At 32.2% G+C, this 72,089-nt stretch overlaps 3 protein-coding genes and 3 pseudogenes across 3 annotated transcripts; 3 read left to right on the top strand and 3 right to left on the bottom strand.

The window, feature by feature from the left end:
• LOC114398528 overlaps positions 1–955 on the bottom strand; it is a 1,535-nt pseudogene extending 580 nt beyond the window's left edge.
• A 6,845-nt stretch (positions 956–7,800) lies between these two features.
• On the bottom strand, positions 7,801–11,539 carry LOC114400415 (proline dehydrogenase 2, mitochondrial-like). The gene is made up of 4 exons (XM_028362853.1): positions 10,717–11,539; positions 8,654–9,305; positions 8,159–8,399; positions 7,801–8,063 (listed from the first exon to the last, which is right to left on the bottom strand). The coding sequence occupies exons 1-4, from the start codon at positions 11,278–11,280 to the stop codon at positions 8,024–8,026; spliced, it is 1,497 nt and encodes a 498-aa protein (XP_028218654.1). The 5' UTR covers positions 11,281–11,539; the 3' UTR covers positions 7,801–8,023.
• Positions 11,540–28,338: 16,799 nt separating this feature from the next.
• LOC114399189 (proline dehydrogenase 2, mitochondrial-like) lies at positions 28,339–31,896 on the top strand. Its single transcript, XM_028361320.1, has 4 exons — positions 28,339–29,032; positions 30,497–31,142; positions 31,418–31,658; positions 31,754–31,896. The coding sequence occupies exons 1-4, from the start codon at positions 28,457–28,459 to the stop codon at positions 31,791–31,793; spliced, it is 1,503 nt and encodes a 500-aa protein (XP_028217121.1). The 5' UTR covers positions 28,339–28,456; the 3' UTR covers positions 31,794–31,896.
• An 886-nt stretch (positions 31,897–32,782) lies between these two features.
• Positions 32,783–35,834, top strand: LOC114398527 (annotated as a pseudogene).
• An 8,274-nt stretch (positions 35,835–44,108) lies between these two features.
• On the bottom strand, positions 44,109–47,370 carry LOC114400779 (protein YIF1B-A-like). Its single transcript, XM_028363413.1, has 5 exons — positions 47,218–47,370; positions 46,413–46,588; positions 45,766–45,864; positions 45,518–45,669; positions 44,109–44,797 (listed from the first exon to the last, which is right to left on the bottom strand). The coding sequence occupies exons 2-5, from the start codon at positions 46,581–46,583 to the stop codon at positions 44,410–44,412; spliced, it is 810 nt and encodes a 269-aa protein (XP_028219214.1). The 5' UTR covers positions 46,584–46,588; positions 47,218–47,370; the 3' UTR covers positions 44,109–44,409.
• Positions 47,371–69,442: 22,072 nt separating this feature from the next.
• The window catches only part of LOC114399746, a 3,606-nt pseudogene continuing 959 nt past the window's right edge, over positions 69,443–72,089 (top strand).

Genomic DNA, 72,089 nt, shown 5'->3' with positions numbered 1-72,089 from the left:
AAAGCTTTAATGCATGCTACATGTATATTAACATTGAAAAAAAGATGAGATGAGATGCATTTTTCAAGCAGGTCAAATGCATTATGATTGGTGAAATCCTCAAACTGAAAAGGAATAACAAAAATTAGGAAAACAATAATTTCAAGCAAACCAAAGCCACTGCAAGTGTTGAATCTGATATATTACCTGTATGAGAACTTTCTTCCCATATTTCTGCTTAATTGCGCGCATGAACTCCTTTAGAAGCTATGCATATTCCTGAACCACAACAAACAATTATCATGTTAACGGATTAGAAACATCACACTCAAATTATTTTTTTAAAAATGTGAATTAATTAGTATGTTTGTGAGGGCCAAGTATGATCAGACCTGGCCAGCTGCCCGCTTTTGTTAAAGCCCAATGTAAAACTCATCATTCAATAACTTTTCATTGTTTTTGTGAACATCAATGGTTATTAGCAAGCATTGAAATCAGAGAAGATCCAAATAGCAATTTATTATTTGATAAACTATGAGGGAGGGAAGGGAAAGGAAAAGGAATAGAGAAAACAACATTTAATAGTTCTAATAGATGAAGAGCGAACACCTCCTAAAGTTGTATAGAGAGAAAGTTTCCTGATAGGAATTCTTATTCCCTAACAAAATTTTAGAAAAAAATACATTATTATAATATTCTTTGTGTGTAGATTTAAGAGACTAACACTATATTTTACTACAATTATCTCATCTTGGTTCAACCCGATTTTTCCTTCTATCTCCTCCATATATGTAGTATTAGTTGTTGGATTTGGGAACATCCTATCTTTCTCTAGATCTACTTTTGGCTCAATGACAACATTTATACCATCCTAGTTGAACTTGGTTCTGACTTGTATGTCCTCCATGTCTTTAGTAACTGTTGGATTTAGGGACATCCATTCCATCTCTTGATCAACTTTTGGCTCAATGACCATCTTTGTAGCATTTATCTAATCTTGGTTGAACCTGGTTCTACCTTGCATGTCTTCCATGTTTGCAGTATTAGCTGTTGGATTTAATGACATCCTTTCCATCTCTTGATCAGCTTTTGGCTCAACGGCAACATTTATCCCATCTTGGTTAAACTCGGTTTTTCCATGTATGCCTTCTACATCTGCAGGCATTGATTCTTTGCAGATAGGATGCATATTGGAATGTAAAGAAAGAGGAGATATATGATCAGCTTTGCACTCCATACTTTCATAAAAAAGAAAAGATTGTGCTTGTTGCAACAATTCTGAAAAGGCTTCAGAAGAACGAGGGTGAACCATTTTCTGAGTCAGCCAATCCAAATTTGCATTATTAATTAAAGGGACACCAAAAGCAGGATCCATTTTTGTTCTTTTTGCAGGTGGTAGCACAACTTGAGTATTTCCAAAAAGATCGAGCACCATTTTTTCTTTCAACGGAAACCCATAATATCATGAAATTCCAAATAACCCCCAAGAATATAAGTGCCATGCCATTTCCAGGAGTAACATGTATGACAACCATCATCTTTATAGTCATCAAAATGCAATAACAGCTTGATATACCATCCACAATTACATGTCCCTTTAAGACAAACTGTTGAATGCAAATATTTCATAACATTACCCCGTGAAATATTGTTAAAATTCTTTAAATAAAGATATTCAAGCATGATCTTCTATTCAACTGAAACTTTGGAACTACTGCATGAATTCATATTATCAGATCCATCTAAACCAAAAATATATGCTGAGCTCCTTGAAGTGAATTGTTGATCCCTATTGAGAGTTCTTTTGAAAAGTTGTGGTTGTTTCAATGTTTTATGCCCCAACATTTGACCACAACGTTCACCTCGACTGGAGAATGCATTAAGTTGGGCCATATAAGTTTTACCAGGAAGCCCATATGGCAGCATAAAAGGTTTTAAATTCTACTAAAAATCTTGCTTCCGGGGTTGATGTTGCCTAATATCTCCAAGACTTCTCGGGATAGGAGGAAGATCAAAAACTTTTGAAAATTCCCTCAAGGAATCTTGAGGGTTCATCAAATTTGAAGATTTAGATTGGATGGATTTTCTCATTGTAGTCCTAGAACAATCTTCATACTTCACCATAAATGTCTTCCCTGCCAAAGCAGCCAAACAAATGGTAAGCAATACATTATATATAATAACAATAGTACTAGCAAAAGAAAAAAGGAAAAACAAAATAAAAACATGGTTGTATAAACAAAAATAATAAGTGCACATGTATGGATTGAAACTTAAGAAATCACATGACTCATAGAAACATACAATTGTTTGCCTGTCGCTGAGGTAAATAGGAACTAACTGACTTGGAGCTAGCTTTCGGATTGCTTCTCCCACTAGAAACAAGAGTTAGGAAGCACATCCAAATCAGTGCATGTAGCGATTGATGGATGGTTATCAGGTGGAAAAATTGACTGGGAACAACAGAAGAATAAGACAACCCTCCATTTGGGAAGCAATTTTTATTATCTACAGTCGTTGCACAATAATCAGTTGCATTGGTGATAGGACCAGCCACATTCTCAAAAGCAGGTTCTGGTACACTTTTGTTAGACCTAGCTTGCAATAACCAAAAAGATGGCACCATTTGGGATGTGCAAGCAATAGAGCTATTTACTTGGCTGAAATTTGGGGCATGCAACTTCTTGAGTTGTGTATCCATTTGCTGCATAATATTTCGGTAGTTGACATACTCCTCCCGCCAAATATGCAGAAATAAAAATTATCAATAAATACTAGGAGGCTTAATTAAGATTTGGGTACAATTTGCATTTGATCCTCTCATTATCTTGTTAACAAATGAAAATCTCACATGCTAAGACACAGTTCCAAAAACAAACCTTTGAAGCAGCCTCAACAAATAGCCGATTTTCCAGAAAGTTTGCTAAAATAGAGGCATGTCTTTGCTCATTAGGATGTTGGGAACACAAAATTGTAGAACTAAAGTAAAATTTAGTTAGTTTGAACTCAATGGCAATCCTAGGATGAAGCAAATGCCACCACTAATAATGTCAGCATCTTTGTATCATATAGGGATAAAAGTTATACAAGTTCAGGTTAATGTGAAAACTTAAATCACTTACATTTCAATTTTTATCAAGTTATAGTATCGGCTAATTCCAGGATCTTTTCGCCAATCAAAGAAGAACCTTGCTTGATTCCTTATATAATTTTTATGTCTTAAATCAAAATCTCTCTGTAGAGGATGGTTTAGGACAAATGATGAAGAACTTCCTATTGTTTGTTTGTAGCTATTCCTAAGATTAGAACCTTTGTGGCATGCATCTTGCTTAACCGAAACATTTTTCTTCAGGTATAAGCCACTAGAAATTATTAGTGACGGTTTAAAATGCAATCAATATTTTTTATATGATATCCTAACTTGGAAGACATAAAACATGATTATTAGATATTTAGCAAATTCATGATCAAGTTTATACACATACAAACACCAACGCGAATAACAATTAAAATAGTCTAAAAATCATAATTTAAAAAGAAGCTTGTTACTAAGATTCCAACAAGTAGATATGGAGGAAAAAAATACATTGATAGACATAATAGGTCAACAAAGAGTCATACAGTAGAATCTAAGGAGCATGGGTATAACGATTGGGTAACATCTATGATGAGGACATCATAGATACATATTGGACATGTATAGTGGGATTTAACAACAGAAATTTATATATATCCATGTTGGACAAAGTTCAAACATTTCTTTCAAGGCTATGAATACTTTTGTAAATCTTCAGAAGCAATATAGGACAAATGATATAATATATATTAATAGTACATCAGTAAACCATATAGATCAAATTTAATATATTACAAGCAACGTAAAACTGTCTGGTTGTCATTCCCTCTAATTAGAAAATTATCACCGTGTGACATTCTAAGATGGTTCCACATAAGTGGGTCATAAAAATAATTTTTTTAGTAGTGAATTGTTAAAGTAAAATTTGATAAGTTCACAACACACAAGTATAACATTGTGTTTGGATGAGAAATTTCAAATTTCCAAGAAATTTGAAATGCTAGAGATTTGAATTATAATTATTTAAACTTTATTCATTTATAAATGATTTGTTTGAATAAATCAATTCAATTTTTTGAAATTTAAATTCTTAGATTGGATGGGACAATTCAATTCCTCCATATGCAAAATTTTATTTTTAAGTCCACATTCAAAAAATGAAAGTTCAACATTAAAATTTACTAAAAATATTGGTTATTTTTTAAAATATTTAATAATTAAAAAATAATCTTAAATATTTAACCATTCAAAATAATTTAATGTTAGAGAATATTTAATAATAGCTTTAAATATTTAATAATTATAAATATTAATATTTTTATTAAAAATATAATATCATTTACTAATTATTCTATTCAACAACGAAAAAGTCACTCTAGTAATAAAAATTGAAATCAAGAGAAATAATTGATAACATGAAAACACAATATCATTATTGGGACATAACGCTATCCACAATCACAACATAAACAAAAAATCATTGTCAAGGTAAATATCATCCAATCATAATTCAAATTTTGCAAAAAGGACCCTTTTAGAAATGACATTTCAAACTGAGCGGGCTAAAGATCCCACACAAACATTTTGTAGAGGGTGATTGATTCAATACATATATCTCTGATTGAGGATGGACTAAATAGACACTAAAAGAGATTTGCTAATTAAGAGCACTTAACAACAAAATTAGCATAGAATGAACAACAACAAGTTCAGAAACTTTATAAAAGGGTTGATTTTTTTATAATTATTTAAAGGTTAAACTTTTAATAAATAATAAATTTTAAAAAATTTACTATTTTTACTCATAAAATTAAAATTAATTTTTGTATTAAATGATAATAACAACAAACACATAACTAATTATACACAATTTTAAATTAATTGATATATATATATACACACACCTGAGAATGTAGAGATAAGATTTGTCAGGAGATAACAAAAAAAATATTCTCATGCATAACGTATTCTTAGAAATTCATTTTGTATATGTTTTACAATCTTTTTATTCTCATATAAAGAAGAGAAAATATTTAATTCTCATGAGAATGTTTAAAATATCTTATACCAAACATCTTTTAATGAAAATAACATTTCCATAAATATTATTTCAGAAAATATAACAAATCCATGAAATAAAGACTCTCGATATAATATATATATAGGTATGATTTGTCTACAAATTCCTTCGGTTCTTTCAATGTTGGCTTCTTAAGAATTAATGATCTCCGTTGAAAATCTGTTTTAAATTTAAAAATATAAGTAATTTTGGTGAAAATTTCGTGAACTACCAAACTCCCAACCTAGGAAGGATAGAGACTCTCAAGCCATCGTTGAAATTGAAGTTGTAATCATTTTGATGCATGACATACGGGTTCTTTTTGTCTTCTATAAAGTTGCTTAAACGCTTTTCATTTTCATTATTTGAATACTTACATTTACAGGTAAGAAATTAAAGTTTATCTTTTTATTTATTTATTATTATTATATCTGATAAGGAGCTTTTCACTAACTTTTTGTAAATGATGGAATCGATTCCTTTTGATCTTATTACAAAAGAATTATGATTGTTTGGTACTCTTTGAGTATATACCCATGTGATGGAAGAGAGATAAATAAAAGAAAGAAAAAGAAGTTGCTAGATGTAGTAGTATATATATTATAATGAAAAAAGGAGTAAAATAAACATGCAAAATAAAGATGTGATGTTTTGCATAAATGTAGCCACTCACTAAGCACAACTAGACATATTGAATTTGGTGCGGCATGAGCAGCTCTTTTCTTATCATCAATATTAAATATTGGGGTATGGGTTGGGAAGAATAAAACATTTCTATATAATTCTTTCAAAATTTAGTTAGAATGTAATGTAATTTAATTAGCTAATTATAGATCATAATAATAAGATTAATAAATTTTATAATAATTTTAAAAAATTACATTTAAAATGATTTTATAGTAATTGATAATAAATTTTTATATTGATAATATATGAAAATTAAACTAATTTTTTATGTACGGTTCTTATACTTTGAGGGAGTAAATAGAGTAAGACAAGAAAATTATTTTAAAATTATATTACTTATATAATCATTTTTCATAATATTTTTTACAATATTGCATTTTATTACGTTAATTAATCCATTATATATAATTCTCTTCTCTTTTTATCTTCTTTATTGTAAAAATAAGTTTATATAAATGTAGTTTCTCTTTCTTATTAATAAAGTTCTCTTATTGGTCCATACCTATCAAGTGGAGCCGTGGAGGAACAATCATATATCCCTCATAAAGTTCACTTAAATTTCCTTTAATTTCCATTAACGCGATAGGATATGCTCCCCATCTATGTATCAACCAAACAAAGACCCAAGAAGACGTATTAAATAAAACTATAAAATGCAATTGATGAGACCGACGTGAAATTCTCCAATCATATCAAAGAAAGGAAAACAAATAATATAATAATATCGACCCACATAAGTCTTATGCCATATAATTATTATAAATAAAATAAAATGATTGTGAAATTTTTAAATAAAGTATAAGGTAAAGCTAGAAATTACTCAATTGCATATTATAAGTGCGTACGTACGTGATTGTGTATATAAATAATATAATTAGAGTAATCATGATACTGATTTGTTGGGAGGTTGCCATGTTGGACCTATCTTATCTTTTTTAGGGGGAAAAAAAGGTATTCAAAGTTCTTCCGCGATAAACTTGCATATATAATAATCGATTATTCAAGAAGTCATTATTTTCTAACCTGACCTTTCAATGGAATCTAGAAGCACTTAGATGGAGATTCGTTTTTCACACAGCCTGGTTAAAAATATGCATATTATTTAGTAAGAAAGAAAGCTCAGGATCATTAAAATTATGAAAATATATATGATACACATCAGAATAATTTCATAGAGAAATTGCAGACCGTGATTTAGAAATTAATATTAATGAATCCCTTTTCGATTTGAATGCAATTAAGGTTGTAATTGAGAGTGTGATCACACCCTGAACTTGTCAAAATTACCTTTAGGTTGAAATAAATTCATTGGAAACATTTGGTAAGTATGCTGCTCAAGGTAATTAACAGGTTGGACAGAATAACTAATCTTTCTGGTCAAACCCGAAAAATAGAAAAACTTTGTAAGAAAGTATTATCAATGCATCTCACTGTAATTTCTAATGCACCTTTATTGTATTTTTTAGTAAAAAAAACTTTTTATTTGGTAATTAGTAATGTGTGCTAGTACTTGTGTTAGTGAGAACTTTAATTTGATTGCTGAGTTAGTTAACTCACTTGCATCCATGTCACGTAACATATATTATTCCGCACCAATCAATTTCAAGTCTTTGAACAAGTGCCATTTATATAAAAAAAACAATTGAATGGAACCAACTTGATTTATAGCTAGGTAGAGAAACTTGGCAAATCCAATCCTTATAAATTACTATATATTTTTTTCTTGTTTTTCAAAGGTGACACTTGACCATTTTTTGCACTGTAATCTCTTATACTAATACACTCTTTTTTACTTAAAAGACTTTTCATTTAGTAATTGCTTTGTGTGCAACTTGTTAGTGAGAACTTTAATCTGATTGTTGTGTGTAAGTTAACCCACTTGCATCCACATGGCAATTTTTTTAAGTCTTTGAACGCGGAACGATTGTATAAAAATTAAATGAACGGAACTAATTAATTAACTTGACTTAAAGCTACATTGAGAAACTTGGACAACCCATGACTTAAAAACTATTCTTGTTTTTCTTACTCATTTTTCTAACCTGGTTTTACACTTTCCCAATTTAAGCATAAGTTTATTGCTCAACACAAAAGATCCGTTGCATTTCCAACAAAACCTACATAACAAAGCAGAATTTCATTTGATTGAATGCACAATTTCTTCACATTACAAAACTCTCTAATTTGTACAAAAAGTCAATGAATCCTGATTTCTGACAAATTTAGAACATTGCAGCTTTTAATCTTCTTCCCAACTCCTTTCTGTTCATAAAGAAACGACCATTGTTACCATAACATCAAATCCAATATTTTCTGTCACATGCTAAGAGATTAATGAAATAAAAATCTTAACTTACCTCATCAATTGCCTATCAAAACCTGATGCAGCCAAAAGCCCTCTATTTTCTTCAGCCCTTCTCAGAAGGTAAGGCATAACCATATCTACCGGCCCAAATGGCATATACTTGCTAACTTGAAACCCTGCATTGCTCAAACCAAAGGAAAGTGCCTCTGACATTCCATACAGTTGTGCAAATTCTAGCTTGTGGTTTACCTTTCCAACCCCCAATTCATATGCTTTTGCTGCAGCCAATTTCCCTATACCACATTGTCACATCATATCAGTCATTTGAAATTGAAATGCTAGCCAAGACATTTTCTTATTAGTAAAAGTAAATATTCAATGCACTAATTAATTATACTGTCATTCAATTACATTACATATAGATATGTATGGTAAGTTGTTGAAATTCGTATAATGATGGTTTTCGGTTAGTTGGGGATCTACATATAGAACTCTATTATGAATCATAAGAAATTGAAGAGCTTGAAAATTGTACATCTTTAAGTACCTGATTCAATATTGTGAGTTGCAAGAACAACTGAAATTGAACCGGGTCCATTAGCAATCTTCTCAAGAAGAAATGATGAGCAGCCATTGAAGCAATTGTGTGTTTCTTGAATGGTATTGTGAATTGGGGATGCATACCCAAATGACTCAGCCAATTTACTCTCTGTGGACATGTAGGCACCTCTAACCAATTTGAACCCCAATGGAACTCCCATTTTTTCTGCTGCCTTTGTTGTGAGCAACAACCTCTCCTTGGCATCTTTCAAATAAGTCTGAATGGTTCCAAACACAATGGGGTTGTCATCCTTATTGTGCCTTATGGAAGAAGAGTATGTGAAGTAATCGATAGCCGGTTGAACTGTGGTGTGTTCTGCATCAACCAACAAAGGCATATTGGCTTCCTCACATCTTTGGCAAAGTTCAAGGAGTCTCTGGTTGGCAAGTTGAAGATCACTCTCTTCTTCTGGGGTTAGAGGCTCTGGTCTTTTCTGCGTGTGATACAAAGGGCTAGATTCTGCAAAAATTGGAAGCGAATCTTGCTTCCATGGCAAAACAAATGAAGGATCTTTCTGTTGCCATCTTAGAAGATCACTCATTCTTTCAAGCAATGTCATGGGGCATATTGCAGTGATTTTCACAATGACAAAACTCACCTTCACATCAAAAATTAAAATTTTCCTCCATAAGTTCAACATTACAAAACAAAAATTAAGGAAAATAGATGACAAATACTGAAAAATACAAGCAAACACATGAACCTCATGGCCTACCAACACAATGCAAAAAAGAATTGACAATGAAACAACTAAAAACTTTTGTTAGAAAATGATAATGGAACACACTACTCAACGGTGCCCAATTTCAAGGACTGTGACATGACATGCATGTGGCATCAACTTTTTCTACCAATTCAAACACTAGTTTCCAATTTCCATGGCATGAGAGTGGATCACAGTTCATGTGCATAAACAACGATCCCAAATTGCCAACCCCATTGTCCCACTTGTGAGTGGGACCAACATAACACATTACTCATCCTTGCAAAACAAAAAAATAAGGCAAGCATGACCTTAACTGGCATCTCAAGTTGTTGCACTATAATGCTGATGTGCTGACACTTATTTATGCATGGTGTCCACTTGTATATTTAAGCACAGAAAACAACAACACCAGCCGCACCGTACGTGTTACATTGGAAGGACCACACGCACAACCATATTTACTCTATCAGATCTTATATACTTAATTTAACATAAAAAGAGTATTATTTTTATGCATTGTGAATAAGAAATTAATTAAAGTGTTAGTCGATCTATTTTCTCCTGCTTTCCCACAATCATGCTTTTAAGTTGCAAAATCATGTGCTAATAAAAAAAATACAGAAAATAATTCAACCAATGGAAAAGTAGGGAGAAAATAAATGACTCTCACACACTCATTTTTTTCCCGTTACGTTTTATTTTATAATAAATAATAGTAAATGACATGCATTTCAAAACTATGATCTGAAATGTCATTAAAAGAAAGTAAAGATATAAAAATAAATGTAAAATAAATACAAAATAAAGAGTTTCAGAAGTCAAAACATGGTAATTTGTTAAAAAGATTAACGCCTGATAACCATAATTTTTTTAAACAAAAAGTTTGCTACACAACACTTTTTTCATCCTTAGTAAAAAAAACAAGAAAAAAAAACACTTTTTTCATCCTTTTTATATTTCCCGAAAAAATGTAAAATTCTTACAACATTTTTACCGTGAATAAAATGAAAGAGTGATGCAGAGTTGTTGTATGATTAGAGACCATAAAGTAAAGAATATTCACCAAACAAAAAAGTTTACGGGGAAAATTTATAAAACCCAACTGTTTGTGAAATGAAGATCGATCAAAATTATAAATAAACATGCAATTAAAAAAATATAATTAAGATTAGGCTCATCTATGGGTCCCACCTGAATAATGTGGTTTTCTCACACGTAAATATGAGGGACCAGAATTTTTTTTTTCTTGAAGCTGTTTGGATTTCAATTAACGTTGAAGTTACAGAGGAGAAGAAGCACTTACAGAGGATGGTGGAAGCGATTTGCTAACATCCACAGTGTGAAGGAACCCTTTGAGGTTTCTATCACACCCATCGTTTTCATGCGCGTCTTCCACACCGTACACCAGCATGCCACGTAAGCCGGCCTCCTTGAGCGCGCTGATGCTCCGTCCGGCGGCGGCGGCGTCCTCGCCGGCGCAGAAGTGCGAGAAGAACGTCTCCTTCGTGGCGGCCATGATGAGATCCTTCGGCAGCCCGGTCTGGAACACCGGAGACTTCATCAACCACATTCCCAGGTCTACCATGGGCCCCACCGCCGTCGCATGCAAAACCGCGGACGACCGGAGCAGCTTTTCCGTCGATACTGACGCGAAAAGCCGCTCCGCGTCGTCGAGGTTGAGATTCGCCGTCTCCATAGTCGTGGATGTTGTTGAAACAGCATCCGCGACAGGGGACGGCGACCTCTCGAAGAGTGACGGTGGGGCGATGACTGGAGAGATTGAGGGGTGGGCAGCGTTGAGTGGCTTGGTTGTTGTGTTGTAACGGAGCTTCTTGAGGATTCTTGGAGGGATCACGCGTGTTGCCATTAAACTCTCGGAAGTTTTTTTGATGATGATGTTTTTTTTTGTTGTTGTTGTTGTTTTTTCTGAAGAGGTTAATGAACTCAAAGGGTGTTTGTGTGTGTGTTTTTCTTATGTTATGTTGTTCTAAATGGTGGAAGATGTGATATGATTTATAGCGCGAAGGTGAGGAAATGGGTCGGGTTAAGTAAGGAAAGTACAACACTAGAACGTTTAAGTTGGGTAAGTTGCATCGTGTAAGGGTGTGCGTGATAAGATTAGAGTGGTCAACTTGGGTTATCCTTTTTTATTTTTAGTAAACAATAATCATTTTCTTACTTTTCCTTGAATAGTAGTATCAACGGGATTCGATGTAATCTATGTAAAAAAAAAAGTATTCGATGTAATCTCTTTATTTAGTGGAAAATGATTTTTTGGACGTTTCTAAAATAAATTCATATAATATAATGCAGTAAAAATAATAATTACGAATATAACTGGTGATATTATATAATACAACGAGAGAATTAAGGTAAAATAATAGATGTTAATGAAGAGTTTTGAGTGTCTAAATATCAACAATTTTTTTATATATACAGGACATTTTTTAGAATGGATGCATTCTAAGTCAATTATTATTTATGAAGTGTCTTAGAATAATTGTATGATTCTTAATTAAGAATTATCTTAAAAGAGTGTTTTTCTAAGACGATTCGTCGAAATTGAAGATTTTTTACTACGTTATCTTGGAAGACCATTTTGAACTCTGTCTTTATATGTCACTAAGAATCATCTTGGATTGGTCTTTCTTCCCGTGGTGCTAGTAATGCACTTATTAATATATTTTTTAATTTACACATATTTTATTATTAGTTATTTTTTAGGAAATTAGTTAAATTTTATTGCGAATTATAAAAAGATAAAATACTCATTAAATAAGAAATAAAACCCACTATACTTACGTTTTAACCAATAATATAAAATGTATTTAAAAATATGTAAAAAAAATATGTTGATAAGATTTCTCTTATGTTTTATCATTACATGAAGTTTGATTTACGGGAATAAAATATGTGCCATATTAACTTCATCCTAAAAAATGGAATTATTGATTGTGTAATGCATATAAAAATAATTGCACTAATTATATATATATATATATATATATATATATATATATATATGATTTTTTTAATTATTATGTAATTAATTATATTAATGTATATGGAAAATTTATTGATTTCAACATAGTTACCGTAAAAAATCATCCTTAATATCATTTTGATCAATATAGAGCATAAAATCTTGTGCATAGACAATGTGTAAGAACTAAATTTTAGTTATACTTTTATTTACATTTTATGATATCTTTCCAAATTGGCAAGGATAGAAAATATTAGTGTGCAATTTTATTAATTCTAATTAAAGATGTGTGAAATTAACCACGTTTTTTTAATAAGTTACTACCTAAAAATGACTTAATACGCGTTTTATTTTTTGTATGTGTGTGTTTTGAATTGGAAGTTGTAACTGGCAGTTAATTAGATGCAAGAGTTGAGGCTAAAGAATGATGAGTGTGGGAGAGAAAGAGTAACTACTGGGTAGTTGGGAGTAGGTGCTATATTCACGCCCAAAGAGAAGAGAAGAGAAGAGATAGCGTTTGTTGGTAATAATAACATTTGATGTTGGTATAAATTGATTGAAAACGTGTAGTGTTTCTAGTGTTTCAATTCCACGCAGATATGAGTTGGCTACATAGGTCGGTGGAATGGGCTTGCGTGGATCCACCGTATCATGCTCTTAATTTGTGATCATCTTCTTGTGAGCTGTGTCCAACATCATTGGATATGTGTGTCAAATTATGCCAAATTCAAACACCCAAAGAAAGAGAAAAATAATATAAATATTAAATTAAATTAAATGTTTTTGTTTTGACTTTCGTTATCATCGTGCCATACTTGGCATGGGAAGATTCTCAATGAGTCTATTCAAGACTTCAATGAGTTCCTACTTCCACTGCTGCTTTGTGCCGAAACTTCTCATTCAAATAGAATCTGATCGAGATTCTGCACTTTTTTTTATCAATAAAAATCGAAAACGATATTAAGAATTTATAATACTCAATTATTTTGTTTCATCGACTGACTTGGATCTTTGTAGATTCTGTACTTTGAAATATGAATGGTATGGATATTTTTTCAGATAAAAAAATAAATGGGATTGTTAATTGTTCTTAATAGGAATTGATTATTTGCAAAATATCTATACCAGTGGTACTACAAGCAGCAAGAAAAGACACTGGAAAACAGAACTTGCATTGATTAAAATTCCCTTTCAGCAGTACAATTACAAAAATTTTAGAAAGGAAGAACAGAGAGAAAGATAATTGACAAGGAAGGAGGAAATGATATCACTTCATAACTGCCCACTCTCTCTCACGTTTTATTTTTAAACTACTTTTGGGACCACACAAAATCAGTCAGCCCAGAGTTAGTTATTCTGGCCCTCATGCTTCGTCTCTCTCCTTCCTCATTTGCCATGTGTCTTCTTGCTTTGGTCCCACCTTGTCCTTCTTCATTTTCCACTAGTGCTGCACTTGTTACATTACCTTCCCCTTTAAAAGAAACCTTGTCCTCAAGGTTGAAGTTAGGAAAAACAAGTTTAATTGCTGAAGTATCTTCCCATGTAGCTTCATCATCTTCCAAACCTTCCCACTTAATTAGTTGTTGTTGCACTTATTGGTGGTTCCTAAGAATAACCCTTGATTGTAAGACCATCTCTGGTTGCAAAACAGGTTGCATTTCAGAGTTTGTGATAGGTAATGGCACATAAGGTTGAGCATGATCTCCTTTACATGATTTCAACTGAGAGCAATGAAAAACTGGATGGATTCTAACAGATGGAGGTAAGAGAAGTTTGTAGGCTACTCTACCAATTTTCTCAATCACAGGAAATGGTCCAAAGTATCTCAGTGTGAGTTTCTGATTTTTTTCTCAAGGACACTGAATGTTGCCTATAGGGTTGAAGTTTCACCAATACCATGTCACCAATTGCCAACTGAAAGGGCTTTCTTCTTGCATCAGCATAATTCTTCATGTGTTGCTGTGCTTTTTGTAAATTCACCTTTAATCTACTGATTACAACATCTCTTTGCATCAGCTGTTCTTGAACACTATGAGGGTCTTGAATGTTGAATGTGTACTTGATTAAAAGAGATGGCTCGCGACCATAAACTGCTTTGAAAGGAGTTATGCCAGTGTTGTGATGAAAGGAAGAATTGTACCAAAATTCTGCCCACGACAACAATTTATACCACTCCTTAGGATTCTCAAAGGTAAAGCACCTTAAATACATCTCAATGCATTTGTTCAAAGCCTCGGACTGTCCATCTGTTTGCAGATGGTATGCAATGCTTAATTTCAAAGTAGTTCCACTCAACTTAAACAAGTGTTGCCAAAAATGACTAGTAAACACTTTATCTCGATCGGAGACAATTGTCCTTGGAAATCCATGAAGTTTTACTATAGTTTTCATGAACAACTCAACAACTTGTTTGCTATTAAAGTCAGACTTCAAACTAGCCAAATGAGCATACTTGGAAAGCCTATCAATGACTACCATAATGACCGTATGTCCATTGGAAGAAGGAAGGCCAGTGATGAAATCCATAGCTACATCTTCCCAAATTTGCTCTGGAATTGGTAGTGGTTCAAGCAAGCCTGATGGTAATGCTGTATCATGTTTAGCCTATTGACAAATGAGACAACTCTGAACAAACTCCTTGATGTCTTGCTGCATACCATGCCAATAAAATTGAGAAGCAATTCTCTGTAATGTTCTGGTAAATCCAGAATGTCCTCCCAACAATGTACTGTGAAACTCGTACAAAATTTTCTTTACCACTTCATGGCCTCGTGGTAACACTAGACGACCTTTCCAATACAGCAACTTATCAGAAATTGAATAACTTGGATTTGGAGGCTTGTTCTGTAAACAAAGCTGCATAATTAGACTCAATTGTTTGTCCTGTGCAAGGGCTTCCCTCAATTCTGGAATCAGCTGTAACTTAGGTTGAGATATAGCCATCATAAAAGATCTAGAAAGAGAATCAGCAGCTACATTCTCTTTTCTTGACTTATACTCAATGGTGAAATCATAACCAATCAACTTATGCAACCAGTTTTGCTGCTCTAGTGTGTGAACAACTTGATCAGTGAGTGACTTAAGGCTCTTCTGATCCGTCTTGATGACAAATTTGTGACCTAAAAGATAATGCCTGAATTTTGCTATTGCTTCAGTAATAGCAAAGAACTCCCTTGCATAAGCTGATTGTTTTTGCATTCTAACATTCAACTTTTTTGAAAAGTAAGCAATGGGGTGCTGCATTTGACTCCGTACAGCACCTACACCTATTCCCGATGCATATGTTTCCAAGGTAAAAGGCTTCGAAAAGTCTGGTAAGGCTAAAACTGGAGCTTGTGTGATAACATTTTTGAGCTTGTTGAAAGCTTCATCTGCATCTACTCCCCACATGAATTTATCTTTCTTAAGCAAATCAGTCAAAGGTGCTGAAATTACTGCATAAGATTTGATAAATTTTCTGTAATATCCAGTGAGCCCGAGAAAGCCTCTCAATTGTTTAATGTTAACAGGTGATGGCCAATCCAAAACTGCCTGTACTTTGTCTTTATCCATTGACACACCTTGGCCTGAAACAGTATGTCCAAGGTAATCCACTTTTGGCAACCCAAATGAACATTTGGATAGTTTGGCATATAACTGGTGCTTTTGCAGCAATTGAAGGACCAGTTCCAAATGTAAAAGATGCTCTTTCCAAGTAGAATTGTATACTAATATATCATCAAAGAAAACCAGGACAAATTTTCTAAGGAAGTCTTTGAAAACATCATTCATGAGGCTTTGGAAGGTAGCAGGGGCGTTGGTAAGCCCAAATGGCATGACTAACCATTCATAGTGTCTTTGATGAGTTCTAAAAGCAGTTTTGTGTCTATCTTCAGCAGCCACAAGAATTTGGTGATAACCTGATCTCAGGTCAAGCTTGGAAAAATAATTAGAGCCATATAACTCATCAATGAGTTCATCAACAGTTGGGATTGGGAAGTTGTCCTTAATTGTTATTGCATTCAACGCTCTATAATCGGTACAAAACCGCCACGTTCCATCCTTTTTCTTTACCAAAATGATGGGTGAAGAAAATGGACTAGTGTTGGGTGTGATGATGCCTACAGCAAGCATTTCTTATACCATAGTTTCAATCTGTTGTTTCTGACTATGGGGATATCTATAAGGTCTCACCTTCACTGGTTTGGCATCCTTTACCAATGGAATGGTATGGTTCTGAGTTCTTGAAGGAGGTAGTTCATTAGGCACAACAAAGATACTTCTATAATTATGCAACAACATCACCAAATCTGGTTCCATATCTTTAGGTAATTCAAGCCATTTATCCTCAGGCACATCCTGGTGCTTATACTGCAAGGTAAAAACTTCAGCTATAGCATGTGTATGATTCATTCTCCTCAGTTGGTTAAATTCAGCAGGGCCCGGTAATTTAGGTTGGTCACCACGCAATGTGACAAACTGATTGTCCTTGTAGAACTTCAAGGTAAGCTGGCTATAATCAGAAACATGAGGACCCAATGTAGCAAGCCAAGTGGCTCCAAGTACCAAATCAGCACCAGCAATTGGTAGGAGGTACACAGGTAATTTGAGAGAATGACCTTGAACCATGACTTCTAGTTGCTTCACCAAACCTTCAGCAACTAATGAGTTTCCATTTCCTACAAGGACTTGGAAATTGGAAGCAGGTTCAATTGGAAGCTTCAGACAATTAGCAATCCTTGGTTGCAAAAAATTATCTGAACTACCACTATCAAGTAATATTTGAACCACCATGTCATTAATTGTACCACTAAACTTCATAGTTCCTAGGCCAGAGGAACCTTTAAGGGCATTATAAGATAGATGATGGTCTAAATTCAAATTTACCATGGCTTCCTCAATTCTAGGAGGTGGTTCTGGTTGCACTTCAGTATTTTCATCCTCATCCATTTGCAATAGTAGGTATTGCCGATTAGGACACCTATAAGAAGAAGTGAACTTCTCATCACATGTATAACATAGCCCTTTCTCCCTTCAAATCTGCATTTCCGCTGGTGACATTCTTCTAACATTTCCTGGTTTTGGAAAATTGGAGTTGTAATTCATTTTAGGGCTTGGAAGTAAGGGTGGTAGGCTTGTGGATTTGATTGATTGAGAAGAAGGTAGGCTTGTATTTATGTTTGTGTTTTGGTTACGATTTTGGTAAGGACTTTGAAATGGCTTGTGCTTGGGTAAGTATTTCTCCTCAAATAGCTTGGCCAAAGATACACAACGTAGTAGTGTAGTTGGTGATTGGGCTATTACATCACGTTGAATATCAGGTTTAAGTCCTCCCACAAAGCAATCAATCAAAGCTTCACTAGTAACACCTTGTACGCGGTTTGCAAGAACAGTGAACTGAGTGTAATAATCATGAACAGATCCTATTTGTGACAATTTGAATAACAGAGATCTAGTACATTCATATGGAGATGGACCAAATTCCAGTTCTAAAGCACGAGTAAAATCAATCCATGACTGAAATGGAGTAGATTGATTAGTCATTTGAAACCAGGGAACTACCTCTTTTTCCATGTGAATTGCAGCAATGGCAAGACGTTGAGTATCCGGAGTGTTGTAGTAGTCAAAAAATTGCTCAGCCTTGAAAATCCACTGAAGAACTTCAGATCCGTCGAAACGAGGGAAGTCAAGTTTCACATTGCGTACCTGAAACGGTGGAGGAGACGACAAACCTCCAATGGAGTTGTTTCCCGCTACGTTCATGTGCAGATTCGCACCAGCATTGTTCGATTTCAGCAATGTGTCCATCAGAGCCTCTAGAGTTTCGAATTGTGCTTTGTTCTCTTGCCTATCGGCTTCTAACATCTCAAGCATCTTGGACATGTTCACAGAAAGCTCCTTAAGACATGTATTATCTGCCATGTTCGAAGAATGAAAGCACCAAATGTAACAGTGGTACTAGAAGCAGCAAGAAAAGGTAATGGAAAACAGAACTTGCATTGATTAAAATTCCCTTTCAGCAGTACAATTACAAAAATTTTAAAAAGGAAGAACAGAGAGAAAGATAACTGACAAGAAAGGAGGAAATGATATTTAAACTACTGTTGGGACCACACAAAATCAGTCAGAGTTAGTTATTGGTCCTCATGCTTTGTCTCTCTCCTTCCTCATTTGTTATGTGCCTTCTTGCTTTGGTCCCACCTTGTCCTTCTTCATTTTTCACTACTGCTGCACTTGTTACAACATCATTAATCATTAACCATTAATTTGATAGACTAGTTACTGGTGTTCCACGCCTTTTTTTTATCCTATGCGTTATTTTTTTTTTTTAATGAATCCCATGCGTTATGTAAACTGTAAAGTACCTCAAATTTGAGTAATGATATATTCATATACCAGGAAAATAGACACCGGCGTTCATCCTGCATATGTGATTAATCGCGTATATAAAATGTGATTTAATTTTATTTTGCAAATAAATAATTCCTATTAGACATTTTAGTAACCTCTTAAAATGATTAACCACTAGTAAAATAAAATTATGACTAATGACTATATATTCAAGACTTCTGCATGTTTATGTTTTTGTTGAGTAGAATAGAATGAAAAAAAAATATTTAAACTATTTTTCTATCCCCTGTAACATTGCACATGTTAAGTATTATCATTTATTATCTACTTATAACCAATTTTTAATTTTTTACTAGTAAATTAATTATGTTTTCTTAAAAAAATTAATTCTTTCTCTCCTTTTTCTTTTATAGACTCACCTCTTTATAATTCCTCTTTCCACTAAAAAAATTATAATAATAATTTTTTATTTTATTATTTTTTTAAAAACAATATATTTTCACATTTAAAAGTCATAAGATTAATTCTCAAAGCGTAAAAATCACTAAAATGAATTTTATCTCACACAACAAATTTTTTTTCATACATGAGAATTAAATCTCCGTCAACATGCTTAAAGAATCTAATATATCAATTATGATGGATGTTGTTGGTGTCTTTCTTTACTATGGCAGGAGATAAAAATATAACTCATAAATTTTTAATTCAGACTCGCATTAAGTGAAAAGGCAATTCTGCCATAAGACCCATTCTACATTTAAAAACTCAACGTCGACATTGTATCAAATACTGCAAGAAGAAATAAAAAGCAATATATGATTGAAGCCAATCCACTGAATTAAGTTTCAAATTTGGTGCCTATAAATCCAAATATGCATATATGATATAAATAAAAAAGGCAGTATATTGAAAGAAAGAAAAAAGCCAATAATAGTTTAAACCTGTCTTGAGAAGTAACGCAATTGCTTTTTATATTGAAAGGAAAAAAAGCCAAGAAAATCTCTGTCTTTAATTATTGTTACGCTAGTACAAGCAACACCGTATGAATTAAAAAAATTCTTAACTTTTCTTTTACAGAGCTTGGTTACGTTTTTGTATAGCAAAGAGGGGAGCTATGTTCATAGATATGAATTACCAGTGAATTTAAATTGATTAAAACTCATTCGAACAGTTCAGATTAAATCATTTATATATTTGGGTTAAAACTAAATTGAATCGATCAAAACGGTTCATGTACGGATTGAGTCATGGGTTTAGATTTATAGATCCGATGAAAATCAAACCTAATCAATCAAGACTGATCAAATTTTTTAGAGTTGTTTGGTTTAACTATAAACACTACTAATATTGGAACTTTACATCTTGAAACTAAGTGTTGGAACTTCCTAAGGTATTATTTTCATATACATTGTTATTTATTTCACTTTTTTTCATATTTATTTTTTCTGTCATATTTATAATATTAATAGATCATATTTTATTCATTTATTTCAGCAAATTTAGTCGCAACAAATCTAGTTGTAACAAATCTTGTTACAATAATTATTGCAAGAAATTAGTTTATAGGAAATAGTTGTGATTTAGACTATTATAATAAATCTCATTAAAAAATATTTTGTTTTAATTTATATTAGTCTATTTTAGAATATTGTGTTGATGACATTAAATGAATTAATTTTATTACTTTCAGGCATTTTATAATATTAGGTTAATGGTATATATTAGATGTTTGGATGAATCATGATATAAAATAGTAATTTTAAGATAAAAAAGACAAATTTAAATGAATAATCTGTCAATTCGAACCGAACCAAATCGTTCCTGAATAAGATAGGTTGGTTAGGTTGGATTTAAAAAAAATAAAAATTAAAACAAACTAAAATAATCAAATTTGATTGGATTAAATCTTAAATTTAATTAAAATGGATCCAAACCAACATACCAAAGATTGTGTATTTAGAAATGGATTTAGGAAATTGTGATTTTGTTGATTCTAAAAGGTGGATAGTCCTGTCCTCTTAGTTGAAGGATTTTTTACCTATAAATTTATACAATGTAGCTTCTAAGGTTATTATTAAGAGTGTTGTGATTCAACCTGGACGAATCGTGAGGGACAAGTAAGGATCTTGATACTCCTCTTTTAGGATATATATATATATATATATATATATATATATATATATATATATATATATCAATTAAAATTAACAAAATATCAAAAAGAAAAATATGTTTTTGAATTAATATTTTCTTTTCTAACAATGAATCATATCTTTGATTTTACACATAAAATTATCATTTAAATATGATTATTTCTATTATTTTATATTTTTTAACTACTTCAATAAAAAAGATTATTAACATTTATAATTTATTAAATTAATTTAGTAATTTTCAATTATCAATTAAGTTTTTCCTTTGTTTTGCCGTGGGAGTCGTCATCTTGAATATAACCTTCTCCAAATGCAATTAATGTACAGGCTCATCTGTGACAGGCGCGACTCCCCATTATATTGCTTGTGGTTTTTGTTGCAAAGATGATTTCAAACGAGCAAAGTGAGTGGCTTTGGTATCAACAAACCCAGTGGGAAATATAATTTTAATTACTGCATGTTATACTTGAAAATTGATTAATGATATAGTTCAGCTTATTTTTTAATTATTGTTGTAGTCGAAATTTACTAATAATATTGTTAGTTTTTTTAATAATTTTCTACTTTAAAATTTATTATTAATAAAATTAATTTGTAATATTTGTTTAGGTAATTTTAATTGTCACTTTATTACCTTATAATGGTCACGTTTTAAACTATTTTTATTTTAAAATCTCTAATATTTTTTTAGGAAATTTTAATTTTGAACTTATGTTAATTATTTTTGTTTAAATGAGATGATGTGATGGGCTAAAATTAACAATTAGAACTTACAAGAATAAATTGTCACTTTTGTTCAAATGACATAGTTATCATTTCTCTTTTTTTTTATATTATTTACCATCAATTAAAAAATTTATGAAGAAAATTTTGATATTTTTTATTTAAAGTAGTTAATTATTCTAAAATGAATATACTTGTAAATGCATTTTTGTTTAAATGACTTTAGATTTACTTGCATCCCTCAATATGTAGAGTGATAACAAATTTATTCTTAAAAGATAAAAATTTAAATTTTAGTCATCAAAAGTGAAAAAAAGTGTGACAAATTAATTCATCCGTTGACTTCCGTCCACCGTTAATGAAAGAACATATGACATTGTGTTAGGAAGATGATGCAGCAGGAAGACATCTCTCACGTAAAGTTGCATGCATGGTCATTAGTTAGTTAGCAAGGTTGTTAGTTAGTTACAAACTGTTAGTTAGTTAGGCTTTACAACTGTTAGAGAGTTAGGATATGTAGCAACGTAAACTCAATTGTTAAAAGGATACTGTATGCATGAATAAGAGAGTAGAGAAAAGCCATTTTCAAAGTAAAAGCTTAGTGTAGTTAGGAGGTAGCCTTCCCTCGAAGTAAGGCCAGTTATCTCCTTCCTCTCCCTCGTGACCTCTGCTCATAACAATTGGTTCGACCTGCCGCCGCTGCAGCCACTACCTTCGCTGTCGCCGCTGCAGCCACTGCCTCTGCTGACGCCGCTGCATTTGCATCCATCGTCAACATGGCTGACCATACAACAAGAAAGACCACATTCGATAGACTTGAAGACACCATCACTCGCCTATCCAATAGTCAAGCTTCCCTCAATGATAAATATGCAGAACTTTCCGGCAAGGTGGACTCGATTCTCGATCACCTCCACCTGCGGTCACCCAACCATAATCATCTCAATTCCAACACCCAGCTCCATCAACGTAATGTAGCCAAATTAGATATCCCGCAATTCTCGATCACCCACTTGCCGCCCATGGCTGCCACTCGCCAAACGAAGCTTCCATGGCTGTCGACGACCGCCTTGAGGCCGCCTTGGCCAACCTTGCTGTCGCTCAACACCGCCTCGAATCCTCAATGGATGCCCTTCTCCTAAGACTGCCGTGGCGACCCAGTCACCTCTACCCTTCTTCCTCCCTGCAATCACCACCGTCGCTGCTCTCACGGCTCACGACAGCTTCGTCCTCCTCTGCACAACCACCACCCACGTCAGTCGCACCCATGGCTCCGCTGCCACTTCCCCGCTTTCATACGACCAACCGCCACTTCCCGCTCAATCGTTACCGCCACGACCATTGCTGCAAAATCCCTTACGGCAATGACACCGTCTTGCTCCGCAACGATGCCGTCAAGCATCAGATTCCTCCACGCTTGGTTTGGATTCTTTTCGCTGTCAAGACTTGGCCTTGCTCCGTCTGTCATCGGCGACGACACTCGCCGCCACACCCGCCACCACATCCACCACCACCACCACCGAAGCCACCGCCTCAACCACAACCATGGCTGGCACAGGCTGAGCTTCTATTTTACTCATGTTCTGTTTTTCTGCACCCAACAACTTGAGGACAAGGTGTTTTTGATGGGGTAGGGAATGTTAGGAAGAAGATGCAGCAGGAAGACATCTCTCACATAAAGCTGCATGCATGGCCATTAGTTAGTTAGCAAGGTTGTTAGTTAGTTACAAGCTATTAGTTAGTTAGGCTTTACAACTGTTAGAGAGTTAGTTGCAGGATATGTAGCAACGTAAACTCTATTGTATAAAAGGATACAACATGCATGAATAAGAGAGTAGAGAAAAGCCATTTTCAAAGTAAAAGCTTAGTGTAGTTAGGAGGTAGCCTTCCCTCGAAGTAAGGCTAGTTATCTCCTTCCTCTCCCTCGTGACCTCTGCTCATAACACACTGAGGGATCAAAATGTCACAAAAATGATTATCAACATGACTATTAAACAGATGAGACCAAAATGTCAGAAAGTTTTCATTGGACTAATATCCCAAATTTTGTTTCATTTAAGGGTAAAATATAATTTAATTTTCATCTTTTCCCTTTTTTTATGGTTTCACTTATTAACTATAAAGACTAAAAGGGATAAGTTTGGAAACTATAGAGACTAAATGAGTAATTAAACCTTTTTTATTGTTACAAGCATAACATTACAATTAATAAACATTTTAAAAAATAGGAAAGCAAGCTTAAGTTAGAACAAACATAATAATAAGCATAATATTGATTAAAAAACATAATTTATTTGTTGCTCCAGAATTTCTAATGTGACAATATTTCCAAAATATGATATTCAAACAAAAATGCAAAGTTATTAAGTTAATCCCTTAAAAAAATGCAGAGTTATTAAGTTTATCACTACTTAATTTTGTCACAAAATAAATTTTCAAAAAATAAACATTCCACTAGTGTACCAAAATAAATATTGTAGCATTGTATCAATCATTATAAATTTTCCAATCACAGGAGGAGAAGATGAAGATTAAATTATATTTTACCCTTAAATAAAACGAAATTTGTGATCTGACAAATTAGTTTAGTTCAATGGAAACTTACTAACATATTGATCCAATGAAAACTTACTCACATTTTGGTATGATGGAAGCTTATTGACATTTTGGTCTAATCTATTCAGTAGTCATGTTGACTATGATTTTCGTTCCTATGTGTCACATAAATTTTTTTATTAACACTAACAGACAAAAGTTAACAGATAGATGAATTTGTCGTATATTTTTATTTTCGGAAATTAAAATTAAAATTTTGATCTTTCAAAGATAAATTTATCAATGCTCTATGTATTTAGAAACAAAAATAATTATTTGACAAATGGAGAGCAAAAGTCTACACTAGGATGATCACTCCCACCACTATAGGCAGAGGCCAATAGACATATATAATTGTGACTGTAATTGTCCCACAAGATTTTTTTTTTTAACTGTATACGTGTAATAAAAAATTACTTCCATAAAAAATAGGTATTATCTTTCATAATTTTTTTTAATAAATGAATGTAAAAAATAAGAAAAAAGAATAAATTAATACTAAATATACTACTTTATCCTTTTTATTTTTTTATAATATTGACAATGTAAAAATTATACAATATTTTTAAAATATGAAAATAAATAGAAGATAATTATATTTTGTAAAAACTTAAATATTTTTTTATTTTTTTTGTCATGACATAATGTATTTTGTAAAAAAAAATTGATATTTAATTTTCTTTTGCAAAAATATTACACTATTAGGTTAATTATATTTTTGGTTCCTAAACTTTTTGTAAATTTTATATGTATTTTTTTTTTTTTTGTAAATTTTACCTGGTGTCCCTAAACAATTGTTTGAAGTATTTGGTTCCTATCATTTACTTCCGTTAATGGTTATAGTTCATATTGTAATTGATGACATAATTAATCGCATTAATAGTTTAGTACCTTGTGACGTCATTAAGTATAAGTAGTTATGTGTAATTTTTTTTAATAAACTGTGTCTTTAATATCTTATCTATTTAAATCAGTTGATGATGCTATACAAGTTTATGATGGATTAACAATATAATTTACTAAAAAAAATTTGTAAGCGATAGTTCCATCAAATACTTTGTTAACGTAATAAGTTACCAAAATACTGCATATTACATCATCAAATAATATTACTTGATAACAATAACTAATTAAAACCGTTAGTAAAAATATGAGGACCAAAAATACTAAAAAAAGAATATTTAGGAACTAAAATTAAAATTTATAAAAAGTTTAGGACTAAAATCATAATTTCTAGATCCACGTAAACGAAAAATAAAAGTCTACTCTAAGGATGAGCCTCCTGATCTTACACGGTAAAAACAACTTTTGTCGTGTAAATATTTTTTTTTCTACTTTTATATAATTTTTGAAAACTCATTTTTGTCAAAAATCTGAAAGAGTGTAGCAGTAGTTTTGTGAAATTAATCTTGTGTGTAATCTTCTTTGGTGAAAACAATGTAGCACAACGTAATATTTAAAAGCATATTATTAGGTGTATGAATAGAAAAAAATAAATATTATATTAAAAAACTAAAATAACATTTACTTTGAGACTTGTTTTTTTTTCACATAATACTTATTATGGGATGGAAGGAATATATTTAATAGTATTATTAAAATTAATTTTATTTTTTATATTTTGTAAGTACAACAAATAATATTATTGTTTAACGTTTATATAACTAATAATTGATACATCAATAGATTAAGTACATGTATTATTATACATGTTAATGTTTTATTTTTTGGACAACATGATATTGATCGGTGCATATATATAATATGTATTAACATTTGTTAATGATTAATTTCTATAAATAAATTTGACTGATAATTTTTAATGAAATATTTTTTAATCATTTTTTTTCTTTTACAAACTTCAACTTAAGATTTTATTAAAAGAATTTGAGCTTAATTTCACACAGACCAACAATATTATTTGCACAGTGCCTTCCAAAAAAAAAATAGTTGCCTAACTAAATGATCATTTTAGTCATTTATCTTTTTTTTTTATTTAGTTTGATCCTTTATTTTTTAAAATTTTTATTTTGATCCTTTATTTTAAAATAATTGAATATATTTAAATAATTAAAGGAACATTTTAACAAGATAAAAGATCAAATTTATTTGTTTTTTTAAAAGATAAAGGACCATTTTGAGCAAAATAAATAAGATAAAAGACTAAAATGGTCATTTAGCCTAGTTGCTTATAATTAGGATTTTATTTACATTTAATTATGAGTGTACAAGAGATATAAATTATATTCGGTAAAACATTTCAGTTAATTTTTAATTTTTTTACTAGCTGAAAAGTTTATTTGTTTGTTCTATAAATAAATTATTTTTAATAGCTTTTGAAGTAGCATTTTTTGATGTAGTGACGGTTTCTAGTTTTATATATTTTCTCCTTTTCTATCCTTACTATATTTATCAATTTTTCTACTTACCTTTTTAAAATAAATTATAATTTTATTGTTTTCAATCATTTTATATTTTTTAATTATTTTAACAACTAATTTTACCTAACGCACTTATAATTTAATAGACGAGTTTTTCACTTTCAACTACCATTACCAAGCTAACTTTTTAGTTAATTTTGCTCAATATAACCATATATAGATTATGAATGAATTTATATTTAAGTATAACTTAAATTTAAATTGTAACAACTTACCATTAGTTCTTTTATCATATTAATTTTTTAACACACTCCCAGAAAATGATGGTCGCGAAGACAATGCCAATTTTATTCATCTAAAATTTGTGTCCTGAAAATTACAAATATGAGTAACATCCAGTTAAAAAATATTATTAACATTATTTAGATAATTAAGACCATTAATATATCTCAAAATTAAAGTTTAATTTAGTATGATGATATATGCTAAAATTATGGGTAATTTTATTAATGTCGTTATTCTCACATTATTAAAATTATAATCATTATTAAAAAAATTTAACTCCAGTGATTTGACAAGATATGTTTTGATAATAATTATGTGTTATAGACATAAAGTTAATATATATTTATGCATTTATATATTAAAATTTATAATTATAATGTTATTTATCATGGGAATATAATTTATATTTAGTACGTATAATTTGTGTAGCATGTGTAATAAAATAAGATAAATAAAATACATCTACAACTAATAAATTAATTGTTTTTAAATTTGGTCATCTATTTAAATAGTAGATGAATATCATCCACCCATCTAAGGTGCCCATTCGAATACCAGGACCTAGAAAAAAAAGAATACAAAGATTGATTGCTTTTCAATTCACACGTTTCCTATTGAGTAAAAAATTAATTACACATAAATTGAGCATCTTATTTGACATGTTTTTTAAACGGAAAAATTAATCAAAATTTAACAATTAAATTAAATGTAGATTGAATGACTAATAATTACATGTTTTTAGGAAAAAAAAATAAAACGACAAAAATATCTCATACATTCTTACTTATATATATATATATATATATATATATATATATATATATATATATATATATATATATATATATATATGTTTTGTAAACTAATTCTTTTAAACAATAATAACATAATAATTTTTAATGTATATTTTATTGTATATTTATATTCAGGTATTAAATTTTCTAATGAATTTTTATTATATAGAAATTTATTAAAAAAAACCATACATTTAATGAATATGTGACTTTTGAGAAATATATTATCTTATAAAATGTAATATTTAAAAATATTATTAAAGTTATAATAGAAACCATATAATAATAACTAATATTAGAAAAGAAAAGTTTTATACAACTATTCGTGTAAACTTTATTTTTTTTAATTTGGTCAGCCAAAAATATATTTTATGAACAATAATAATTCTAAAAAAATGTCTTAACCAGAATAAAAAAAAAAAGCTGTGTACAAATGTATTAAAAAATTATCAGTAGTCCATATGCGCAATAGGCGATTACATCGAATCCTGTTGATACTACTATTTAAGGAAAAGTAAGAAAATGATTATTGTTTACTAAAATTAAAAAGGATAACCCAAGTTGACCACTCTAATCTTATCACACACACGCTTACACCATGCAACTTACCTAACTTAAACGTTGTAGTGTTGTATTTTCCTTTCTTAACCCGACCCATTTTTTGTCATGTCGGTGCCTATAATAATACATGACATGTTGCATCATTTTCACAACACAACAAAGAAAGAAACAAAGAAACACACACACCCATTAAGTTTATTAACAACAACATCATCAAAAACTCGTGAGATTAATTTTAATGGCAACCCGGGTGATCCCTCCGAGAATGATCCTCAAGAACATCCGTTACAACACCGCAACAAAGCCACTCAAAACCACTCACCCATCCCTCTCTCCTGTCACCGCTACCGCATCACTCGTCAAGAAGCCGTCGTCTCCTGCTACGGATGCTTGGGCATCATTTGCCCAAGCATCCGTAACAACGGAGACGGCGGCCCTGAATTTGGAGGACGCGGAGCAGCTGTTCGCGTCGGTGTCGACGCGAAAATTGCTCCAGTCCTCTGCAGTTATGCATGCGACAGCTGTGGGGCCCGTGGTGGACCTGGGAATGAGGGTGATGAAGTCTCGGGTGTTCCAGAGCGGGGTGCTGAGGAATCTCCTCATGGCTGCCACGAAAGAGACGTTCTACGCGCAATTCTGCGCCGGCGAGGACGCCGCCACCGCCGGACGGAGCATCAGCGCGCTCAACGAGGTCGGCTTACGTGGCATGCTGGTGTACGGTGTGGAAGACGCACATGAAAACGATGGGTGTGACAGAAACCTCAAAGGGTTCCTTCACACTGTGGATGTTAGCAAATCGCTTCCACCATCCTCTGTAAGTGCTTCTTAACGTTAATTAATTGGCCAGGTTCCAAACAGCTTCGAGTCATTTTTCTTTTTCTTTGAATCATGCGTCTTTCTTTGAAACTCACCTGGTAGATGGGTTATATATATATGAAATTGTTTTTTTTTTTATTTTTATTTTTATATATTTATGGAAAAATATAGTTCGAAACTACCAAGAGGGCTAGCGGTTGAACAGGATGCGTTGTAAACTCAAATTTTACGGATAAAAAAAATATTATTACATGCATGTTTACTGTTAGGATTAATATTCAAATGACATGTAAATTGAACTTTGTAATATTTTTTGTAAATTAAAAAATAATTACAAATTATGTGAAGATTGATCACTTCATGATCCTAAGCCATATCAATAATTTCTCGTCATCCTTTTCTTTTTTTATATGCTTAATTTTACATTCACGGTAAAAAATTTGCAAGAATTTGACAGTTTTTTGGGAAATATAAAGAGGATAAAAATAGGAAAAATATTTAATGAAGACCCACTATTAACACTTAGGTGATAGGAAGAGAGATATAAAAAAACAAAAAAATATTGTTAGAATGTTTAAAATGAGAGAATATCCATATATCACTCTACTTTAAAAATAATGTCGTGAAACAGAATCTCTTTATTTAATTGTATAATTATCAAACGATAGTCTTTTTGACTTTTGATACTCTTTATTTTGTAGTATTTGTTTTGATTTTTTATATATATCTTTACTTTCTTTTAATGCCATTTATAAAATGAAATGTAACGGGGGAAAAGTGTGTGTGACACTCATTTTTCTTTTCTCCCCACTTTTCCATTTGTTGAAAAGAGTTGCTTTACACTAATGCATCAATAAATTCGCATTATTAATGTTATATAAGAAGAGGCAGAGTAAACATGGTTTGTGTGTGTGGTCCTCTTGCAATCGAATACGTACGGTGCGGCGTGTGTTATTGTTTTCTGTGATTGAATGTACAAGTGGCTATCATGCATAAATAAGTGTCAGCATATCAGCATTATAGTATAACAACCTGAGATGCCAGTTATTAGTTAAGGTCATGCTTGACTTTTTTTTTTTTTTAAAGATGATTGATTTGGTATGTGGGTCCCACTCACAAAAAGGACAATGGGATTGGCGATTTGGGATCGTTGTTTCTGCACATGAACGGTGATCCACTCTCTTGCCATGAAAATTGAAAACAAGTGTTTAGATTGGGAGAAAAAGATCGATGATGCCATATATATGTCATGCCACAGTGCTAGAAAATGATAATGAACTAGTGTTTATTATCATTTTCTACTCTAATCACTAATGTTTGTAGTTGTTTTATTGTCAATTTTCTCTAGCATTGTGTTAGTAGGCCATGTGGTTCAAGTGTTTATTAGTATTTTTCTTCTGCTTTTCTTTGTGACTTGTATTGTTGAAGTTATGGAGGAATGATTTAATTTTTTATGTGATAGGTGAGCTTTGTCATTGTGAAAATCACTGCAATATGTCCCATGGCATTGCTAGAGAGAATGAGTGACCTTCTAAGATGGCAACAAAGAGACCCTTCATTCGTTTTGCCATGGAAGCAAGATTCCCTCCCAATTTTTGCGGAATCTAGCCCTTTGTACCACACACAGAAGAGACCAGAGCCTCTAACCCCAGAAGAAGAGAGTGATCTTCAACTTGCCAACCAAAGACTCCTTGAACTTTGCCAAAGATGTGAGGAAGCCAACATGCCTTTGTTGGTTGATGCAGAACACACCACGGTTCAACCGGCTATCGATTACTTCACATACTCTTCTGCCATTAGGCACAACAAGGATGACAACCCCATTGTGTTTGGAACTATTCAGACTTATTTGAAAGATGCTAAGGAGAGGTTGTTGCTGGCAACAAAGGCAGCAGAGAAAATGGGAGTTCCAATGGGATTCAAATTGGTGAGGGGTGCCTACATGTCCATAGAGAGTAAATTGGCTGAGTCGTTTGGGTATGCATCCCCAGTTCACAATACTATTCAGGACACACACAATTGCTTCAATGACTGCTCATCATTTATGCTTGAGAAGATTGCTAATGGAATCGGTTCAGTTGTTCTTGCAACCCACAATATTGAATCAGGTAATGTACAAGTCAGATTATTCATTCTATGATTTATAATAGAATTTAATTTTTATCTTTAGTATGACTTGTAAGATTGTTATTTTAGAAGTTAACAAACTTTTCTTACATGACATGATTTGTGATTAGATGACAATATCATGGTAGCAATAAAAATTGACAATGTCAAAACCCTTTTACAATTTCAGTGCATGTACTAATTACTACTTTTTATAATATAAGAAAACTCAACATCCCAATTCAAGTGATTGATATGATTTAACCATGTTGTGTAGGAAAATTGGCTGTGGCAAAGGCACATGAATTGGGTGTCGGTAAGGTGAACCACAAGCTAGAATTTGCACAATTATATGGAATGTCAGAGGCACTTTCCTTTGGTTTGAACAATGAAGGATTTCAAGTAAGCAAATATATGCCATTTGGACCCGTAGATATGGTTATGCCTTACCTCCTGAGAAGGGCTGAAGAGAATAGAGGACTCTTGGCTGCTTCAGGTTTTGATAGGCAACTAATGAGGTAAGTTAAGATTTTCATTTCATTAATCTCTTAACATGTGACATGGAAAATATTTGCTTTGATGGTACTAACAATGCTTATTTCTTTTTGAGTAGAAAGGAGTTGGCAAGAAGACTAAAAGCTGCAGTGTTCTAAATTAGTCAGGAAGCGGAATTCATTGACTTTTTGTATAGAGAATTTTATAATATGATGAAATTGTGCATTCAATGAAATGAAAATCTGTTTGTTTTTTTTTTTTTTTTTTTTGTTGAAAATGCAAGTTTTGTGTTGAGAAATGAGTTTGTGCATAAGTTGGAAAAGTATAAAGTCAAGTTAGAAAAATAAGAAAACTGAATAATTTATAGGTTTAAATAAGTTTTTTTTTCCTTGAACTTTAACACTTTTTTTTTTTGTTTAATCCTTACCGATTTTCTTTTTAAAAAAAAATTCTCTTGTTAATTTTCCCTCTGCGTAATTTGTTCTGTTGTTAATATTCCTTCAACCATGTATATTTTTAAGTTCCAACATTATAGCGTATTTTTGTTTTAGTCATTCACAATGTTCTTTATGCTTTCATTTATTAATTTTTCATTGACATAATTTGTTTATGTTACTGATCTATTAGTTTTGATAATTTGTGAATGCCTTATTAATTAATAAATTAATAAATTTCTTTTGATAATATCATAAAATCACTTCATCAAATTTAATTTATAAATATCTATTAATCATAATTTTCTACAAAATAAAATTATCAGAGCATATTCAAATTTAGATAAAATTGTGAATAAGTGTTTGTTTTAACTTCTAAAAAAAGTATTTGTATTAAGGTAATTAAATAAATAAATTAACTAGATAAAATAAAATAATTTTTGTAAAAATTACAATGATTTTTAAATTTTAATATTTCTTTAAAAAATACCTTTGTTTAACCTATCCATAATCAACTATAAACATAATACTACTGGCTAGTTTTGTCTTAAAAAAATTTCATAAATTGAATGTTAGTTTAAATTAAATTATAGTCGAAAATATTTAGGAAGCTAATATATATGATAAAATGTTAATTTTGTTATCACATTGAAACAATATTAGTTCAAATTAAATTATTAGTTTTTATAAAGCACTATTTACTAAGCGCTATTGTAGAAAAATAAAAAATATTTAACATTCTCAACGAATGATATTATTTCATGAATAAATAAACAAATGTTCATGATTATTTTATTAAATAAGGCTATATTAGAACTTTAGTTTGGGTTGGACTTTAGTGAAAAGGTGGGTTAAGTTGTGTTGGGGTTGGACTTAGTGAAAAATGGCCCATTCGATCGTCTTTTATGATGAGTATCCCTTCAGTCAAGACAATCATTCTCATTCCCAACCCTAAGTTTTCTCTTCTCCTCTTTTCTCTAAAAGCTCCATCATTCTCTCATGTTCTCCTCCACCCATTCCCAAGAATGAGGCTTGATCCTCTTTCAAGACAAGATGCTCTCTTCTTTTTCTTGGAGCTTGTGATCTATGGTTGGATGAAGTTGGTGAGGTTGTATGTGTTAATGTTGAAGAAAACCCTCTTTTGTTGAGCTCAAGGCTTCTCCCTTGTCTCTTCTCCTTGAGAACCTAAGCTTGAAGATCTAAAGGTAAATGAATGTTTACATTTTTCTATGTTTTGTTGTTATGAGTTTATTCAAGGGATGAAAATGGTTATGTGGTGAAATTGGGGGGAGGGGGTTGGAAGTTGAATGAGAGATTTTGATTGATTGAGTTATGATGTTTGGTTTGCTCTTGAGTTTTGTCCTTTTCCATATTCTTGAAATTAAATTTTAGGGATTTGAGATTCAATTAGAGGATTTGATGATTATGTGTTTGGATTATGAAATTGTGTGTTTAAAATTGATTAGAAACATGTAGGAATCAATCTTAGACCTCATTGTTTTGTGTACTTGATGCTTAGGCCAATTTGGGGGAGATGGAACCCCAAATTAACCAGAAAGTCACAAAATCGCAATTTGTTGTCATGGCTTTAGCTAAAGATGAAAATTTTCTCACTAAGTGCAAGATTTCTAAGAAAAAGTGAGTCTTTGGAACCTCTACACTAAGTGTTGGAAATTCCAATTCTAAACAAGAGTTTTTTTTTTCCCCATAGAAGTGAAGTCTTATGACCCTCAACACTAGGCATGGAAAGTTGGACACTAAGTGTGGGATATCTAATCTCTTCGCTAACAATTTGTTTTTTTTATACCAGAGATAGATTTAATTGCATGTAGGCAGAAATAGGGTTGGCCAAATAGGTAGAGTGTGTTTACAAGGAAATAAATTTAAATTAGGAGGGTCCTAGCTTGAAAATTCGCTAGCCTTCACAATTGGTGAGATACAAAGAAGATTCATATTTGGGTAATAAATGTCTCATTTACCCTTTTTTGTTTTGCTTCATGATTGTAGTGGCTCGGATATTGTATCTACACGGTTTCTAGTGAACAAATGCTTTAGAGGCTCTAATTAAGCATTCTCCCTCAATTGAACATTTCTTATTAAGCGTTGAAGCATAATAAGATCTTTTGGTATAAGCATCTTTATCAAAGATTTTCATAGAAAGTGTGATTCTAACTAGCATTTCTCTTCTTTTTTTGTCTTTGAGAGTTTTGTGCTAAAATTTGTATTTGCCAAATGATTTAGGGGTTTGAACTGAAAATGTGGGCAAAATTACCGATATTAAGGTTGGTTCTATGAGTATAGAAAAATCCAAGGAAGGGAGAAGTGACAAAGATGTTATTTAAGATACTACTCAAGAAGGCTCATGATTTTGCAAGAAATTGAGGGTTTTTCTAGGATAAATGATTTTGAGTTTCATAGGGGAAGGATCCTCTAATGACAAAAGCAAACAAGGTGAAGGTATATATATTCTACCTTTTCTGACCATTCTTTTAAGAGTTCACACTAGCTTTTAGTTTCAATTAAAAATTCGCTTCTAATGAACATTTGTATACTAATCCAATGTATGAATGACATACACAGTTCGGTATAAATGTTAATTAAAAGCACATTTTAAATTGAAACAAGAAAATAGCATAAATTCTAAGAAGAATTGTCCGGCAAGATAAAATATATATACCTTCATCTTGTTTATTTTTGTCATTGATGGATCCTTCCCCTTTGGAACTCAAAAGTGTGTAACCAAGCAAAATATTCAATTTCTTCCAAAATCTTGAGTCTTTTTCAATAATATCTTGAATAACATCTTTGTTGTTTCTCCTTCCCTTAGATTTTCTTATACTCAAAGAAAAAACCTTAATACCAGTTATGCTCCCCATATTTTCAGCTCAAACCCTTAAACCATTTGTCATATACAAATTTAAGAACAAAACTCTTATAGTTTGTTGATGCTGAGCACACTCCCATTCAGCCAGCTATTGATTACTTCGCATAGTCTTCGGCCATCATCCACAACAAGGATGACAATCCTATTGTGTTTCAAACCATTCAAACTTACTTGAAAGATGCCAAGGAAAGGTTGTTGCTGACATCAAAGGCACCAGAGAAAAGGGGAGTTCTAATGGGGTTCAAATTGACCGAGTCTCTGAGGTGTGCATTTCCAATCCACAATATCATTCAGGACACACATAATTGCTTTGTTGAGATCTAATCATTTTTCCAAAGAAGATTGCCAATGGATCTTGTTTAGTTGTTCTTGCAACCCACAATGTTGAATCAGGTACTTAAGATGTACAATCAAGCTATTCATTTTATTATGATTTACTATATAATTCTATTTCTAAATTTTTAGACCAAAAAATAATTTTTAATATTAATTTCAACAAACATGTCATACATGACTGTATGTAATTGAATGATTGTATAATTTATAAATGACGAATACTCAACAAGCATTCCAATTTAAGGTGACTAATATGATATGATAATGTTGTGTAGGGAAATTGGCTACATCAAAAGCACATGAATTGGGGGTTGCAAAGGTGAAGCATAAGCTAGAATTTGCACAACTATATGGAATGTCAGGGGCACTTTCCTTTGATTTGAGTGATGCAAGGTTTCCTTTGATTTGAGTGATGCAAGGTTTCGGGTTGGAAATTATAAGTCATTTCGCACTATATATGCTTATGTCTTACCTTTTGAGAAAGGGTTGAAAAGAATAAAGGGCCCTTGGCTGCTTCAGGTTTTGATAGGCAACTGATGAGGTAAGCTAAAATTTTTATTTAATTAATGTTTTAACTTGTGTCATTTGGAAATAATTTTTTTTTAAGTTATGCTATGATGCTAACAATGGTCATTTCTCTGTTAACAGAAAGTGGTTGGAAAGATGACTAAAAGATGCAATGTTCTAAATTAGTCAGGAAGCGGGATTCATTTACTTTTTCTACAAATTAGTGATTTTTGTAATGTGATGTAATTGTGCATTCAATGAAATGAAAATATGTTTGTTTTGGTATTTTCATTGGAAATGCATTTTGTGTCGAGAATGAGAGTGTTCAGAAAGTGTAAAGTTAAGTTAGAAACATAAGAAAATTGAATAATTTATAGATTTAAATAAATTTTTAATCTTTGAACTTTAACACTTTTTTGTGTTTAATTCTTATTGATTTTTTTTTTAATTTTTGTCTCTTCTTAATTTTTCCTTAGCATAATCAGTGTTGCTGTTAATATTTCTTCAAATTAAACATGTTAGCGTATTTTAGTTTTAGTTTCTCATAATGTTTTTTATGGTTTATATCCTTAATTAACTTTTCATCAACATAATTTGTCGTTGTTATTCATCTGTTAGTTTTGATAATTTGTGAACGCTTTATTAGTTAACAAAATATTAATTTTTTGTTGATAATATCATAAAATCAAATTATCATTTTAAAATTGTAAATATCCTATTAAATGATAATTTCCCACAAAATAAATCATCAAAACATATTATAATATATATAAAGTTGTGATGAGTATTTGTAATAAGATTAAAAAATAAATAAAATAACAAGATAAAATATTTTTGTGTGCAAATTAAAATTATTTTTAACTTTGAATATTTCTTTTAAAAATCCCTTTATTTTAACCTTTGTACATAATCACATATAAACATAATAAATCTGGGTAGCTTTGTCTTTAAACAAAATTCAATAATAAATACCACCAAGTGCAAGAATCAATTAGTATTGGGTTGTTCCAATTTAATGTTCTCGATTTGAGTTTTGAATATGTAATTGCTTTAGATACTTAGAGGAGGGAGAGTTTTTTAGCCCATAGTAATCTTACCCTACTTGAACAAGATTGTCTTTAGAGAAAGATATTTGTGATTTAGACAAAAATAATAATTTAAAACTAGATAGTTTTCTCTTAAAATATTTTCGTAAATTAAATATTAATTTTGTTATCACATTGAAACAATATCCTTAAAGCACTATTTTAGAAAATAAAAAATATTTAACATTCTTAGCGAATGGTATTATTTCATAAATAAATAAATTAATCTTCATGATTATATAATCGAATAAGGACTTATTTGATTATCAACTAGATTGTTGTTGAATGTATATATTACTAAAGAAAAAAGTAAAAAAAAAATGTTAAGTTAATTAAAATCCTACTGCTATAATGTTGTGATTTTTTTAATGCGTGATTATGTTATTTTAATTAAATTACAAGTAACAATTAAACTTATTTTATGTTGCTGAAAAATAAAATAGAAAATAAAATATAATGAATGATGCATTAAGATGTTTATGGGAGGTGGGTTAAGTTGTGTTAAAGCTATGGGTTGGGTTGGGCTTTAGTGAAAGGGCTCATTCTCTGTTTCCCTCGGTCTTTTGTGAGTAACCTTTTGCCCGAGAGAGCCATTCTCAGTCCTTCTTTAAGTCTTAGCGTTGCTAACTCAAATATCAAACAACCGCCAGAAGAAATTAGACACCTAAGCTTGCTAAGGTTATTGGATTTAACTGAATGCAACTTTCTCATTCAAATATCTGCTAATGACTTGGCAAGTTTGTCTAGACTATAAAAACTCTATATTAGAGTGAGAAATCTCCCTTTAGAGAAGGCTAATCACATTCTTATTGAGTTACAATCTTTATCTCATCATCTGAAGGTCGTAGAGATTGCAATTTTGGCAAATGAAGATTTGCCTAAGGATTTGGTCTTCAACAATCCGGTGAGGTTTTGGGTCTATATTGGAGATTCATCTACTTTTTTTTCATGGCATTTTTCGTAAGGGATACTTACACCCAAATATTTTGAAACTAAATAATATATATTACAACTTTATTAGGAAGAGTGTGATGATTCATCAGTTGCTTCAAAAAGTTGAAATTCTCAACTTGGTTGATATCAAAAACTTGAAAAATGTCATCTCGGAATTAAGTGAAAGGAGTTTTCCATTTTTGAAACATCTCAGTATTGAATTTTGCAACAATGTTAAATATGTTGTTGATGCATTTGATGGTCGTGTCTTTCATCAACTTCAATAATTTTCTGTGTAATTTGGACAATTTAAAAGAGATAGTCAATGTATATAGTCACATGAGTCAAACTAAACATGAGTCAAGGTTGGCATCAACACTTCATGTCAATGCTTTGGAAGCCTTGCAAATCTTAAAATAGAATATTGTAACAAGTTGAAGATTGTTTTCACATTGTTTCCAAGGATCATTAGTGTGGCTACACTTCAATGCTTGCATGTGACTGAAAGTTATGGAATTGAATACATTATCTCAAGCAATAGTAAATATGATTTATTTTTTTGAACGGAAATTGTAAATATGATGGAGGAATTGAACGATCTAGTTTTCAAATTTAGTGGAATTGAAGTTGCAAGAACTACCAAACTTGATCGGATTTGCTAAAACCAATGTTATGCGTGACTATCATTCCTCAATGGTCCAAGTAAGTTTGTTATTACTGTTAATCATTAATACTTACATTTTAGAAAACAAAGAACTTGGGCAACAGATATATTTATAAACTTCAAATATCTAGCTAATTCAATTAGTTTCTTACAGATTCATGAATCTAATTATCAATTGATTGACAAGGTAGTAACTGAAGAGGGTCAGATGTCCACTTCAAAATCAATTGTTGATGAACTTATGCCCATTAGTACTCTTTTCAAATCTAACAGGATGCTTTTGTTCCCAAAGTTGGAGAAACTCTTCATACATGCATGTTTTTCGTTAGATGTGATATTTAATATGCAAGAATCACACTTTCATGGTGAATTAATTGCTTTCTTATTAGCTCAGCTGAAAGAGAGATATCTTGGCTTAGTAAGTTGAGAAACATTTGGGGTAATTCTCCTAGCTACATTCAAGGCTTTCAGAATTTGAAATCAAAGTTAAGAAATGTGATTCTTTAAGGCATGACCTCACTCCTAACATTGCAAGGGCACTTACTCAGCTTCAAAAAATGGTGATACACAGCTGCTAGTCCTTGGAGAAAATTGTTGGAAAAGAAGTAAATCTTGATGAAGAAAAGAATGTGGAAACCCTTCCTTTTGGTCAATTAGAATCTTTAACACTTATTGATCTCCCAAGCCTTGTGAGTATTTGTCCAGATTCTCATGAAATAGTATGGCCATCTTTGAGATTTGTATGCATTGAAGGATGTCCTCAGCTTAAGACATCTGCCACATTTACTCAAACTGTTGCAAGAAAAGAGAATTTCAATGCCTCATCGTCAAGTTATTCAACATGTGATGTTGCAAATAGTACTTCTAAAAAGGATTCTACAAGGTTTCTTCAGTGTTGCCTTGGATGCACCCCACGTGCTTTTTCCAGAGTAATCAATAGTATTATTAATCTGGTCACCGCCACATGTTGGCTGGACAATTTTTTGAATTTTTTCATTTATTTTATTGAATTAATTAATTTGTTATTCATTCTCTTACTGTTTTGTTTTTCTTTCAAAATCCGTGTAGTGCACAGGTCTCAATGTTAGTTTATTATATTCCCTACACACATATTACAACAATATGCAATTTTTACATTGGCAATTCTTTTGTCTTTTTGTGTGGTTCTTTATTCAAAATTAGATTTTTACTTTGATAATCTACATAATAAATATTATTTATAAGTCAATGTAAGTTACAAAACTCCAGTTCTAGTTAGAGATTTGACCAAAAACAACTTAAAAATTGTATCTATGTTTTATTCTATTAATTAAAAGATAGTTAGATTATTCCTAATGGCCATGCAAGCTTCATCAACAGAGGCTTCATCAACAGAGAAAGGTGATGTTCCTTCTGTCAGCAATATATATACCAAAGAAGAAATTGTATCCCCCACGCCACTTTTGGAACAAATGCAAGTAAAAGGATGGGATTCATTAGAAGTCTTATACCTGCGTGAACAAAACCAGCATTCTAATGAAGTTGATAACTGCACAAGTACCAACAAGTCCGGTTGGAGTCCCTACATTCAACAACCTCACTATGTTAAGTTTAGATTCTTGTCACAAGTTGCGATATCTATTCCCATATTCCATAGCAAAGCTCCTTGTGAAATTGCAAGAAATAAAAATGTCAAGTTGTAAGGTGGTAAAACTAGTCCAAAGAGAAGGAGAAGATGATTTAACTCTATCTCTTCCTCAACCAAATTCTCTCAAAGTGCATGATAATTCATCATCTGAAGAGAATTAGCATTATTCATTGTGGGCTGCTAGAAGTTGTTTTTGGTAAAGCAGAAGAGAAAATAGATAGCATTGCTTTATTTGCTCAACTACAGTCTCTTGCATTGAGCCATCGACCTTATGGATCAGAACCACAATATTTTGGGAATTGCCATGAGTGGCTATCAAAACCATGAGGTACGTAATTCATTGTTAACTAATGACAAGAATTGTTACTAAAACTAATTTTGTAATAACAATTATGCATAGGCAACATAGCTAACATGCATAACTCCATTTGAGTTTATGTGGAAAACTTTAAATTCTTTGGTTTGATTACTCCTTGTTCTTCTTCATGTTTGTACAATGAGTGGAATAAACTCTATCAATTGTTATCTCAAATTTTGAGTAGTATAAAATTAACTTAGGACTAATCTTAAAAATAACACAACTTAATTGACTAAAAAAGAATTTAAAAAATATACAATTAAGCTAAAGAGAATAAAAGTATAATTAAATTAACATATGTGATAAAAATAATTCTTATCATTTAATTACATATTGACATATATGATATTATTAACTTTAATAATGATTATTTTAAAAATCATACATATCATGATTTTTTTTATAATATAAATTTTTTGCATGGATAGTACATAAAAATTAAAATCATATTCAATTATGTTGATCTAACATATCTAGCAATATAACGAGCTGCAACAAATTTATGAGACTTGATCCACTTACATTTTTATTTCACTTATCCTTTTGTAGGGAACAAGTAATGGAGAAGACAGAACTATGAGACTTGATCAACTTAGAAATGACTTCATTGTTTCCACTCTAACATATGTAGCATTAAGAGGCTGCAATAGAATCAGTTGTTTGTTCTCCCCTTCAACAACAACTAGCTTATGCGTTTGCTAGAGTTAGATATATGTGGCCATAGGGACATAGAGGAAATAATGTCTACAGAGAAACACGAGGGAATGTGATTAAGATTGTGTTCCACAGCTTGCAATGTCTAAAACTTGAAAACCTACAAAAACTCAAGGCCTTCTGCCAGGGATTATCTGACATTGATTTTCCATCATAGCATGAAGTGTTCCTGAAAAATTGCCACGTGATGTAGACATTCTCTTATGGGCCTTCATACACTCCAAAGTTGGATAGAGTCACCATGGAAATTGGAAATATTACCAGGAATATATGGATGGGAGATCTAAATGCTACAGTACCATTTTGCAAAGGACATGTATGTAAAATTCCCTATCTCTATCTTTATAAGTGTTGATTCTTTACTAAATTAAAAAGACAAGCAATTATTGGAATATACATTCCTATATGAGCAAGGCCAATATTATGGACCACCCTCACTCCCCAATATATAATATTGTGCACTATATAGTATTATATGACTATACATACTATAATATTATATATTCACATGATATAGTCTCTATGTTAAAAAAAAACTTCACACTAAAATTATTAAATGGCTGATTATCTTTTATTTTTTAACCATGATGCATCGTTTCATTTACTCATGAATGTGATTTTCAAACATCAGAGACATTTGGATGGATCATGCAGTACCAATGCACACAGAGATACTTCACTGAAGAAAAACACATGACTGTTGAAGGTTTTCAAAAACTGCTAAATCTTATTCCCTCTAATGTGATATGCATATTTCAAAATCTAAAGGAACTCAATAAAAAATTGTGGTTCACTAGTTGAGGTGTTTGAATCACATGGTGTGGATGTAAGGAAAGTGCATGCCAAGATACACTATAAGATAGAAGCCATTTAAAAATGAAACAATGATGGAGTTCTAGGATTCCAGAAGCTAAGAAATTTAAAAGTGGAACACTGTGGCAACTTGTGTAGTTTGTTCTCTCCAACAATAGCTAGAAGCCTAGTGCAATTTAGGCACCCAAGAGTGTATAGTTGCCACAAGATGAAGGAAATAACTACTAAGGAAGGTGAGTAAAAAGAAGGATCAAATATTGTATTTCCACTTATGAACAAGCTGGAGCTTTGTTATGTCCCCAACCTCAAATGTTTTAGCTCAGGAACATTCAATATTGATCTCCCATCTTGTGAAGAAATGATAGTTGAAAAATGTCTCAACATGACAACCTTTTGCTATGGATCTGTAACAACAGCAAGGCTTATACATATATATAAAGGTTCATATGAGTATGTTGACATAATGGGAGACCTTAATATGACCATCTATCATGCTAATGAGGGTTTGAAGGTACATGCATTCTTCATATGTAATCACATACTCAAAGATGTTATTAGTAATAAATAAATAAATAAATAAAAGGAAAATAGATGTGATGATAGAATTAACTTTTGCTTTTCTTTCACAATCACTAACCACCAAAAGATAATATTTATAAAATGGAGCATTAGTTCAGTTTCTGTTAACAAGAAGCAATATATTGCAGGTTGCACTACAAACATCTGAGACAATGACAAGCATTGAGCATGATCAACACCTGCTTCCTTAAGAAGTGATACAGAACTGGTTGTTTAAGGTAGTGAAAAACTGTTGAATTGCATTCCATCCAGCATGTTGCATAGGTTCCAGCACCTAAAACAACTCAAGGTACACGATTGCGGTTCGCTAGTTGAGATATTTGAATCAGAGGTAGTGGATGAAAATGGAGATGAAGGGTATACCAAAACACCATACAATTATGATCAGCAAGAAATGCATCTGTATAATCTTCCTAAACTGATGGACATATGAAAAAATCATGGTGGAATCCTAGGCTTTATGAACCTTAAAAGGTTAAAGATTCGGCACTGCCTTAGTTTGAAAAGTGTGCTTTCTCCTTCCATGGCCAGAAGCTTCTCACAACTCCAAGAGCTTTCAGTACATGAATGTGAGATGATAGAGGAGATCACCAGTAATGAGGAAAAGGAACTATCTGAAGAACCAAACAAGGTGAAGATTACATTCCCAGGATTGCAATGGTTAACCCTTTATCGCCGCCTTAGATGTTTCTATTCAAGCACTTACCATTTTGAGCTGCCATCTTGCCATGACATAACCATTACAGAATGTCCTAAGATGGAGGCTTGCCATGGAACCAGAGGTACCTCAGAACTTCCCTTTCTCTCAATGAAGAAAAATGATTTCAGGGATGAAGAGAGATCTTAAATAAATGAAGAATGAAAATTCATTCTGAAAGATAGATGATAATGATGATGAGCACTTTATTGTAGCTGAAAGTTGCAGAAGCACAAAAAATTGAGCATATTCATGAATTGTGTTCAATCTTATGCCCCAGTGGATTTAGAATTACTCAACCATATAACTTCAAATTTGCAATCTAAATCAAGTGTTGTACATTTTGGGTGTTCACACCCTCAACGGAGACTTGTGTTCGATACTTTTACTACTATGAACCTGTGCCAAATTATTGCTCCTCATTTCTACTCAAGATTTTTCTTTTTTTGGTTCTTGATATTCTACTAAAGACATGATCCATCTAGAAAGCACCCCCAATTAAATAAAAGATTGCAGGACTGCTAATTTGGTGCAAATATCCCAATATATTGGTAAGTTGAGTCTAGTAACAATCCACATAGTATACACAAATAAAGAAATTGTTCCCAACCCAATACTAGCACGAGTAATGCATGTAAGTGGTATGTAACTAGACTTGTTATTCTTTATTAGGCGTGACTCACTTTCCTGGGATTAAGGCCCTACTTTAATCTTTGCAAAAAAAAAAAAATTCTCTGGATCCATTTCTAATGAGTTTTGGAGCGAAACAGCAGAAATCATGTCATACATTTAACATTGGCAGAACAAAGATTACTAGACAAGCTAAACAGCAAAGTGTATGATATTGGGTAAGAGACACCAAATCAAAAGTAAATAAAGGTATACAGATACAACTAAAAAAATCCAACATCACATTGTTTTCAGTGGTATACATATTTTTAGAAAAGAATGATGTTTCAATTATCATGTATGAAGAAAACTAAGCACATATGTGAGTAAGGCCAGAAATTATGCATTTCTAGAAAACTTACCAACAGATAAAAACAATGGGAAATAACACGTCCATATGTTACAATGCTCCAACATCAACAACCAAAAAATTTCACTAAGAATTGCTTCTAGTACAGTGTAAAAACTATCACCCTACAAAAGCCAATTGATGGTAATGTTGCCAAGCCATGTGAACAATGGGAACTGAACCAAAGCAATAAAGAGCAAGAGATAGTGGTGTCTGCTTGAGTCATAACTCCTGACCTCTGCAAAAAGGACTCTCTTCATTGTTTTCACCAAGAAAACTCCCATGCATAAACAGGTCCACGGCATCAGAAAGTAGTAGGAGTAGCCCAATATTATTCTTCCAAGAACAGCTAAACATATGCCGGTGAAAGTATACCCAGCATACGCAATAATGTCCAGAAGGGGTGCTTCCCCACTGCCCAATGAAAGCAGTGTCACCTTAAGTAGTGCGGCTTGCATAAACCAACCGAGCAATCCCTTGATGAATAACAAGTTCAAAGCTTCTGGACTAAACCTGACATAAAATACAGCATCTTCAATAAACAATGGAGCTATCAAAATGAGTAAAATGAACTAAACATAATTTTAAGTGTAGCTTGCTAAAATCCAAACTGTGAAAATTGAAAAAATAACAACCACAATGAGAATATAGTTAGCAATCTTTGTAACATCTAAGAAGCTCAAGACTTCTCTGGCTTCCAATAAAGTACTAGCAGCTTTTCTGTTATCAGTAGGAAATACAACATAAAATCATATTTTACAAAAAAAATTGAAACTGAAAAAACTTGAGCATCCAATGAATGAAAAAAAATGAAGGGGAGTAGAAATAAACACAGATCACACTGATGCCAAAACTTATTACAACAAAGTTGCCAACATTAAACACTGCTAATAGAGGACCATGCATTTAATTGCAGAAGGCAGGTGGCGATTTGTAGTCCCCTCCCTATGACACCCACATCATACTAATCCTCTTCACATAAATATTTACCAACACTTCATCACAGACCAATTAAGACTCACAGCACAAACTTGAGACAATAAGAAGAAGGAAAACAGATTTCTCTGTATTCCTTTAAAATATCTTCCTAAGGCAATAGCATATAATTGACATTGACAACATAGTTATTCTATCCATGGCAATTCAAGAAAACAAGTATGAACAGGACAATGAGGAGCAACATTTCTAACTATAAATTTGAGAAGAATAAGTAGAACACATGACAGTACTTACTTTCTGTGAAGACCCAATGAGAGGCCAGCAAGAATGACATAGGTACCAAATGCCATTAACGGAATGTAAAGGTCTGGTGCATTTATGTCATAAATTGGTGGCTTATAGGAAAGCCTACCCCCCACTGGCTCAGTAATTCTAGTCCAATGACCCTGAACCAGGAAAGAAAAAATCAGCATGAAGATAAAATAAGATAATCAAATGAAAATTTACGGAGAAATGCATAAAATTGTAACATTACTGCTTACCCTATGCAGGAATGGCAACAAAACCACCTTCAATTTGTTCTTAACATACTGGTCATTCACTTGGAAGTAGTATTGGGGATCAGAGAAATACCGACTTATCTGTAATTATATAGAGAAGATTAATTTAAAAATGAAAATCTTGTATTAACATCTTGTGAGACTATCTATACTCGAGATAATGATACCTAGCAAATCAAGGTCCATTAAGCTATTTAATAACATTTTTCAGCTGCATTAGTATCCCCTCTATAATCAGTCAAGCCTAACTTGATGGGGATATATTGTCAAGATAGAAGGTGAGCGCACATGCCATCTATGAACTACATTTTAAAAGTAAACCATGGAAAATTTTCAAATTTTATTCATAAGATTAAAAAAGAACTCCAAACACTAAAGTGTGAAGTTGTGCACACAGCAATAGTTTCTGAAAATCAATAGATAAGTATTGCTAAGATGATATACCAACAGCTTAGAAACAGGGATTGAATTTGTTTTTGAGAGGTTATGCCACTAAGTGAGATCGACTACATGGATCACACGACATTATTCAACACAGTTAAAAACCAAAGCTTCAATCAAGAATTATCATGAACCATATGGAAAATTAAATCATTGGGCAAAAATTTTACAATGTTACTTAGTCTTACATTGCTTTGGACATACTCAGAGCTCGATCCTAATATTTTCCCTCCATACGCACCCAATCCACCTCGAATGAGTCCTGAACCAGCAACATTAAACGCACTCCCAAAAGGATTTGGAGGCAAACTTGTTTGAGACTGCTGTACCCCCGGTTGGGATCCAACATTACCATACATTCTCACTGCCACCACCACACACACACGAAAGAAAAAGAAACACAGCCAATCAGAAAAATTCTTCAATGTGCACATAAAATCAACATCATCAACATAACATAATACATAACTAAGCAAACCCTCTTCACACAAAAACCCACTATTTCCAAATACTACTCGAGACCCATTTTAGACACAGATTGCCACACCATAATACATAAAAATTAACAAATCATTAACAATAACCAAATGCATCATAAGGTTGAAAGAAAGAAAATACCAAGCATGAATGACAGAGAAGACCCAATTTTATCCAATTCCATATATTAACAATTTGAACAGAAATTTTCATTTATATAAATGATTTGAAACGCTATCAGCAACGCAATTATACACCAAAATAACCGTAGATTCAGAATCCATATAAAAGAAAGGGCAATGAAATTCGGAGTTGCATGTGATTTTGAAAACGACCCAATAAGAAAGAGAGTGAAAAGTTTCAAGCTATAAAAGCCAAAGGGAGAGAAAATCGGCACGAGCGATAATGGGTATGGAGAAAAAAGAGCAGATTTTGAATATAATTATGAATTGATAGAGAAAAGTGGAATTAAAAATCTGTGAATATGGTCGAAGGAGAAGAAGAAGAAGAAGAAACCTCGAAGTTAATAGAAGATTAGGGAGACGAATCACGGTGGTGGGGGAATAAAAAACTATGGCTCCGGCGAAGGAACTGAGTGAGATCTGAGAATTGAGAAAGAACCCACAGCAGAGGCAAAAACAGTATTTGGGACGAGCTTCCCTCTTTTATAAAAATATGGAATGGAAATATATATATATATATATATATATATATATATATATATATATATATATATATATATATATATATATATATATATATATATATATATACTTTAATTTAAATATTAGTCCAAATATTTTTTTAAACAAATTTCACTTTTTTTTTTAATTTTTTGGTTTCATAATTTGGCCTTTCGAATTAATTTTTAGTTGCAATAATTTCGGTTTTTTCAAATTCGTTTTTGTTTAATAGAAGTTTTTTGTATATTCCGAAAAAAGAAGTTTTCTGTATAACATTAATTTTATTTTAAAAAATGGATTTGTTAAAGTGGGATGGGCCAACACATTTTAAATAAGTGTAATTAGGTTATATTATGAAAATGTAAAAGAATTTTACATCATTATATCATCATAATTCACAATAAGTGTGTTAATTTCTATCGTAATTATTTTAAATGGCATATTAATAATGGTTTGTGATTGGATAAAAATGTTAAATAATATTATTCTTAATTATAAGATTTTTTTTCTGATTTTTTTTTCTTTTATAAGACCCTTCTCAAATTTCTAAATGTGTATTAAGGGGATCTAGCTATAAATCTCTTTGTTTAATTCTTATGAATAAAAAAATAATTATATATATATTAATTATTTTTTTCTTTTAAATAATCTTACTTAATTCTTCTTTCTCAAAAAATTGATGAGAAACAATTAAGTAGATAGAGAGATAAGAAAAAATAATTTTGAAATAATAGTACAACTAATTGATATATTTAACATAATTAATTAAATTAACCACTTTTCTTAAGAGACATAAATGAGATGGAATGATCTCATAATTAGGGAGTAGAGACATAGGGAGTATATGACTATTAAATTCTTTAAACGATCATGTATAATAGCAAGTATAAATAATAATAATAATTTAAGAGTTTAATGTCATGCACTCACAGTGTAAAATAATAATCTTATATTATCATTCAATCACAAATTATCGTTGATATAACTTTTTTAAGTAATTATCATCATAAAAGTTAACAATCTCACCATACATGGTGGTTTATGATTGGGTAACAGTATAAAACTTTTTACACTACCACTTTGTAATCTTTGTCTCATAATGTATACTTCTATACTAATAATAAAGAGAATATCTCCCATTTGATGATCATATTTATTTGGACAATTTTATCCATAAATCACTTCTTAAACTTTCAAATTTTTCTTCTAACCTACAATAACTTTTCACTACTTTTATATTGTTAGCTTTTTTTATTATGCCATTTTTTTATTAATTGTATTAACTTTTATTTTTATATATTTATTATTTAAAAAGTCTAGAGAGAGATGTCTCTATTCCTTTAGTAATAATAGTAACTAGGTGAAAGAGAAGCACTTTGTGCCTCTATATGTATTTTTTAAAATAAAAAGTAGAAAAAAAAAGGAGTTGAAGAACAAAATGACAATAATTATATTTTGAACGTTCATGAAAGAAATGGAAGTAGTTATATATTGAAAGGTAATTTAGAAATAGAAAATATGCACACCAAAATGGGTAATTACCTTTATTTATTTATTTATCCTGGATTGGGTTGGGCAAGGAGCACCCGAAACCCAAGATTATTTAAAACTCACTTGGGAATCACTTACATAAACATACTCTAAAAAGGAGTTTGACACAAAAGAAGGCATAGCATGAAAATAAATACAATCAATAGCTAAAGATATGCCATGTTTAGCAAAAAAGTCAGGTAGGTAATTCATCTAACGGTGGACATGATAGAACTCACAGCTCTTGAATCCATCCTCCAGTTATTTCATTTGCAAGCTCATTGAAAAGAGAAGAATGAGATGATTTATCATCAACAATTTAACAACGTCAAGACTGTCATTATAAATGACCAAGTTTTTAATTCCTACAACAACAACCATACGTATTCCAAACAAGATAGCCTACAACTTAGCCTCAAGGATTGAGCAGTGGCTCATTCTTCTTGAAAAAGTCTGGATGAACTCACCATTGCTACTCCACAATAAGCCACTGATGCTAACTGTTAGAAAAAAGCACCATCACAGTGAAGTTTGAAGTAGTTCTCCCACATGTGGCGACCACCATCACCAGTAGTATCATATGTAGACTTTTCACCAACTTGCAACTTATTCTGAGTCTCCTTACCAAGCTTGATATCCTTTAGCAAAGCTCAAATATTAGCGACAACACTAGAAGATGTCATCCAATTTTGGCATAAAATGAACTCATTACGCCTCCACCAGATTCTATCCAAAATAGCACCAAAGACAATGCCCCAACTTAGTCCTTCAACCAATCTAGCACTCTTTCAAGTTTCCACTTAACTAAGCACCCAAATCACGATGGAAAAAAGATGAAAGGGGACTCACATGAAATCATGACCCAACCTGCTTGGCCTAATGGCAATCCTAAAAGATATGGAGGAGAGATTTTGTAATAGTATTGCACAAAGGGCGACATTTTTACCAAAATGAATTAAAAATGAAAACTAATTACCATAATGGATTGCTCAAGAAAGTATTTACCAAAATGGGTGATTTTTGCTATGTAGGAAGTAGGTGCCGCCATCCTGGGTGGCTCCTTGTGCTTTTTGTTTGTCTTGTAGTAGGAGGCGTTATCCTGGTATGCTTCATCCTGTCAGGTATTTAGCGTCGGTCAAGCCAATGCTAAATATTCTTGTTTAATGACTAAATTCATGTTACATTCACTAAGATACCTATCAAACTAAACTCTTGACTTTACAATAATTTATTTTGATGAGGCAACTTATAATAAGTATAAATCTATAACTAATTATGAAGTGCCTTGCCTATGTATACCATGCAGTCAAAATTCATGCCTACGGCAGTTTGTGACAATTTGGGCCAAACTTGTCGGAATTTCATATAGGGGATACAGAATCTATGAAGAAGGTGCACTGGGTGGCATGGAAGGACCTCTATCAGCCCAAAGAGAATGAAGATATTGGAATGCGCTTGGAGAGGCATGTTAATGATTCCTTTATGATAAAGGTGGCTTGGGAATTGTGTATGAAACCTAGTCATTTGTGGGTAAAAGTTGTGAGAGCCAAGTATGCTTGTAGGGATGATCATTGGCATATTATTGAGAAGAAGAAGAGAGGATCAAATCTTTGGTCTAGTATCAAATATGTTTGGGATGCTTTTCAGGAGAATTGTGTTGTGAATGGGATGAACGTTGCTTGGAGATCATCCTCATATAGAAATTTTAAAGTAAAGAATGTATACCACTGTGTAGCTAATTTGGAAAACTCTCCTAATACTATGTTATTTAGGATTATTTGGAGGTGGGAGGGAGCTAAAAGATCAAGAGTTTTGTTGTGGAAGATGGCAAAGGGTGCTTTAGCTACAAATGAAGCAAGGAGGGAAATGGGGTTCACAGAATCATGGAGTTGTCCAATGTGTGAGAATGAGAAGGAGACAACTTTTCATTGCATGAGGGATTTTCAACATGCCTAGACCATTTGGAAGGAGGCCACACCTTTTTTTTACTAACTCTTTTTTTTATGCAGATGATATAAAAGAATGGATGACCATAAACCTGAGAGGTAGGAGAGGGTTTCCAGGTAGATGGCCTTTACGGTTTGGAATGATACTGTACATTCTTTGGTAGCGACATAATCATCATGTTTTTCATCGTCAACTTTGGAGAAAACAAGATATTTGGGTTAAGTTACAGAGAATGAAAATGGCTTGGATGACAACTCATACTACTCGTGAGGTAATTCCTACAAAAAATTATTTGAGTCCTCACAATAACTACATGAACTAGAAACTAGCAATGGGAACTACATTACTAGAAAATATGCATTCAAAATCACCAATTTAACATCGGTTATATGCAAAACTGATATTAAATTATGTGTGGTGACATTTTTTTAAATAAATGGACTTCATTAACATTGATTTTGTCAAAACCGATGTTGTTTAGTGCTCGTTAACATCAGTTTTGAGCATAATCGATGTCGTTCAATTCACATTAACAACGATTATTAGAAAAATCTATGTTGTGCTTTTTCTAAAACCTTCTCCCATTCAATCAATTGCTCACTTTGCTCATTTGTCTTTATTTCTGAAGCCTAAACTTCTCCTCAAATCCACCCCTCACACTGTAAAATCATTTCATCTCTCCCCCAAATTTCTCCCTTTCACATTTTCTCCTAAGATCCCTTTTTCTTCATCTCATCAGATCTTATACCTACTCGTTGAAATCCCTAAACTTCACAAACCTCTTCATCAAAATCCCCAAACCCAGTTCACATTCTCTTAGTTACTTTTTCTTGAGTCAACAATGGTGTCCTTTTCTTGAGTAAAGACAATGTGTGGTGGAATCTATGATTTGTGCAGGCCCATGGTCCTTAACACGCTCATCAAGATCGAAAACAGGATCTGTCACTTGTGTCACATGTTCTGCTTCTTGTGCCCAGTGTACTGATCAAACCCGCGTGCCTCGCCGATAATAACATCGACAATTAGAACAACCCCGCGTGCCTCACTGACAATAACACCGATGTCGCACATGTTCATGATAAAGGATTTGGTAGTAGACATGATGAACTTCTACATCCAACAAGTAGTTGTGTCTGTATGCTATACTGTGTAAGTAAACATGTGTGTGTAATTGTGTATGTGTCTATGCTTTACATTTTCTTCTCTGCACGAGTTAATAACTAATTTTTTTCCTTCTTTATTGCATGAGTTATATTTTTGGAGATTTGAGTACAATATAGTGCATGAACCTTCTTTACTGCATAATCTACACTTATAAAGGTTTGAAAACAAGACAATGTACACATAATGGAACATAAAAAAAGAAATAAAGTATATATGATAGAAAAGTGGATTTAAGAAAATTTGGTTAGTTTAGCCAAGCTAAGAACTAGTGAAGAGAACTAATAGCTAACTAGAGATATCTTGAATTGATGTGCTGTATAATTGGAATTTAAATCTTGAGACACATATACTTGTTATCTCAAAATAAGACCTAATAAAAGATATTGTAGGTGGTAATCCACTTGACAATAATTTGAGTTAGTTGGCCTTAAGCTAAAAGTTGATAAAAGGGGTGATTAAATTCTATATAGTTTTAAAATAAATTGTTGCATAATGAGTGATTAAACTCCCATTACAGTTGTTTGATCCACCTAGATATGACTTAGAGAGAAGTATTGAGAGCTGAAAGGTTTTTAAAAGTTTTAGTTTCTAAAAACCAAACTAAAATGATAAAGATATCTTATTGAAGACAACCTTGACCATGTAAAATTGTTACTTAGTTTTATATTTGTATTGCTTTTATATTTGTTATTATAGTGTTATTTCAAAATACTAAAATGGTTGGAAAAGAGAATTTTTGCTCCATGTACTTGTTCTTAGTTCTAAGCTCTAACACCATACTAGCAAGACTTTTAATCAAGATCTATTTTCCAAAGTAATATTTGACAGTTTTATATATCAAGGATGTGAGCTACAAGTAATTATTAAAGATAATTGTATGTTTATGGAAGTGAAATCTCTTTAATTACCAATATTCTCAAGAAATTTAGAAATATATTGGCTCAAATGTAACATCAACGGAAACACTACCAGTTATTATTTTTGAACCGATGATTATGCTTTAGAAAATGCCAGAGGTTTGCATAGCTTTTCTTTTTTGCTTTATTAAATTGTTTTATTTGCTTGGCTGAGAACACCACACCAAAACCTAAATCTTGTTAATTATGGTCAATAACTTGGTTTAAAATGTGATCCCTTATTTTTAATATTTCTATATTCTGCAGAGTCAACATTGCATCTTGTTTTAAGGCTTCGTGTTGTTATTGTTGAGCTATCTTTGATGTGCCGCAAGTAAGTTTACACATCCTAGTACTAGATCCTATTGGTTCATTTAGAAGTAATTATAAATATTGTTCTTATAAAGTATAGTCAAAGTGCCAAAAAACTTATGTTGAAAATGCATAAAAAGTCTCATAAAACTCGATGTTATTTTTGGGTAAAATTCCTCTTTTCATAATGTTCATCTATGACTCCTAATTTTAAGTATATTGGGGGATCAATGCTATTTTGTTTATGCTTCATATTTACACACATCAAGGCCTTAAAAGCAACATTAACCATTTTGTTCCTCACAACTTCACACTCACTTTCGGAGGCTAGTTCTTCAACTAACCTTTCATGGCCATGAATATGATATCTTCATATCATCTTGTTATTGGGAGGGTGACTAGAGATGTAGTGGATCATCTCACTCCAATTGTGAAAATCACCATCTCCTACAACAATAAGTAGGTCTATAATGGTCATGGGTTTTTCCCTTCCTCAGTAACCACTAAGCCTAAGGTTCAAATTCATGGAGGCGATATGAGATCCTTCTTCACTCCGGTACCTACTTCCATTCTTTATCTATTCAATTTTTTCATATCTTACTATTTTAATATCTATATATATCATTTCCATGCATTTTTTCTAGGTCATGATAGATCTAAACGTTCCTGACCCTAGTGATCCATACTTGAGGGAACACTTGCACTAGTATATGACACTATATAACATATAGGCATAGAAAACCAACAAACCATTACATGAAAATTTTTGTAGTAAGCTAAATGTAGAAGGGAAGATCAGTAAGAAGTGTAGTGAAGAGGCTCAGTTGATAGTCCTTGGTGTCTTGAAAGAAGCTCAATTGGAATTTTGTAGAAGAAAGTGATTTTTGTTACAGTGATGACGAACCTTAGTACATGTTGTCCTACTTCGTAAAATTTCATAGCAATTTTTAAAGATGGAAGCTACTAAGTTCTTTCTCACTGTTATGTTGAAATATTCTTTCCCATTTTTCTGCAACTATGTTTCTTGTTTTGACTAGAACATAAAAAAGAATCTATGTTCTACTTCTATTGTGTAGTGTGCTATTATATATGTATCTTGGTTTTCATTTTTGTTTTTTGATCAAGACTAGCAAGTTGAGAGAAAGGTTCCTTGCTGGTCGCATTTCATTATTCATAGAGAGACGTGCAAGTAAGTTAGGACTTGAAGATAGAAATATGTTTACTTGAGTTTCGCTTCACTTAAATGCTACTTGTGTGATTTTTTTACCTTAATGTCCTTTTTATTGTTTATTATTGGTGGGAAACATATATTGTATAATATAACATTAAAACAAGTAAAGAAATCCAAGTCTTATACAATGTTAGAATTTATGCATTCTAATAATGTCTGTATAACATATTGCAAGATAAAAATGTTGTTTCGCTAGTAGCTAATGAAAAATTTGTAGAACCTAAGGAAGTGGAGGTACTGTTTAATGCCGACGATGTGGATTTGTTTATGAATATACATAACTCATCCATTCCCTTCAACTTCATGCACAAGCAACCCTCTAAAAAATCTTTGGACAACATTGATTGACTTGTTTTGCACATTGTTTCAGAAATTGGTTATAACTTCTATAAAGAAAGAGCTAGGTCTGGCATTCAAGGGGAACTAGAGGATGATGGCAAATTAGAGATCCTCCATGTTGAGCAAAGGAAAAATAAGAGAAAGAGAGAGAGAGAGAACACTATTTATTGGATAATAGCTGCTCGATTTCTCTTCATGTCTGTTAAGGCAATCCCCTTGAAGGAACAATATGCTAACACTAAAACAAACTCCTAATCTTCACAAATCACAACTGCTCAAACTTTACTTACATATAATTATGAATGACAATTTATAGTTTTATCTACTTATAATTATTTTCTTTTTCTGGTTTCAAAATTTGGTACATTGTGTATATTGGAATTTGTATGATGTGTTCTAGTTTTTGGTTTGAGAATTTATTTCATTGTTTTTGGTTTATCATAGTGTGGTGGATATGGAATATTAATATGTTTTTGTCATTTAAAATTTGTTCAAAAGCTCCTAAAATTGATCCTATCATTTGTAATTACTTAATATTATATTATTTTGTCATAAAATCTGCATCAAAATCATATTGTAATAAAATCTAAATCCCCATTAGATTATAGTAGATTAACTATTTAGTTTTTGATTGATTTTGTTCCTTATTTGTAGCATATTGGTTTCCTTTTTATGACTAACTTTGTCTTTAGGAATTTAACATTTGTGGCAGCTTTTTAACAAAAGCCAGAAACATATTTGAGATTTCATATCCTACCATGAGCAATTACTTTATTTGATATTATTTTGTTATAAAATGTGCATCAGAATCAAATTGTAATCAAATCTGAATCATGATTAGATTATAGCAGATTGGGTATTTTTTTTATAGATTTTTTCCTTGTTGTAGCATAATGGTCCGCCTTTAGGAATTTCAACAATCAATGCTAGGAATTTAATGGCGGGACTAAAATCATCAATTTTTAAAAATCACCAATTTTCTCATTCATTATTTTATCAGGACATTTGTTTCATTGATGTTATTTAACAGAATTTTTTTCCTTCTTTTTTTTTATTAATTTATATGAACTTGATGAACAAGTCTCACAAAAAGCTTTCAGCCATTTCAGCATCGGAGAACAATAAGAATGCTGCAGTGGAGGCAGAATTGAAAAAGACTAAAATAAGAACTTATTTTGTTAGTAGTAATTGTAAATTGTTTAGTGAAAATTGTTTAAAATTGTGTCTAATGATTTATTCTTTTGGATTAATCAATCTAACTAATTTTACCACACATGTATAACTTGATGGAAAGACAACCTGATAATCAATCTCACTATCATCTATCTAACTTGATAATCAATCTCACACATGTCTAATGATTTATTATTTTGAATTTATAGGTTGGGTTCATTGTGAAACAAAATAAATATTAAAAAAATGCATTTAATTTCTACATCGGTTATGGATGCAACCGATACAACCAATGTAGGAAGTGCTTTTACAACATCGATTTTGCTCAAAACCCATGTTGTAAAGGTCCCTTCAACCGATGTAAAAAGGTACTTTCAACATAAGTTTTTTAACCATCAACGAAAGTTGTCCACTTTGAACGACAGTTGATTCAACATCAGTTCTAAATTGATGTTAAAAGCTCTTCAAAATCGATGTTGAAGGTTTTTTTTTGTAGTAGTGCTAGCATGACGTTAAATTGTGATTGTGCAAAGATGCGGAACAAGAACAACTCTTCTTGCGGTGGGATAATTTAGAACAATAATGATGTTTTTATAGGAGGGTTCTCCTGTAATCTAGGAAGTGTGGTTGTTTTGCATGCTGAAATGTGGCCAATGCTTCAAGGACTTCAACTTGCAAGAGAGTCATTTAGATACAATTTGACTCGATGAAGGCTATCACTTTGATGGTGGACGACTATGAGGTGGATCCTAATTGTTATCATATTTTTCAAGCTGTGAAGGAACATAGTGGTCACCCAGTGAAAGTGGAATTTAGGCACGTGCTTAGAGAATGCAATGGTGTTGCAAACGCAATTGCTAAGTTGGGTTTTTCCATGCAACAAGAAATAGTTTTTTATATTAAGCCTTCTGTGGCTATTTTGCCTTGTCTGGAAGCTGATGTTTCAACTCTTGGCATTTAATAGTAGTTTTCTGTTTGTTTCTGGGTTGTAGCCCTTTTCAATCAACAAAAAAAAAAGTAACAAAGAATGAAGTAATATAAATATGTCTTATTATTTCTTTAGCATGTGCCTTCTAAATCACAATTCATTTGTGGTTAATATTCCTTTGACAAACTTTATTAATAATTATAGACAATAGATAATACATTTAATGATTAACATTTTACTCGTTCATTCTCTTTTTGCATTACATTTAAATGATTAGCATAATTCAGAAAAAAAATTATTAACATTACTTTTTTTTACAAAAACATTACTTGTTAATGAAAGTAAATCATTAAGAATTTATTATCAACTTCAAATACTTAATCAATAGTCATTACACACCATATTTGCTCTTCATATAATTTTATCTTCCCTCAATTTGATCAAACTTTTAATAAGCCTTTATTTTCAAGCCGGATTCTACTTAGTTTGACCACCACACTAAAATGGCCAGTTCTGAATTATAAACAAACATGCAATTTGTAGGGCAAATCTAATCAAGGTTTAATAACATAGGGTGGTAGACTGGTAGAGGACTAACCCAATGGGTGTAATTTAGTTGACAATACACATTTAGTTTGTGGTAAGTGATATAAGTTCATGATAAACAACAACGACAACAACAACAACAACAACAACAACTGTTGGACAAGTGGCCTCAATTTGAACCCCCTTTTAAATGATAGGCTTGAAATGTAGAAGAAGAAGCAATAATCAATTTAATCAATGTTCTTCAAATGTGCAAAACAAAATTGATTGCAATAAAATAAATGGGATAAGGGAAGAGGGAAATGCAAACTCAATTTATACTGGTTCGGCCACTTCCTGTGCCTATGTCTAGTCCTCAAGCAACCCACTTGAGATTTTCCACTATCTCTGTAAATCCTTTATAGACTTTGAAAACACCTTGGGATCCCTCACCCTTGTGTTCAAGATTCTCACAATCCAAGAGACAACCAGTCTCTTGATTACAACTGAGTTTAATTGATGAATATAAAAATTTCTCTCCTTTAGAGTAGATGATACAAAGATGAATTCTCAATAGAAACATTCAAGGATTAAGCAAACAGAGATTGCTTCAAGATTAATTCAAGGTCAAGCAAACAAAATCAAGAAAAAGATAAAGCCTTAGTTCATTTGTTAAAAGAATCTCACTGGTTGATCAGCTTTGTCCTTAAACGGTCATTTTCCAACAAATCAAGGCACTGGTAATCGATTACCAGGTAGTGTAATCAATTACCAAAAGACATGATTTCAAATGAGCTTTTCAAAAGGGTCTTGAAATTTGAATTTTAAATTTTGTAATTGATTACCAAATGTTTGTAATCGAGTACCAGTAACGACACTTCAAAAAACGCTTTGAAAAGTCATGACCCTTCAAAATATAATTGTGTAATCGATTACCAGAAACCTGTCATCGATTACTAGTGAGAAAACTTCAGAAAAGCTTTTTGAAAAGACACATCTCTTCAAACCATTTTGAAAAGGCATGATGGGTCTATATATATGTGTGTCTGACTTCAAAATGAAAGAGAGAGATGTTCTAAGAGAACTTAATTGTCAAATTGCAAGTGTTTGACCAATAGTTGTTGAGAGGGCATTTGACAATTAAGTTCTCTTAGAACATCTCTCTCTTTCTTTTTGAAGTTAGACACACATATATACAGGCCCATCGTGTCTTTTCAAAATGGTTTGAAGAGATGTGTCTTTTCAAAAAGTTTTTCTGAAGTTTTCTCACTCGTAATCGATGACAGGTTTCTGGTAATCGATTACACAATTATATTTTGAAGGGTCATGACTTTTCAAAGCGTTTTCTGAAGTGTCGTTACTGGTAATCGATTACAAACATTTGTTAATCTATTACAAGATTTAAAATTCAAATATCAAAACCATTTTGAAAAGCTCATTTGAAATTTTGTCTTCTGGTAATCGATTGCCAGTGCCTTGATTTGTTGGAAAATAACTGTTTGAGGCCAAAGCTGATCAACCAGTGAGATTCTTTTAACAAATGAACTAAGGCCTTATCTTTTTCTTGATCTTGTTTGCTTGACCTTGAATGTTTCTTGAAACAATCTCTGTTTGCTTAATCCTTTAATGTTTCTTGAAGCAATCTTGCTTGACTATACTTTGGCATCATGAAAACCTGTATTTATATATTTACATTCTCCCTCTTTTTTATGATGACAATCATTACCAAGTGAATTCTTTTCGGCATCATCAAAACCTGCATGATTCATATTCTCCCCCTTTCTTATGATGACAATCATTATCAAGTAAATTCTTTTGAAATCATCAAAATTTGCATGATTCACATTCTCCCCTTTTTTGATGATGACAACCATCTGTAGGTTAAGAGTAAAAGGAATATCTATTTGTGTAGTTTACTCCCCTTTAATTTTGCAATGATTGCTTATATGAAACAGTTGAAGATTTCATAGATTTCATATAAAAAAGAACTGTCTCAATAAAAATAGATAATTCTCCTTACTATCTTATCTTTTTATCTATCTTTCCCCCTTTTTCAACATGAAAAACAAATCATGAGCAGAGAGAAGAAAAACATTCAACAATTTATAATGAATTAATAGAGTAGAGTATGCCATACTGTTCAAAGTATCATTTCTTGGTCTAATAGATTTAGAAACTATAATTTCTTGGCCTAATAGCATTCAACAATTTATAATGATACCAAAAGGCCTTGATCACATAATTGATGAATACTTAATAAACTATGATTAGGATAATCAATAAGTAAAGCATTTTCTACGGAGGTAGAGGGATTTGTACCTATTTTTCCAACTCCAACAATTTTATCTTTGTTGTTGTCTCCACAGGTCATATGTTCACTATTTTGGGGAGAAATATGAATAAACTTTTGATGCATCTCCCACCATGTGTTTGGTGCAACCACTATCAATGTATCAACTTTGCTTCAAGGAGTCCATCATTCATATAATCATATTTTGATTTTGGTACCCAAATTTTCTTGGGTCCTTGAATGTTAGTTTTGACTAAGGATCTTTTTGAAACTCATACCATTTTTCCAATGCTACTACCATTATTTCTAATATAATGCACTATGACCTTTCTTATCACATTAAAAGCATGTTAAGAAAGGAGAACTAGTCTTTTGAGTAGAGGCAAAGAAATTTTTATACATCTCTTGTTGATTTTCAAGATTATATCCTAATCCAGCCTTATCAAAAACACATCTTTGTTTGCCTAATATTATATCTAAATTATTTTTACCAAGAGTAAATTTGGCAAGAGCAATTTTTAAATCTACAATTTATTCTTTGAATTTATCACAACATTCACATGAATGAGATGCTTTACTGTTTTCTTGTACTAAGCATTTTGTAGAAGATTGGTTTTTATCTACTGATTTTAAAATTTTAACTTCAGATTTAAGATTTTCTAACTTTACATTTAATTTCAAAATTTCCTTTTCTAAACTTGAAATAGTTTTCTTAGAATATGAAACTAATTTGGCAAGTTTGACATATTCTTCATGTAAGTCATTGAATGCATCTTGGAGTTCATCAAAAGAAATAGATATGTCATAGTTATAAGACATTACCTCTTCTCCGCTTTCATAGTCTTTGGCCATGGGCCCAGATTTATGATTTTATTTTCTGAATCACTTGATGAATCCATGTCATTATCTTCCTAAGTAATTTAAGCTTTCTTTTCTTTCTTATCTTTGAAATTTTTCTTGTTGGATTTTTCCATTCTTTTTTTAAAGACAAGACAATTAAATCCCAAGTGTCCAGGTTGATTGCATTCATAGCATTTTGGAACTAAGGAGGAATCTTCTCTTTTATTCTTTGGATTGAAATTTGATCTCCTTTGTTTTCCTTTGTTTTTCAGAAATTTATTGAATTTCTTCACAAAGAATCTGAAATCATCATCTTCTTCTATGTTATTCAAGTCCTATTTGTCACTTTCTTCTTGAATAGAAGATGAGGCTTTAAGTGCAATTCCTTTATTTTTCATGTCATTTTCTTTATTTTGGTTTAGTCTCATAAGTTCCATTTCATGTTCCTGAAGCTTTCCAAAAAGAATTGCAAGAGTCATGTTAGCGAGATCTCTCGATTATGCAATTGTAGTTACCTTTGGTTGTCATTGCCTGCTTAAACATCTCAACACTTTGTTAATGAAATCTTCATTATGAAATATTTTTTCTAATGATGCAAGATGATTAACTATATGTGTAAATCTCTTTTGGATATCTTGTATGGTCTCATTTTGATTCATTCTAAACAGTTCATATTTATGTGTGAGAGTATTTATTCTAGATCTCTTGACATCAATTATGCCTTCATGGGTTACTTGTAGTGTATCCCACATTTCTTTTGCATTTTTACAATTTGAAACTCTAAAATATTCATCCATGCCTAATGCAGAGGTAATTATATTTTTGACCTTTAAATTATATTGAACCCTTCTTCTTTCATCTTCATCCCATTGTTCTCTAGGTTTTTCTATAGTTGCATTTTCCACTACCATTGTAGGAATGAAGACACCAATTTCAATGGCTTACCATATATTTAAATCTATGGCTTCTATAAAGATATGCATTCGGATTTTCCAATAGTGATAACCCTCACCATTGAACATAAGAGGCCTATTAATAGAATTTCCCTTAGGAAATGAAAAGTTAGATAGGGCCATAATTATTCTTGAAGTTTTTAAACTTTAGACAAGAATCCTGCTCTGATACCACTTGTTGGACAAGTGGCCTCAATAACTTAAGAAGGGGGGGGGGGTGAATTAAGTTTTAAAATTTTCCCACTAACAAACTTTAACCCCCTTTTAAATTATAGGCTCAGAATACAGAAGAAGAAGCAACAATCAATTTAATTGATGTTCTTTAAATGTGCAAGACAAAATTGATTGCAATAAAATAAATGAGATAAGAGAAAAGAGAAATACAAACTCAATTTATACTGGTTCAACCACTTCCCGTGCCTACGTCCAGTCCTCAAGCAACCCACTTGAGATTTTTCACTATCTTTGTAAATTCTTTACAGACTTTGAACACACCTTGGGATCCCTCACCCTTGTGTTCAAGATTTTGACAATCCAAGAGACAACCAGTCTCTTGATTACAATTGAGTTTAAGAGATGAATAGAAAGATTTTTCTCCTTTAGAGTGGATGATACAAATTGAAGTTCCTAGATGAATTCTCAATAGATTTACAAGTGTTTGGCCAATAGTTGTTGAGAGAACATTTGACAATTAAGTTCTCTTAGAACATCTCTCTCTTTCTTTTTGAAGTCAGACACACATATATATAAGTCCATCGTGACTTTTCAAAATGGTTTGAAGATATGTGTCTTTTCAAAAAGCTTTTATGAAGTTTTCTCACTGGTAATCGATTACAGAATTATATTTTGAAGGGTCATGACTTTTCAAAGCGCTTTCTGAAGTGTCATTACTCGTAATCGACTACAAACATTTGGTAATCGATTACAAGATTTAAAATTCAAATTTCAAAACCCTTTTGAAAAGCTCATTTGAAGTCTTGTCTTCTGGTAATCGATTACCAGTGTCTTGATTTGTTGGAAAATAACTGTTTAAGGCCAAAGCTGATCAATCAGTGAGATTCTTTTAACAAATGAACTAAGGTCTTATCTTTTTCTTGATCTTGTTTGCTTGACCTTGAATGTTTCTTGAAGCAATCTTTGTTTGCTTAATCCTTGAATGTTTCTTGAAGCGATCTTGCTTGATTATACTTTGGCATCATCAAAACCAGTATTCATACATTTACAACAACAACAACAACAACAACAATAATAAAAGACTGATAGGATATCGGTTACTGTTAAAAAAAATCAAATAAGATATTCAACAGTGATACAATCCATTCTTTAACTTAATTGCAAAAAATGCCTTAATAATAGAGAACTAGAAATTATTGAGGCAAAAATGCTTAAAAAAACCATGGCAAAATTGTTTAACCCGTAAATTAAACTATCTAGTCTAAAACCTTTTTCTCATATGGTTCACAATTACTCCCTCTAATGTCAAATATAAGGGAAAAAATGACACACTAATTAAGAAAGTTAGTTAATCACATTTAATTACATCAATTTCAATTATTATTTTTCCTAACTTACCCTTCACTCGAACTGGGTATCAAGGATAAGAAAGAGTCATTGAAGCTAGCACCTAAACTAAATGAAAGGGATATTTTAGTGATAATAACATTAAATAAGGTAAAATTAGTTGAGATTTTTTTATATTTGAGAAAAAAAATATTTTTTTCCTATATCTAAAACCAAAGAAAGTATTGAGAATGTGACCCACACGAGCTATAAGTTATACTAGTGGGGTGAGACCAAAACGCTTAGCTCTGTCCATAGGCCATAATGCCCATTTAACCCAATCAAATGCTAATCATCAAGATTAAAGGGAATTTGGTTTTCAATGAATTGAGTATGGGAATTGCTATTGGTCCCATTGCAATTGTTTTTGGCCTTACCAATAGGTTGGCCCCTTTTTTTATTTCAAAATTCTCCTTCTCACAGAATCATGATTTCGTTGAACAAAATACATAACAAAATCATGGCTTCGTTGCTTGACCAAATTCGCACCCTATAATGTATAACAAAATTGAGATTTCGTTGTATTTATTTATCATTCCAAACATAATGAAATCACGATTTCATTGTCATTTTTTGGCACCCCCCTTAACACAATGAAATTTGGATTCCATTGTTATTTTTTTCTACATCACAACAAAATCATGGTTCTGTTGTGATAACAAAATTTAAACAATGAAATCTTGATTTCATTATAGTATTTTCTAAAAAAATTTAATAAAAAAGAAAAGAGAACATTTTTAGTTTTTTATTGATTGAACACTATAACACTGCATTTATTGATTGAACACTACTTTTTCTGAGGCGTATTGATTGGACACTATTTTTTTTATAGCATATCAACCACATTAAATATAGATGCAATATAAATCATTTATATTGTTAGTGTGATATCAACCTTTGGTATGGCTTATGAGAGAAAAATATACCATCTAATATAAATAGTAGTATGAGTTTGGTGCAACTCAACGCTTTTCCTTGATATTCATCATATTGCTTAAAACATGAAAAGTGTATTTGTTGTTGTGTATTACAATGGTGACATGATTTCATCATCTGAAGGGATAATGTTTGAATGTCCTAGTGGTATTAAAGTCATCACAATAGGCAAGGACATGTCGCTTGATGCTTTAAGGAAAACAATTATTGGTGTCATAAGAGGTTGCCGAATTTTACTTTATCTTTTTTACCGTCAGCTTGTTTACATAGGTGATTATTGTGCTAAATACGGGTGTATGGAGCTCAAAAACGATGATGATATGAGAAAAATGTTTTTCATTTTTTTGAAGTTTAGTAGCAATTGTCCAATTGAGTTGAATGCAACTTTTTGCCGATCTCTAGAGAAATCCTTGCCCTGCTGCACAAATCAAGGAAACCAAAATTTGTTGATGAGACATTGCTCTGATGCATGATAAATTTGTGTAATCATGTTTTTACTTTATAAAAATCCTATGTTTTTTTATTAGTGTTGATGTTTCTGACTAGGTGCATGTTGTTTAAACGGTTGATGAACGCAAAAAAAATGTTTGATGATAATAATAATAGTACAACAATAATAATGATAATAATAATAATAATAATAATAATAATAATAATAATAATAATAATAATAATAATAATAATAATAATAATAATAATAATACAATAGTCAACCGCCTCTGCCACCCTTCTTGCCTCCATTTTTGTTAGGCCTTTTCTTGGGTCTTTATGTGTCTGAGTTGCACCTGACTACTAAGCCATCCTGCAACTATTGCAAATTTGTTGTATGAGTTGATGATGACAACATGCATCTGCAGGTCATCCAGTTTCTCCCTGACTAGAAGGGAAAGTCCAAAATCTCTCAATGGCTTCCATATGGAGGCTAGTGGATCGATAAGATTGTAAATCTCCTTTGCCTCAAAGTACCCAGCACCGGGAAGATGTGCAAACATTCATGACTGTAAAAAATATTAATTATGGTAACAAAGATAATAATAATAACAATAAATACAATACTAAAATAATTTACTTACCACCAATAGAGTCATATAACCTAGGAAAATATCATATTGTCGATCAAGTGCAATAGATAAGTCGTGGTAGCCCACATGCATGACCTTGACTCAACACAACAATGATAAAGGTTTGTCAACCACATCAACTTCACCCTAGCACCTATGCTTGTCGCTATTGTAGCTTCTTGCTCTGTCAGAATGCCAAGGTGAGTCATCAACAACATCTTCACCGTGTCTCTATCAAAGATGGAGGAGGACATGATCAATGGACATACTTGTCACAGGTAGGTGTAGGAAACAAGACATATCATCCACAGTGATGGTCATCTCTCCGACAGGAAGGTGCAAGGAAGACATCTCCTAGTGCCACCTCTCGACAAAGACATTCATGAAGCCCTTGTTTGCAGCATGATATTGTGTTGTAACAAGCTTCGATAACCTCGACCACTCCACACAAGTCTTCACTTGCGAATAAGAAAGGAGGGGTAGCAACTAGGCACCATGGTTGACAAACTTCAGCTTTTACTGCTCCTGGCGAATCCAAACATGACCAACACAGTAGTCCATGTAATATCAAATCATGGACAAATCGACATGACTTTCTCCAACTGGAGGTCTAGTGATCCTACCAGCACTTGGCCATGCCTTTGGCTCTAGCTATTGTCGTCACTCATCATCATAGTGCACTCGTACCGATGTAATCACTCTACGATGTCTCTCTGCAACATTTTTCCCTTCATAGGAGGGGTCGTGTCCAGCATTGTAGAAAGTTTGATTCATGCAAGCCATCATAAGTCTAAAATAAAAGTTAAAACATCACATTGGTGTTACTTTAAATATAAAAGATATCAAAATACACAACGAAATCACAATTTTGTTATGTGTTTTGGCATAAGAGACAAAGGAATCACAAAAAAAAATGGTAATGAAATCACATTCCGTTGTAGATTTGTCTACAACAGAATCCTAATTGTGTCACCCATTCTTTAAAAAAAAATTATGGAATCGCAATTCGGTCGAATTCAAAAAACCTGACTTTTTTTTACCTAAACGAAAGGGTGCGCATAAAAGAGAAAGGAAGGTATGGGAAGGGTTTGTTGGGATTGGGTGTGGGTTGTTGCTATTGTGTGAGAAGAAAGAAGGAGAAGGCAAAAGAGAGAAGAGGAAGAGGGATGGGTATAGGGGGGATTTTAAATGGGGGACAGAATGGGGATTTCACCCCTTGGTAAGGGCCAAAAGCAAAAATGGTTGGGGCCAATACTAGTTCCCATTGGGTATTTTGGCTTTTGGCACAAATTTAATTGTTGCCTAGATTTAGCAGGACTCCTTTTTCTGGTAGACATTTTGTTTTCTTCATGGCTTTGACCTTGTAGATTACTATTACTCTTGGTTTATTTTGTGAATTTCAAAAAAAATAAAATTGTCAAGATAGGATGAAAATGTATTTTCGTTGTGTTAGATACATGACTTAACAAAATATAGTAGGAATAGATTTTTAATATGTATCTCAATAAATCTTGTCAAAATACGCAACAAAAACATATTTTTATGAAGGATATTTTTTTCATTTTTTTTTTTGAAAAAGTTTGAATATAAACTTAATAAAAATGCGTATGAGAATAATAAAGCCCAAATGTTTGATTTGCCTAACAAGAGAGTTGTAGAAGGAGACGTTTGTTTGTTTTATGGGATCATCATGCATTTGGGAGAATACGAAGATAGGAATGCTTATTCTCATGTTTGCTAGAAGGTTATTAAAAAATATTCTCAGGACAATTGTATTCTCATGTCTCCCTAATTTTTATTTATTCCCATGCCAATGGGGCAGGAAAGTTACATTCTCATATGGGAATATGACAAATTATTTTTTAATTACACTATAACTTTCATATTTCTACTTTTGTTTTTCATTTATTATTTTAAAACTTTAAAAATATTCTTAGAAATATTAAAACTTAACCAAACATACTTTTATATCTGTCAAACAATAACATTTTCAACTACAATTTTCCTGGGAATGAGATTGTCCAGAATGCAAAATATTTATGTGAAACAAATGCCCCCTAAAGAACATGGATTAATGGTTGTGTTTGGCATGTTAAGATAAAAGGCTATTGCCATTGATACCTACCTAGTTACTAGATTTACCTGCCTCTTCATTATTTATTGCCTAAAATACCCTTTGTATAAAATTGTATACCCCCTTTCGATCCCCACAGCAACAGAGTTCTTTCAGAGAGAATTGTTGGTGGCAGACACCCATGGACATAAAACTAGACCACACCAGACAGCAGTCTTGCATTTTGTTGATTCACACATATAGATCAAATTCTTGTTGGACAGGCATCATAAAGAAGTAGTGTTTGCGTTGGGGAATTGCTGCCATTAAATATATAAATGACATTGTGTATGCAACTCCAACAAAGGAAGATCAATTATAATTGAGCGATGGCAGTGTTGAACATCGAGCTGCTGCAGATAGCTCGGGAAGCATTGGTGATGTTGATGTTAAATTAATTGAATTCAATCCATGGCAATTTGGTGGTGGAATGAATTAGTTTCAATTTGTTTTTGTTTTTTTGGATGCTGAAGTTAGTTCATGTAACTTTTTATTGATACACAGAATAAATTGAAGTTTTTTGTAGTAAGAAGGGACACAGATTTTAACAATATTGCATTGTATAGAGATTTCAGATTTTCATCTTGTTATGTTGTACTGCACAATGTGTTTTATTCTGAAACTGAAAATCTCATTCTTCCTTGTGATCAGATTGCCACTTTGGCTTCCAAAATTTGAAGCGCCACGCATGCTGTGTTTGAAGATTTCAGTGCTTCTTCCTTTCATTTTAATGTTCAAATACTTGTATTATTTGCTCCTTTATTTTTTTTACCTCTTTATGGTCTTTCTATTAATGTATTAAAAAGTGAATTTGTATTAATTGTTGTTTCCTTATCAGCATAAAAAAGTTCAAGTCTTGTGTTTGCATAATTTAAACTGACACCTTCACCAGGACTACTTGCTCAGGCATATTGTTTCCTTTTCTCTTGTATCTTCAATGCTTTCAGCATTTGCTATTTTCATATTTTCAAAAGGTTATTTGATCTTTTTATTCTGTAATTGCCAAGCATGGCTGAAAATGCTCCCATTAATTTGCTCGGACAAGACTCATGTATTTGAGGGAATGCATTAATTAATACATTGGGGCTGGGGTTGAAAGAAAACTAACTCCAAGTACAATATGGTGGCACAATTTGTAAGCTCAGCGATTTGGTTCCAACCTTTTAGTTTCCAGATATATAGTCGTGACAATTAACTTACAATACAATTTGAACAAATCTCTGCAGCAAAATAGCTCTCATCCCATGTTTTGTACACAATATATTGAAATCAAACACAAATTGTAAACTTGTATCCTAAATGTATATTTACAAAGCAGAACCCAGCAAATGAAACAAGTCAGTTGCTAAATACATCTTATTCTTCAAGGTGGAATGCAGCGCATTAAAATCAAGCATGAGATCACTTTCAAATATCACAGAACTTTCAAGCATCAAGCTCAAACTTGCAAATCATTCGCATATTTAGATGTTTCTTTCATGTGGTTCGAGGCAAAGGAAACCCAGGAAATCAAACACCACCTTTGCAGCATAAAATTTCAAACTTGCTCTACCATTTGCACCCTGCAGCAGCATAAGTATGCGTGAGAATTCAAGCAAATAAGGAAGGAATCGTTAAGATTCTTTTAAGCCATACCGGTTTGCCGCTTAGAACCCTGAGTATCTGGATACTACTTTGTATCACCAAGCTGAAATCCTTTGGATTCTGCTTGCAGCCTCAACCTGAACTCAAGCACCCAGAAAAACAAAAAACCGCTACAACTCGGTTAACTATAGAATGGCTAATTAAAAATGACTAAGCTGACTATTAAGACATAATCAGTTACCATCAAATTGATAATAACGTGTGGTTATGATAATATCCACTGTTTACACAAGAAAAAAAACAGAGTTTACTACAATACCTATAATATAATATTAATAACATTATTTCTATAATTACAATATCAAAAATGGATATTACATGGAAAAATTCATGAGGTTCTTGATTAGAGTGTAAGCAACGTCTTGCAATACAATAAATTTTAACATGACAGTACAGTGTAAGTATGGTATTGTTTATTTTTCTTCCAACTAGTGGTTGATTCCATGCAAACTCAACATAAATTAGAATATGACAAGCCAACCACTCAAAAGACTTGAACTTTTGTTCCAATAATATATTTCTTGGTGGGCTCCTAGTTGACTTCCCAAGTCTACGCAAAAAATCTCCTCTGCTTTTAATCTTATTTCTCACTTGATCATATCATTGCATTGCCATTTCTGCAGCATACAACCTCTCTTGCATTTTCAATAATTTGTGAGTGAGAACTTGGAAGATGGCCGAGGCTATTCTTGGAGTTGTAGTTGCAAAGTTGAGCTCTCGTTGGAGAAGAGCTGGGACTATTTCTGGGTTTGGATCAAGAAATGGAAAAGCTTGACAGCATGTTCACTGCAATCAAGGCTACACTTCATGATGCTGAGACGAAACAGTTCTCAGATGAAGCTATAAAGAATTGGTTGTGAAAGCTAAGAGATGTAGCTCATGAGCTGGATGACATCATGGACGAGTGTGCCTATGAAAAACCAGGGCTGGAGTTCCAAGGAATCAAGTTCAAACCAGGTACAAAGCTCTTGCTTATCCTCTTTTCATCCCAAGCGTCATGTTTTCCGTTACAAAATTGCTAAGAGAATGAAAAGAATAAGTGAGAGATTAGATCAAATTGCTAAAGAAAGGGAGCAACTTCATTTGATTCAGACAGTTCCAGAGAGAATTGGAGTCATCTAGTGGCGCCAAACCACCTCATTGATCATTGAACCACAAGTCTATGGAAGAGAAAAAGAAAAGAATAAAATTGTAGACTTTTTGGTCGGTAATGCTTCTCATGCTGAGGATTTATTAGTCTATCCAATCATAGGACAAGGCGGACTTGGAAAAACAACACTGGCCCAACTCGCCTTCAATCGCGAGAGGGTAGCAAAACACTTTGAGCTAAGAATTTGGGTATGCGTTTCAGAAGATTTTAGTTTGAAGAGAATGACAAAAGCTATCATCGAAGCAGCATCTGGATGTGCTTGTGATGATTTGGATCTAGAGCCACTACAAAAAAAACTTCAAGATTTGCTTCAAAGAAAAAGATATTTTCTTATTTTGGATGATGTGTGGAATGATGAGCAAGAGAATTGGCAGCGGTTAAAATCAGTTTTGGCTTGTGGGGCCAAGGGTGCTTCCATTTTAGTAACTACTCATCTTTCAAGTGTTGCAACAATCATGGGAACAACTCCTCCTCATGAATTATCAATGATGCCCAAAAAAAATTGTTGGGAATTGTTTAAGCACCGAGCCTTTGGACCAGATGAGGTAATGCAAGTAGAGCTTGAAGTCATAGGGAAGGAGATAGTAAAGAAGTGTGGGGGAGTACCTCTTGCAGCAAAGGCACTAGGAAGTCTTTTATGCTTTGAAAGAAAGGAAGAAGCATGGCTCAATGTTAAGGAAAACAACCTGTGGAGTTCATCACATGATATAATGCCTGCCCTAAGTTTAAGTTACTTGAACTTACCAATAAAACTAAGACAATGTTTTGCTTATTGTGCAATATTTCCCAAAGATGAAAGGATAAAAAAATAACATTTAATTGAATTTTTTATGGCTAATGGATTCATTACATTAGATGGAAAGTTGGATGTTGAAGATGTTGGGGACAGTGTGTGGCATGAATTACATTGGAGATCATTTTTTCAGGATCTTGAGACAGATGAATTGGGTAAAGTTACAAGTTTCAAGTTGCATGATCTTGCACAATTTGTTGCCAAAGAGATTTGTTGCGTGACAAAAGACAATGATGTTACTACTTTCTCTGAAAGAATCCACCATCTCTTAGAGCATAGGTGGCAAACAAATGTGATCCAAATACTTGAAGTGAAATCATTGAGAAGCTGCATAATGCTATATGATAGGCGTGGTTGTTCTTTTTTTTTTTCTCGTGTGTTGAAATGTTATTCTTTGCGGGTGCTTGACTTTGTAAATAGACAAGAACTGTTTTCTTCAATTAGTCATTTAAAGCATCTAAGGTACTTAAATCTTTGTCAAGATACTTTCAAAACTCTTCCAAAGTCATTATGTAAATTGTGGAATTTACAAATATTGAAATTAGACGGTTGTGCATATCTCCAAAAGTTGCCTAGCAAGTTGATACAGTTAAAAGCTCTACAACAACTATCTTTGATTGATTGTGACTCACTATCAAACTTGCCTCCTTAGATAGGGAAGTTGACTTCTTTAAGGAGTTTAACCATGTACTTTGTTGGCAAGAAAAGAGGGTTCCGTTTGGCAGAATTGGGAGCCCTGAAGCTTAAAGGATGTCTTCACATCAAACATCTAGAGAGAGTAAAAAGTGTAACGGATGCCAAAGAAGCCAATATGCCAAGCAAGAAATTGAAGCAGTTGTGGTTGTCCTGGGACTTGTCATGGGCCAAAAATCATCCGTCCGAATTGCAAGAAAATTTTGAACAGATTCTGGATGTGCTTCAACCTCATACCCAACAACTTCTAACTTTGGGCATGATAAGATATAAGGGTGTCCATTTCCCACAATGGATATCTAGTGCTTCTCTCAAATCTTTGTCACTCAATTGTTTGCCAAACCTAATAAGGTTATCAAGGGAGGATGGGGAAAACATGTCCCGAGGCCTTTCCATACTTGAAATTACTCAATGTCCTAAATTGTTGGGTTTGCCTTGCCTTCCATCTATCAATGATCTACGTATAGAAGGGAAATGCAACCAAGATTTTCTAGGTTCAATTCATAAACTTGGTAGTCTTAAATCCCTGCGGTTCATATATAATGACAAGTTAACTTGCTTTCCAGATGAGATGCTACAAAACCTTACTTCTCTAAAGATGCTAGAATTTTGCAGGCTCTACAAACT

This window comes from Glycine soja, chromosome 19 (assembly GCF_004193775.1).
Source record: "Glycine soja cultivar W05 chromosome 19, ASM419377v2, whole genome shotgun sequence".
NCBI lineage: Eukaryota > Viridiplantae > Streptophyta > Magnoliopsida > Fabales > Fabaceae > Glycine > Glycine soja.
This window is presented reverse-complemented; position numbering and strand designations above follow the sequence as displayed.

Coding starts and splice junctions, on each gene's coding strand:
- LOC114400415 (XM_028362853.1), bottom strand. CDS start 11,280: ATGGCAACACGCGTGATCCCTCCAAGAATCCTCAAGAAGCTCCGTTAC. Junction 9,306..10,716: donor AATCGCTTCCACCATCCTCT/GTAAGTGCTTCT, acceptor TTTGATGTGAAG/GTGAGTTTTGTCATTGTGAA. Junction 8,064..8,158: donor TTTGATAGGCAATTGATGAG/GTAAGTTAAGAT, acceptor CTTTATGAACAG/AAAGGAGTTGGGAAGAAGAT.
- LOC114399189 (XM_028361320.1), top strand. CDS start 28,457: ATGGCAACCCGGGTGATCCCTCCGAGAATGATCCTCAAGAACATCCGT. Junction 31,143..31,417: donor AACCCACAATATTGAATCAG/GTAATGTACAAG, acceptor CATGTTGTGTAG/GAAAATTGGCTGTGGCAAAG. Junction 31,659..31,753: donor TTTGATAGGCAACTAATGAG/GTAAGTTAAGAT, acceptor CTTTTTGAGTAG/AAAGGAGTTGGCAAGAAGAC.
- LOC114400779 (XM_028363413.1), bottom strand. CDS start 46,583: ATGTATGGTAATGTTGGATCCCAACCGGGGGTACAGCAGTCTCAAACA. Junction 45,865..46,412: donor CTGAGTATGTCCAAAGCAAT/GTAAGACTAAGT, acceptor ATATAATTACAG/ATAAGTCGGTATTTCTCTGA. Junction 44,798..45,517: donor TCATTGGGTCTTCACAGAAA/GTAAGTACTGTC, acceptor ATTTTATGTCAG/GTTTAGTCCAGAAGCTTTGA.